This window comes from Rutidosis leptorrhynchoides, chromosome 5 (assembly GCF_046630445.1).
Source record: "Rutidosis leptorrhynchoides isolate AG116_Rl617_1_P2 chromosome 5, CSIRO_AGI_Rlap_v1, whole genome shotgun sequence".
NCBI classification, from domain to species: Eukaryota; Viridiplantae; Streptophyta; class Magnoliopsida; order Asterales; family Asteraceae; genus Rutidosis; species Rutidosis leptorrhynchoides.
Genome location: NC_092337.1, coordinates 458,997,314 through 459,069,402, shown reverse-complemented (window position 1 = coordinate 459,069,402; position 72,089 = coordinate 458,997,314). Strand labels below are relative to the sequence as shown.

Genomic DNA, 72,089 nt, shown 5'->3' with positions numbered 1-72,089 from the left:
CAATATACCTAAATGAAGTGTTACATAAAAAACAAGTATCAAAATAAAATTTAAATATGCATAAAAGTTCAAATGCAAGGGTAATAATTATCGTAATATCTGAAAGTTCAAAATTCACTTTTAGAAATAGCAAAACGACTTTTTCGGAGTCAAAACTATTTTGAATTGAAGCAAGCCTTCAGGAAGTCTTTCACATAACTTCGTTATCTATTCTTCTTGCGAAATTGGGTCCAATTTTCAACTGAAGTTGTTTTAGCATGCTTGTCACATAATTTGGCCCAATTATGTGGCCAACGTAATGTGCTCAAAAATGTGTTTTACGGCCATGAATTATTATCCAAACGAAACTATAGTCAAATATATTTTCATTCAATATGAAATTTTAAAATAGAAATACTTATAGATTTATGAATTCAGAGATATCAAAAAGTGTCACAAAATCATCATACCATTAAACCAAGATGTCACTAAACATGTAAGGATTTGTGGCTAGTGGTGATCTATTAACCCAAAAATATTCTCAATATTCCTAAATAAAGTGTTACATAAAAAACAAGTATCAAAATAATATTTAAATATGCATAAGAGTTCAAAATGTAATAATTATCGTAAAATCTGAAACTTCAAAATTCACCTTTAAAAATAGAAAAAACGACTTTTTCGGAGTTAAAACTATTTCGAATGGAAGCTAGCCTTCGGGAAGCCTTTCTCATAACGTCGTTATCTATTCATCGTGCGAAATTGGGTCCAATTTTCAACTGAAGTTTTTTTAGCTTGCTTGCCACATAATTTGGCCCAGTTATATGGCCAACGTAATGTGCTCAAAATGTGTTTTACGACCATGAATTATTATTGAAACGAAACTATATTCAAATATATTTTCATTCAATACGAAATTTTAAAATAGAAACAATTATACAGTTATGAATTGAGAGATAACAAAAAGTGTCACAAAATAATCGAACCATTAAACCATGATGTCACTAAACGTGTAAGTATTTGTAGCTATGGGGATATATTAACCCCAAAAAGATTCTCAATTTACCTAAATAAAGTGTTATATAAGAAACAAGTATCAAAATAATATTTAAATATGTATAAGAGTTCAAATGCAAAGGTAATAATTATCGTAATATCAGAAAGTTCAAAATTCACCTTTACAAATAGCAAAACTACTTTTTCAGCGTAAAAACTATTTTCAATGGAAGCAAGCCTTCAGGAAGTCTTTCACGTAACTTCGTTATATATTCTTCGTGCGAAATTGGGTCCAATTTTCAACTGAAGTTGTTTTAGCATGCTTGTCACATAATTTGGCTCAATTATGTGTCCAACGTAATGTGCTCAAAATTGTGTTTTACGGCCATGAATTATTATCGAAACGAAACGATATTCAAATATAATTTCATTTAATATGAAAATTTAAAATAAAAATAATTATAGAGTAATGAATTCAGAGATATCAAAAAGTGTCACAAAATAATCGAACTATTAAACGAAGATGTCACTAAACGTGTAAGGATTTGTGGCTAGTGGCGATATATTTACCCCAAAAATATTCACAAAGTACATAAATAAAGTGTTACATTAAAAACAAGTATCAATATAATATTTAAATATCCATAAGAGTTCAAATGCAAAGGTAATAATTATCGTAAAATCCGAAAGTTTAAAATTCACCTTTAGAAATAGCAAAATGACTTTTTCAGCGTCAAGACTATTTCGAATGGAAGCAAGCCTTCAGGAAATATTTCTCATAACGTCGTTATCTATTTATCGTGCGAAGGTGGGTTCAATTTTCAACCAAAGTTTTTTTAGTATGCTTGCCACATAATTTGGCCCAATTATGTGGCCAACGTAATGTGCTCAAAAATGTATTTTGCAGCCATAAATTATTATCGAAACGAAACTATATTCAAATATATTTTCATTCAAAATGAAGTTTTAAAAAGAAACAATTATAGAGTTATGAATTGAGAGATATCAAAAAGTGTCCCAAAATAATCGAACCATTTAACAAAGATGTCACTAGACGTGCAACGATTTGTGGCTAGTGGGGATATATTAACCCGAAAATATTCTCAATATTCCTAAATAAAGTGTTACAAAAAAAAACAAGTATCAAAATAATATTTAAATATGCATAAGAGTTCAAATGCAAGGGTAATAATTATCGTAAAATTTGAAAGTTCAAAATTCACCTTTAGAAATAGCAAAATAACTTTTTTGGCGTCAAAACTATTTCGAATGAAAGCAAGCTTTTAGGAAGCCTTTCTCATAACGTCGTTATCTATTCATCGTGCGAAATTGAGTCCAATTTTCAACTGAAGTTTTTTTAGCATGTTTGTCACATAATTTGGCTCAATTATGTGGCCAAGGTAATGTGCTCAAAAATGTGTTTTGCGGCCATGAATTATTATAGAAACGAAACTATAGTCAAATATATTTTCAATCAATATGAAATTTTAAAATATAAATAATTATAGAGTTATGAATTGAGAGATATCAAAAAGTGTCACAAAATAATCGAGCCATTAAACCAAGATGTCACTAAACGTGTAAAGATTTGTGGCTAGTGGTGAAATATTAACCCCAAAGATATTCTCAATATACCTAAATAAAGTGTTACATAAAATACAAGTATCAAAATAAAATTTAAATATGCATAAAAGTTCAAATTCAAGTGTAATAATTATCGTAAAATCTGAAAGTTCAAAATTCACCTTTAGAAATAGCAAAACGACTTTTTTGGCGTCAAAACTATTTTGAATGAAAGCAAGCCTTAAGGAAGTCTTACACGTAACTTCGTTATCTATTCTTCGTTCGAAATTGGGTCCAATTTTCAACTGAAGTTGTTTTAGCATGTTTGTCACATAATTTGGCCCAATTATGTGGCCAACGTAATGTGCTCAAAAAGGAGTTTTGCGGCCATGAATTATCATCGAAACAAAACTATAGTCAAATATATTTTCATTCAATATGAAATTTTAAAATAGAAATAATTATAGAGTTATGAATTGAGAGATATCAAAAAGTGTCACAAAATAATCAAACCATTAAACCAAGATGTCACTAAACGTGTAAGGATTTGTGGCTAGTGGAGATATATTAACCCAAAAATATTCTCAATATTCCTAAATAAAGTGTTATATAAAAAACAAGTATCAAATTAATATTTAAATATGCATAAGAGTTCAAATGCAAAGGTAATTATTGTAAAATCTGAAAGTTCAAAATTCACCGTTAGAAATAGCAAAACGACTTTTTCGGCGTCAAAACTATTTCGAATGGAAGCAAGCCTTCGGGAGGCCTTTCTCATAACGTCGTTATCTATTCATCATGCGAAATCGGGTCCAATTTTTAACTGAAGTTTTTTTAGTATGCTTGCCACATAATTTGGCCCAATTATGTGGCCAACGTAATGTGCTCAAAAATGTGTTTTGCGGCAATGAATTATTATCAAAACGAAACTATATTCAAATATATTTTCATTCAATATGAAATTTTAAAATAGAAACAATTATAGAGTTATGAATTGAGAGATATCAAAAAGTGTCACAAAATAATCAAACCATTAAACCTAGATGTCACTAAACGTGTAAAGATTTGTGGCTAGTGGGGATATATTAACCCAAAAAGTATTCTCAATGTACCTAAATAAAGTGTTACATAAAAAACAAGTATCAAAAAAATATTTAAATATGCATAAGAGTTCAAATGCAAGGGTAATAATTATCGTAAAATCTGAAAGTTCAAAATTCACCTTTAGAAATTGCAAAATGACTTTTTCGGTGTTAAAACTATTTTGAATGGAAACAAGCCTTCAGGAAGTCTTTCATGTAACTTCATTATCTATTCTTTGTGCGAAATTGGGTCCAATTTTTAACTGAAGTTTTTTTAGCATGCTTGTCACATAATTTGGCTCAATTATGTGTCAGTTGTAATGTGCTCAAAAATGTATTTTGCGGCCATTTATTATCGAAACGAAACGATAGTCAAATATATTTTCATTTAATATGAAATTTTAAATTAAAAATAATTATTGAGTAATGAATTCAGAGATATCAAAAAGTGTCACAAAATAATCGAACCATTAAACCATGATGTCACTAAACGTGTAAGGATTTGTGGCTAGTGGCTATAGATTTACCCCAAAAATATTCGTAAAGTACATAAATAAAGTGTTACATAAAAAACAAGTATCAAAATAATATTTAAATATCCATAAGAGTTCAAATGCAAAGGTAATAATTATCGTAAAATCTGAAATTTTAAAATTCACCTTTAGAAATAGTAAAATGACTTTTTCAGTGTCAAAACTATTTCGAATGGAAGCAAGCCTTCTGGAAGACTTTCTCATAACGTCGTTATCTATTCATCGTGCGAAGGTGGGTTCAATTTTCCACTAATTTTTTTTAGCATGCTTGTCACATAATTTGGCACAATTATGTGTCCAACGTAATGTGCTCAAAAATGTGTTTTGCGGCCATGAATTATTACCGAAACGAAACTATAGTCAAATATATTTTCTTTCAATATGAAATTTTAAAATAGAAATAATTATAGAGTTATGAATTGAGAGATATCAAAAAGTGTCACAAAATAATCGAACCATTAAACTAAGATATCACTAAACGTGTAAGGATATGTGGCTAGTGGCGATATATTTACCCCAAATATATTCGCAATGTACAAAAATAAAGTGTTACATAAAAAAAAGTATTAAAATAATATTTAAATATATATAAGAGTTCAAATGCAAAGGAAATAATTATCGTAAAATTTGAAAGTTTAAAATTCACCTTTAGAAATAGCTAAATGACTTTTTCGGTATCAAAACTATTTCGAATGGAAGCAAGCCTTCGGGAAGCCTTTGTCATTACATCGTCATCTATTCATCGTGCATAACTAAGTCCAATTTTCAACCGAAGTTTATTTAGCATGCTTGCCACATAATTTGGGCCAATTATGTGGCCGCCGTAATGTGCCTAAAAATGTGTTTTTGCGGCCATGAATTATAATCGAAACGAAACTATAGTCAAATATATTTTTATTAAATTTGAAATTTAAAAATTGAAACAATTATATAGTTATGAACTGAGAGATATTAAAAAGTGTCACAAAATAATCGAACCATTAAACCAAGATGTCATTAAACGTGTAAAGATTTGTGGCTAGTGGAGATATAGTAACCCAAAAAATATTCTCAATAAACATAAATAAAGTGTTACATAAAAAACAAGTATCAAAATAATATTTAAATATGTATAAGAGTTCAAATCAAAGGTAATAATTATCGTAAAATATGAAAGTTCAAAATTCACCTTTATAAATAGCAAAACGACTTTTTTGGCATCAAAACGATTTCGAATGATAGCAAGCCTTCAGGAAGTCTTTCTCATAACGTCCTTCACTATTCATCGTGTGAGATTGAGTCCAATTTTCAACCGAAGTTTTTGTAGCATGCTTGCCACATAATTTGTCCCAATTATGGGACCAACGTAATGTTCTCAAAAATGTGTTTTGCGGCCTTGAATAATAATCGAAACGAAACTATAGTCAAATATATTTTCATTCAATATAAAATTTTGAATAGAAACAATTATAGAGTATGAATTGATATATATCAAAAAGTGTCACAAAATAATCGAACAATTATACCAAGATATCACTAAACGTGTAATGATTTGTGGCTAGTAGGGATATATTAACCCCAAAAATATTCTCAATGTACCTAAAAAAGTTTTACATAAAAAACAAGTATGAAAATAATATTTAAATATGCATAAGAGTTAAAATACAAAGGTAATAATTATAGTAAAAATCCGAAAGTTCAAAATTCACCTTTAGAAATAGCAAAACGACTTTTTCGGCGTCAAAACTATTTCGAATGGAAGCAAGCCTTCAGGAAGACTTTCACATAATTTCGTTATCTATTAATCGTGCGAAAGTTGGTGTAATTTTCAACCGGCGTTTTTTTAGCATGCTTGCCACATAATTTGACCAAATTATGTGGCCAACGTAATGTGCTCAAAAATGTGTTTTGCGACAATGAATTATTATCGAAACGAATCTTTAGCCAAATATATTTTCATTCAATATGAAATTTTAAAATAGAAACAATTATAGAGTTATGAATTAAGTGATATCAAAAAGTGTTACAAAATAATCGAACCATTAAACCAAGATGTCACTAAACGTGAAAGATCTGTGGCTAATGGGGATATATTAACTCCAAAAATATTATCAATTAACCTAGATAAAGTGTTACATAAAAACAAGTATTAAAATGGTATTTAAATATGCATAAGAGTTCAAATGCAAAGGTAATAATTATCGTAAAATCTGAAAGTTCAAAATTCACCTTTTGAAATAGCAAAACGACTTTTTCGACGTCAAAACTATTTCAAACGGAAGCAAGCCTTCAGGAAGTCTTTCTCATAACGTCGTTATCTTTTCATCGTGCAAAAGTGGGTCCAATTTTCAACTGAAGTTTTTTTAGTATGCTTGCCACATAATTTGGCCCAATCATGTGGCCAACGTAATATTCTCTAAAATGTGTTTTGCGGCCATGAATTCTTATCGAAACGAAACTATAGTCAAATATATTTTCATTTAATATGAAATTTTAAAATAGAAACAATTATAGAGTTATGAATTGATAGATATCAAAAAGTGTCACAAAATAAGCGAACCATCAATCAAGATGTCACTAAACGTGTAAGTATTTGTGGCTAGTGAAGATATATTAACTCCAAAAATATTCTCAATATACCTAAATAAAGTGTTACATAAAAAACAAATATCAAAATAATATTTAAATATGTATAAGAGTTCAAATGCAAAGGTAATAATTATCGTATAATCCGAAAGTTCAAAATTCACATTTAGAAATAGCAAAACGACGTTTTTGGCGTCAAAATAATTTTGAATGGAAGCAAGCCTTCGAGAAGCCGTTCTCATAACGTCGTTATCTATTCATCGTGCGAAATTGGGTCCAATTTTCAACTGAAGTTTTTTTAGCATGCTTGTCACATCATTTGGCCCAATTAAGTGGCCAACATAATGTGCTCAAAAATGTGTTTTGCGGCCATGAATTATTATCGAAACGAAACTATAGTCAAATATATTTTCATTCAATATGAAATTTTAAAAGAGAAACAAATATAAAGTAATGAATTGAGAGATATCAAAAGGTGTCCCAAAATAATCGAACCATTAAATCAAGATGTCACTAAACCTGTCACGATTTGTGGCTAGTGGTGATATATTAACCCCAAAAATATTCTCAATGTACCTAAATAAAGTTTTACATAAAAAACAAGTATCAAAATAATATTTAAATATGAATAAAATTTCAAATGCAAAGGTAATAATTATCGTAAAATCTGAAAGTTCAAAATTCACCTTTAGAAATTGCAAATCAACGTTTTCGACGTGAAAAGTATTTCGAATGGAAGCCTTCTAGAAGCCTTTCTCATAATGTAGATATCTATTCATCGTGCGAAATTGAGCCCAATTTTCAACCAAAGTTTTTTTAGCATGCTTACCACATGGCCTAATTATGTGGCCAACGTAATGTGCTCAAAAATGTTTTTTACGATAATGAATTATTATCTAAACAAAAGTATATTCAAATATATTTTCATTCAATATTAAATATTAAAATAGAAACAATTATAGAGTCATGAATTGAGAGATATCAAAAAGTGTTACAAAATAATCGAACCATTAAACCAAGATGTCACTAAACGTGTAAGGATTTGTGGCTAGTGGTGAAATATTAACCCCAAAGATATTCTCAATATACCTAAATAAAGTATTACATAAAAAACAAGTATCAAAATAATATTTAAATATGCATAAGAGTTCAAATGCAAAGGTAATAATTATCGTAAAATCTGAAAGTTTAAAATTCATCTTTAGAAATAGCAAAATAAATTTTTTGGCATCAAAACTATTTTGAATGGAAGCAAGCCTTCATAAAGTTTTTCTCATAACGTCGTTATCTATTGATCGTGCGAAGGTGGGTTCAATTTTCAACCAAAGATTTTTTAGTATGCTTGCCACATAATTTGGCCCAATTATGTGGCCAACGTAATGTGCTCAAAAATGTGTTTTGCGACCATGAATTATTATCGAATCGAAACTATATTCAAATATATTTTCATTCAGTATGAAATTTTAAAATAGAAACAATTATAGAGTTATGAATTGGGAGATATCAAAAAGTGTCCCAAAATAATCGAATCATTAAACCAAGATGTCACTAAACGTGTAACGATTTGTGACTAGTGGGGATATATTAACCCAAAAATATTCTCAATATTCCTAAATAAAGTGTTACATAAAAAAAATATCAAAATAATATTTAAATATGCATAACAGTTCAAATGCAAAGGTAATAATTATCGTAAAATCTGAAAGTTCAAAATTCACCTTTAAAAATAGCAAAACGACTTTTTTAGCGTCAAAACTATTTCGAATGGAAGCAAGTCTTCTGGAAACCTTTCTCATTACGTCGTTATCTATTCATCGTGCGAAATTGGGTCCAATTTTCAACTGAAGTATTTTTTAGCATGCTTGTCACATAATTTGGCGAAATTATGTCAACATAATGTGCTCAAAAATGTGTTTTACGGCTATCAATTATTATCGAAACGAAACTATAGTCAAATATATTTTCAATCAATATGAAATTTTAAAATAGAAATAATTATAGAGTTATGAATTTAGAGATATCAAAAAGTGGCACAAAATAATCGAACCATTAAATCAAGATGTCACTAAACGTGTAAGGATTTGTGGCTAGTGGTGATATATTAACCCCAAAGATATTCTCAATATACCTAAATAAAGTGTTACATAAAAAACAAGTATCAAAATAATATTTAAATATGCATAAGAGTTCAAATGCAAGGGTAATAATTATCGTAAAATATGAAAATTCAAAATTCACCTTTAGAAATAGCAAAATCACTTTTTCGGCGTCAAAACTATTTTGAATGGAAGCAAGCCTTCAGGAAGTCTTTCACATAACTTCGTTATCTATTCTTCGTGCGAAATTGAGTCCAATTTTCAACTGAAGTTGTTTTAGCATGCTTGTCACATAATTTGGCCCAATTATGTGGCCAACGTAATGTGTTCAAAAATGTGTTTTGCGACCATGAATTATTATCGAAACGAAACTATAGTCAAATATATTTTCATTTAATATGAAATTTTAAAATAGAAATAATTATGGAGTTATGAATTAAGAGATATCAAAAAGTATCACAAAATAATCAAACCATTAAACCAAGATGACACTAAACGTGTAAGGATTTGTGGCTAGTGGCGATATATTTACCCCAAAAATATTCTAAATATTCCTAAATAAAGTATTACATAAAAAACAAGTATCAAAATAATATTTAAATATGCATAAGAATTCAAATGCAAAGGTAATAATTATCGTAAAATCCGAAAGTTCAAAATTAACATTTAGAAATAGGAAAATGACGTTTTTGGCATCAAAACAATTTCGAATGGAAGCAAGCCTTCGGGAAGCCTTTCTCATAACGTCGTTATCTATTCATCGTGCGAAATTAAGTCCAATTTTCAACTGAAGTTTTTTTAGCATGCTTGTCACATAATTTGGCGCAATTATGTCGCCAACGTAATGTGCTCAAAAATGTGTTTTGCGGCCATCAATTATTATCGAAACGAAACTATAGTCAAATATATTTTCAATCAATATGAAATTTTAAAATAAAAATAATTATAGAGTTATGAATTGAGAGATATCAAAAAGTGTCACAAAATAATCGAACCATTAAACCAATATGTCATTAAACGTGTAAGAATTTGTGGCTAGTGGTGATATATTAACCCCAAAGATATTCTCAATATACCTAAATAAAGTGTTACATAAAAAACAAGTATCAAAATAAAACTTAAATATGCATAAGAGTTCAAATGCAAGGATAATAATTATCGTAAAATCTGAAAGTTCAAAATTCACCTTTAGAATAGCAAAACGACTTTTTCAGCATCAAAACTATTTTGAATGGAAGCAAGCCTTCAGGAAGTCTTTCACATAACTTCGTTATCTATTATTCGTGCGAAATTGGTTCCAATTTTCAACTGAAGTTGTTTTAGCATTCTTGTCACATAATTTGACCAAATTATGTGTCCAACGTAATGTGCTCAAAAATGTGTTTTGCGGCCATGAATTATTATCAAAACGAAACTATAGTCAAACATATTTTCATTCAATATGAAATTTTAAAATAGAAATAATTATAGAGTTATGAATTGAGAGATATCAAAAAGTGTCACAAAATAATCGAACCATTAAACCAAGCTGTCACTAAACGTGTGAGGATTTGTGGCTAGTGGCGATATATTTAACCCAAAAATATTCGCAATGTACATAAATAAAGTGTTATATAAAAAAAAAAGTATCAAAATAATATTTAAATATCCATATGAGTTCAAATGGAAAGGTAATAATTATCGTAAAATCTGAAAGTTTAAAATTCACCTGTAGAAATAGGAAAATGACTTTTTCGGCGTCAAAACTATTTAGAATGGAAGCAAGCCTTCAGGAAGTCTTTCTCATAACGTCGTTATCTATTCATTGTGCGAAGGTGGGTTCAATTTTCAACCAAAATTTTTTTAGTATGCTTGCCACATAATTTGGCCCAATTATGTGGCGAACGTAATGTGCTCAAAAATGTATTTTGCGGCCATGAATTATTATCGAAACAAAACAATATTCAAATATATTTTCATTCAATATAAAATTTTAAAATAGAAACAATTATAGAGTTATGAATTAAGAGATATCAAAAAGTGTCACAAAATAATCGAACCATTAAACCAAGATGTCACTAAACGTGTAAGGATTTATGACTAGTGGGGATATATTAACCCCAAAAATATTCTCAATGTACCTAAATAAAGTGTTACATAAAAAACAAGTATCAAAATAATATTTAAATATGCATAAGAGTTTAAATGCAAGGGTAATAATTATAGTAAAATCTGAAAGTTCAAAATTCATCTTTAGAAATAGCAAAACGACTTTTTCGGCGTCAGAACTATTTCAAATAGAAGCAAGCCTTTGGGAAGCCTTTCTCATAACTTCGTTATCTATTCATCGTGCGAAATTGGGTCCAATTTTCAACTGAAGTTTTTTAGCATGCTTGTCACATAATTTGGCGCAATTATGTGGCCACCTTAATGTGCTCAAAAATGTGTTTTGCGGCCATCAATTATTATCAAGACGAAACTATAGTCAAATATTATTTCAATCAATATGAAATTTTAAAATAGAAATAATTATAGAGTTATGAATTGAGAGATATCAAAAAGTCTCACAAAATAATCGAACCATTAAACCAAGATGTCACTAAACATGTAAGGATTTGTGACTAGTGGTGATATTTTAACTCCAAAGATATTCTCAATATACCTAAATGAAGTGTTACATAAAAAACAAGTATCAAAATAAAATTTAAATATGCATAAAAGTTCAAATGCACGGGTAATAATTATCGTAATATCTGAAAGTTCAAAATTCACTTTTAGAAATAGCAAAACGACTTTTTCGGCGTCAAAACTATTTTAAATTGAAGCAAGCCTTCGGGAAGTCTTTCACATAACTTCATTATCTATTCTTCGTGCGAAATTGGGTCCAATTTTCAACTGAAGTTGTTTTAGCATGCTTGTCACATAATTTGGCCCAATTATGTGGCCAACGTAATGTGCTCAAAAATGTGTTTTACGACCATGAATTATTATCCAAACGAACCTATAGTTAAATATATTTTCATTCAATATGAAATTTTAAAATAGAAATACTTATAGATTAATGAATTGAGAAATATCAAAAAGTGTCACAAAATCATCATACCATTAAACCAAGATGTCACTAAACATGTAAGGATTTGTGGCTAGTGGCGATCTATCAACCCAAAAATATTCTCAATATTCCTAAATAAAGTGTTAAATAAAAAACAAGTATCGAAATAATATTTAAATATGCATAAGAGTTCAAAAGGTAATAATTATCGTAAAATCTGAAACTTCAAAATTCACCTTTAGAAATAGCAAAACAACTTTTTCGGCGTTAAAACTATTTCGAATGGAAGCTAGCCTTCGGGAAGCCTTTCTCATAACGTCGTTATCTATTCATCGTGCGAAATCGGGTCCAATTTTCAACTGAAGTTTTTTTAGCTTGCTTGTCACATAATTTGGCCCAGTTATATGGCCAACGTAATGTGCTCAAAAATGTGTTTTACGACCATGAATTATTATTGAAACGAAACTATATTCAAATATATTTTCATTCAATACGAAATTTTAAAATAGAAACAATTATATAGTTATGAATTGAGAGATAACAAAAAGTGTCACAAAATAATCGAACCATTAAACTATGATGTCACTAAACGTGTAAGTATTTGTAGCTATGGGGATATATTAACCCCAAAAAGAATCTCAATGTACCTAAATTAAAGTGTTATATAAGAAACAATTATCAAAATAATATTTAAATATGTATAAGAGTTCAAATGCAAAGGTATTAATTATCGTAATATCAGAAAGTTCAAAATTCACATTTACAAATAGAAAAACGACTTTTTTGGCGTAAAAACTATTTTGAATGGAAGCAAGCCTTCAGGAAGTCTTTCACGTAACTTCGTTATATATTCTTCGTGCGAAATTGGGTCCAATTTTCAACTGAAGTTGTTTTAGCATGCTTGTCACATAATTTGGCTCAATTATGTGTCCAACGTAATGTGCTCAAAAATGTGTTTTACGGCCATGAATTATTATCGAAACGAAACGATAGTCAAATATAATTTCATTTAATATGAAAATTTAAAATAAAAATAATTATAGAGTAATGAATTCAGAGATATCAAAAAGTGTCACAAAATAATCGAACTATTAAACGAAGATGTCACTAAACGTGTAAGGATTTGTAGCTAGTGGCGATATATTTACCCCAAAAATATTCACAAAGTACATAAATAAAGTGTTACATAAAAAACAAGTATCAATATAATATTTAAATATCCATAAGAGTTCAAATGCAAAGGTAATAATTATCGTAAAATCCGAAAGTTTAAAATTCACCTTTAGAAATAGCAAAATGACTTTTTCTGCGTCAAAACTATTTCGAATGGAAGCAAGCCTTCAGGAAATCTTTCTCATAACGTCGTTATCTATTCATCGTGCGAAGGGGGGTTCAATTTTCAACCAAAGTTTTTTTAGTATGCTTGCCACATAATTTGGCCCAATTATGTGGCCAACATAATGTGCTCAAAAATGTATTTTGCAGCCATGAATTATTATCGAAAAGAAACTATATTCAAATATATTTTCATTCAAAATGAAATTTTAAAAAGAAACAATTATAAAGTTATGAATTGAGAGATATCAAAAAGTGTCCCAAAATAATCGAACCATTTAACAAAGATGTCACTAGACGTGCAACGATTTGTGGCTAGTGAGGATATATTAACCCGAAAATATTCTCAATATTCCTAAATAAAGTGTTACAAAAAAAACAAGTATCAAAATAATATTTAAATATGCATAAGAGTTCAAATGCAAGTGTAATAATTATCGTAAAATCTGAAAGTTCAAAATTCACCTTTAGAAATAGCAAAATAACTTTTTTGGCGTCAAAACTATTTCGAATGGAAGCATGCCTTCAGGAAGCCTATCTCATAACGTCGTTATCTATTCATCGTGCGAAATTGAGTCCAATTTTCAACTGAAGTTTTTTTAACATGTTTGTCACATAATTTGGCTCAATTATGTGGCCAAGGTAATGTGCTCAAAAATGTGTTTTGAGGCCATGAATTATTATCGAAACGAAACTATAGTCAAATATATTTTCAATCAATATGAAATTTTAAAATATAAATAATTATAGAGTTATGAATTGAGAGATATCAAAAAGTGTCACAAAATAATCGAACCATTAAACCAAGATGTCACTAAACGTGTAAGGATTTGTGGCTAGTGGTGAAATATTAACCCCAAAGATATTCTCAATATACCTAAATAAAGTGTTACATAAAATACAAGTATCAAAATAAAATTTAAATATGCATAAGAGTTCAAATTCAAGTGTAATAATTATCGTAAAATCTGAAAGTTCAAAATTCACCTTTAGAAATAGCAAAACGACTTTTTCGGCGTCAAAACTATTTTGAATGGAAGCAAGCCTTCAGGAAGTCTTACACGTAACTTCGTTAACTATTCTTCGTGCTAAATTGGGTCCAATTTTCAACTGAAGTTGTTTTAGCATGTTTGTCACATAAATTGGCCCAATTATGTGGCCAACGTAATGTGCTCAAAAAGGAGTTTTGCGGCCATGAATTATCATCGAAACGAAACTATAGTCAAATATATTTTCATTCAATATGAAATTTTAAAATAGAAATAATTATAGAGTTATGAATTGAGAGATATCAAAAAGTATCACAAAATAATCAAACCATTAAACCAAGATGTCACTAAACGTGTAAGGATTTGTGACTAGTGGAGATATATTAACCCAAAAATATTCTCAATATTCCTAAATAAAGTGTTATATAAAAAACAAGTATCAAATTAATATTTGAATATGCATAAGATTTCAAATGCAAAGGTAATTATTGTAAAATCTGAAAGTTCAAAATTCACCGTTAGAAATAGCAAAACGACTTTTTCGGCGTCAAAACTATTTCGAATGGAAGCAAGCCTTCGGGAAGCCTTTCTCATAACATCGTTATCTATTCATCGTGCGAAATCGGGTCCAATTTTTAACTGAAGTTTTTTTAGTATGCTTGCCACATAATTTGGCCCAATTATGTGGCCAACGTAATGTGCTCAAAAATATGTTTTGCGGCAATGAATTATTATCAAAATGAAACTATATTCAAATATATTTTCATTCAATATGAAATTTTAATATAGAAACAATTATAAAGTTATGAATTGAGAGATATCAAAAAGTGTCACAAAATAATCAAACCATTAAACCTAGATGTCACTAAACGTGTAAAGATTTGTGGCTAGTGGGGATATATTAACCCAAAATGTGATGACCCGAAAATTTCCGACCAAATTTAAACTTCAATCTTCATATGAATTCGACACGATAAGCAAAGTCTGTAATATTTAGTCTCGAACATTTTGAAACTACTTTTATATATTCAATTGACCTTCGACTGTTCCCAATGATTCACGAACAACTAATTGTAAATAAATTCATATATATTTAAGTATGTATATATATATATGTATATGAATATTAATTGTAAATATATAAGATTAAATATTAAATTTATTTATTTGAAAACATATACTTAATGTATTTAACAAAACCTGAATCTATATATATAAAGTATATTAAAAATAATTATTAAATAATTGTTATACTCGTCTGATGTTCCGATTAATATCAAGCAAGTTAAACTCAAACTTATGTAATTTTAAAATAAACGGTAACCCGAAAGTGAGTTCTATAAATTTTAGGCTTACCAAAAATGTATTTAGGACCTAGTTATTAAATTTTAGCACTTTTTATATTTTACCCATAAATGAGAGGGACAGTTGATGTATTTTCTTTTTATTAAATTAATGACTAAATTTTATACCATAATGACCAAAATAAATAAATTTAGTTAATCTAAAAATTTGGAATTTATCTGAATACTTTTATCTGTCCCTAATTAACAATGGAGTACGATTTAGCACTTCATAGAAAAGGTGTCGGTAGGATATTTCTAATAAGTGTGACTGTATACTGTTCCTAATTGCAATTACACGTCTCTATTAGCATATATATTCATTATTATGACTTTTAAACACTGTATATGATTGTCAATTTAAGATGTAATGTGTTGGTTTTATTCATTAAATTCTTCCATATATATATATATATATATATATATATATATATATATATATATATATATATATATATATATATATATATATATATATATATATAGATAGGCAGATACAGAAAAGCAAACCAACACCCTTGTTGAACCATTACCAACTTATAAAAATTTGAGTTCCCAGCCAAAAACAATATGAAAAACTTAGTTTATTTGGGAAGCTAATGAACGAGAGCGAGAACGGAGATATTAAACTCGGTCAGTTATTTTGAAGGTAAACTATTAACCAAAAATCGAATATTGTTACGTTCATAGTCTTATCAACTTTCACGACACCACTACCATCCATCACCATCTTTTCGGCAACCACACTGCACTATTTCTGTTTACGGGTTCAACTCAACACAACCAAACCAACTCACCATCATCGACACTTTCATCACCATCTACCATCTTCCGTGTTACTTGTTCAAATCATCCTAACCCGATCACTACACCACCACTACTTTGTTGCTACTACATCATAAACCACCACCTTGAAACTGTCGTGAGTCACTCTTCACCATTTTTTTTTCTTCAATCTGTTTATATATATAGTGAATATAGGTGATATCAGGCTGTATATGTAGGAGAATTGATAAAACAATTAAGATAAAACCAACCACCGTGAATCCTAGCTTGTCCTACGATCTGTTGTGGGTTATTACTATTTTGATCACACCCAACAAAACCGCCGACCTCCTCCTTCTTCTTTCACTGCCACACCACCGGTCACCAATCATCACCATTTAAACACCACCGCCACCTTACAAAACAACTATCTTGAACACACCTTGCTCGATTTAATTTTTCTGTTGTAATCACCAAATACCACCACGTTGCCTCTATTGCTGTCGGTAAACGAGTTTTCTTTCCAGCTGTTTTCACGGCTATACACCATCACAACAGCAGCCTTTGCTGCACTTTCTATCTCTATTTTATGTTACAGTACAGCGATTAAATTGATAATGATGAGGGTATGATGTTAACGGGACGATGGTGATGATAATGATGGATGATGATATTGTTTGATAAAAGGGATGATGATGATGAATTAAAGAAGATGATGATCATAATAATCTTGAATGTGACATGATAATGATGTTATAAATCAAAACCCTTTTTATTTTATTTTTTTGTGTTTTGTCGACTCCTACACCTGGACATCGAATTTGTTTATCATGGGTATTAATTTTTGTGGTGGGCTGTTTTTCTAATTTATTTGGGCCGTGGGTTAGCAAATGGAGTATTGGGTTGGGCTTCATGATCCAAGATTGTATGTGTGTTTTGATGGAAGGAAATGAAAACCGAATATACCTAGTAAATATATTTAAAATACAAATAATAACAGAAAAATGGAATGGTTCAGTAGGTGAGTGGGTGTTTGAATTAGCAGGAGGTCACGAGTTCGAGACCTGTCAAGGGCAATTCTTTTTACAGAAGGGTATATACTTTATTTTGATTATTATTATTATTATTATTATTATTATTATTATTATTATTATTATTATTATTATTATTATTATTATTATTATTATTATTATTATTATTATTATATTATTATTATTATTATTATTATTATTATTATTATTATTATTATTATTATTAATACACTAATATAAATATTATTCTCACTATTAGTATTATCATTAAAATGAACATTAGGATTATTATTACTATTATTATTATTATTATTATTGAAATGATTTTTATATAAAAACATTATAATTTTTAATATTATTATTATTAATTTACATTATTATTAAAAACTATCATTATCATAACTATTTTAATTATCATTATTATTTTAATTATCATTTTTATTATTATTTATATAACAAATAAATATTATACTTATATTACATATAATTATATACTAAATATATTAACATTATTTTTTATAAATATTACAAATAACAAATAATTAATAAAATACTAATATACATATTAAGATACCTACATGTATAAATATTAATCATTTTAAATATATATAAATTAAATACATATAACATATAAACTAAGATATAATATACATATATGTGTTCAATTACAAATATGAATATTAATAAATATACAATTGATATAGGTTCGTGAATCCGATGCCAACCCTGCATTGTTCAATGTCGTCATATGTATTTTTACTACAAAATACATTATGTGAGTTTCATTTAATCCCTTTTACTCTTTATATTTTTGGGCTGAGAATACATGCAAATGCTTTATTAACTGTTTTACAATATTTATATGCGTGAGTTTCATTTAATCCCTTTTACTCTTTACATTTTTGGGCTGAGAATACATGCAAATGCTTTATTAACTGTTTTACAATATTTATATGCGTGAGTTTCATTTAATCCCTTTTACTCTTTACATTTTTGGGCTGAGAATACATGCAAATGCTTTATTAACTGTTTTACAATATTTATATGCGTGAGTTTCATTTGCTCCCTTTTACTCTTTACATTTTTGGGCTGAGAATACATGCAAATGCTTTATTAACTGTTTTACAATATTTATATGCGTGAGTTTCATTAATCCCTTTTTAAATGTTTTCGCAATATATATTTTTGGGACTGAGAATACATGCGCTGCTTTTATAACTGTTTTACGAAATAGACACAAGTACTTAAAACTACATTCTATGGCTGGATTATTAAACCGAATATGCCCCTTTTTTATTAAGTCTGGTAATCTAAGAATTAGGGAACAGACACCCTAATTGACGCGAATCCTAAAGATAGATCTATCGGGCCCAACAAGCCCCATTCAAAGTACCGGATGCTTTAGTACTTCGAAATAAATATCATGTCCGAAGGAGGATCCCGGAATGATGGGGATATTCTTATATACATTTTGTGAATGTCGGTTACCAGGTGTTCAATCCATATGAATGATTTTTGTCTCTATGTATGGGACGTATGTTTATGAGAAATGGAAATATGAAATCTTGTGGTCTATTAAAAATTAGGAAATGATTATTTATGTTAAACTAATGAACTCACCAACCTTTTGGTTGACACTTTAAAGCATGTTTATTCTCAGGCACGACAGAAATCTTCCGCTGTGCAATTGCTCATTTTAAAGATATTATTTGGAGTTATTCATGACATATTTCAAAAGACATTGCATTCGAGTCGTTGAATTCATCAAGATTATTGTTAAGTCAATTATAGTTAGATATATTATGAAATGGTATGCTTGCCATCAACTTTTGATATAATGAAAGATTGTCTTTTCAAAAACGAATGCGATGTTTGTAAAATGTATCATATAGAGGTCAAGTACCTCGCGATGTAATCAACTGTTGTGGATCGTTTATGATCGATGTGGACTTTGTCCGGATGGATTAGGACGGGTCCTTTCACAAAAAGTATTCTCAATGTACCTAAATAAAGTGTTACATAAAAAACAAGTATCAAAATAATATTTAAATATACATAAGAGTTCAAATGCAAGGGTAATAATTATCGTAAAATCTGAAAGTTCAAAATTCACCTTTAGAAATAGCAAAACGACTTTTTCAGTGTTAAAACTATTTTGAATGGAAACAAGCCTTCAGGAAGTCTTTCACGTAACTTCGTTATCTATTCTTCATGCGAAATTGGGTCCAATTTTTAACTAAAGTTTTTTTAGCATGCATGTCACATAATTTGGCTCAATTATGTGTCAGTTGTAATGTGCTCAAAAATGTGTTTTGCGGCCATTTATTATCGAAACGAAACGATAGTCACATATATTTTCATTTAATATGAAATTTTAATATAAAAATAATTATTGAGTAATGAATTCAGAGATATCAAAAAGTGTCACAAAATAATCGAACCATTAAACCATGATGTCACTAAACGTGTAAGGATTTGTGGCTAGTGGCGATAGATTTACCCCAAAAATATTCGTAAAGTGCATAAATAAAGTGTTACATAAAAAACAAGTATCAAAATAATATTTAAATATCCATAAGAGTTCAAATGCAAAGGTAATAATTATCGTAAAATCTGAAAGTTTAAAATTCACCTTTAGAAATAGCAAAATGACTTTTTCAGTATCAAAACTATTTCGAATGGAAGCAAGCCTTCAGGAAGACTTTCTCATAATGTCGTTATCTATTCATCGTGCGAAGGTGGGTTCAATTTTCCACTAAATTTTTTTAGCATCCTTGTCACATAATTTGGCTCAACTATGTGTCCAACGTAATGTGCTCAAAAATGTGTTTTGCGGCCATGAATTATTATCGAAACGAAACTATAGTCAAATATATTTTCGTTCAATATGAAATTTTAAAATAGAAATAATTATTGAGTTATGAATTGAGAGATATCAAAAAGTGTCACAAAAAAATCGAACCATTAAACCAAGATATCACTAAAAGTGTAAGGATATGTGGCTAGTGGCGATATATTTACCCAAAAAATATTCGCAATGTACAAAAATAAAGTGTTACATAAAAAAAAGTATTAAAATAATATTTAAATATATATAAGAGTTCAAATGCAAAGGAAATAATTATCGTAAAATTTGAAAGTTTAAAATTCACCTTTAGAAATAGCAAAATGACTTTTTCGGTATCAAAACTATTTCGAATGGAAGCAAGCCTTCGGGAAGCCTTTGTCATTACATCGTCATCTATTCATCGTGCGTAACTAAGTCCAATTTTCAACCGAAGTTTATTTAGCATGTTTGCCACATAATTTGGGCCAATTATGTGGCCGCCGTAATGTGCCTAAAAATATGTTTTTGCGGCCAAGAATTATAATCGAAACGAAACTATAGTCAAATATATTTTTATTAAATATGAAATTTAAAAATTGAAACAATTATATAGTTATGAACTGAGAGATATTAAAAAGTGTCACAAAATAATCGAACCATTAAACCAAGATGTCATTAAACGTGTAAAGATTTGTGGCTAGTGGAGATATAGTAACCCCAAAAATATTCTCAATAAACATAAATAAAGTGTTACATAAAAAACAAGTATCAAAATAATATTTAAATATGTATAAGAGTTCAAATCAAAGGTAATAATTATCGTAAAATATGAAAGTTCAAAATTCACCCTTATAAATAGCAAAACGACTTTTTTGGCGTCAAAACGATTTCGAATGGAAGCAAGCCTTCAGGAAGTCTTTCTCATAACGTCCTTCACTATTCATCGTGTGAGATTGAGTCCAATTTTCAACCGAAGTTTTTGTAGCATGCTTGCCACATAATTTGTCCCAATTATGTGACCAACGTAATGTTCTCAAAAATGTGTTTTGCGGTCATGAATAATTATCGAAACGAAACTATAGTCAAATATATTTTCATTCAATATAAAATTTTGAATAGAAACAATTATAGAGTATGAATTGATATATAACAAAAAGTGTCACAAAATAATCGAACAATTATACCAAGATATCACTAAACGTGTAATGATTTGTGGCTAGTAGGGATATATTAATCCCAAAAATATTCTCAATGTACCTAAAAAAGTTTTACATAAAAAAAAAGTTTCAAAATAATATTTAAATATGCATAAGAGTTCAAATGTAGAGGTAATATTTATCGTAAAATCCGAAAGTTCAAAATTCGCATTTAGAAATAGCAAAACGACGTTTTTGGCATCAAAATAATTTCGAATGGAAGCAAGCCTTCGGGAAGCCTTTCTCATAACGTCCTTATCTATTCATCGTGTGAAATTGGATCCGATTTTCAACTGAAGTTGTTTTAGAATGCTTGTCACATAATTTGGCCCAATTATGTGGCCAACGTAATGTGCTCAAAAAATGTGTTTTGCGGCCATGAATTATTATCGAAACGAAACTATAGTCAAATATATTTTCATTCAATATGAAATTTTAAAATAGAAACAATTATAGAGTTATGAATTGAGAGATATCAAAAAGTGTCACAAAATAATCGAACCGTTATACCAAGATGTCACTAAACGTGTAAGGATTTGTGGCTTGTGGCGATATATTTACCCTAAAAATATTCGCAATGTACATAAATAAAGTGTTACATAAAAACAAGTATCAAAATAATATTTAAATATCCCTAAGAGTTCAAATGCAAAGCTAATAATTATCGTAAAATCTGAAAGTTTAAAATTCACATTTAGAAATAGCAAAACGATGTTTTTGGCTTCAAAATAATTTCGAATGGAAGCATGCCTTCAGAAAGTCTATCTCATAACGTCCTTATCTATTTATCGTGCGAAATTGGGTCCAATTTTCAACTAAAATTTTTGTAGCATGCTTGCCACATAATTTTGCCCAATTATGTGGCCAACGTAATGTGCTCAAAAATGTGTTTTGCGGCCATGAATTATTATCGAAATAAAACTATAGTCAAATATATTTTCATTCAATATGAAATTTTAAGATAGAAACAATTATAGATTTATGAATTGAGAGATATCAAAAAGTGTCACAAAATAATCGAATTATTAAACTAAGATGTCACTAAACGTGTAATGATTTGTGGCAAGTGGGGATATATTAACTCCAAAAATATTCTCAATGTACCTTAATAAATTTTTACATAAAAAACAAGTATTAAAATAATATTTAAACATGCATAAGAGTTTAAATACAAGGGTAATAATTATCGTAATATTTAAAAGTTCAAAATTCACCGTTAGAAATAGCAAAACGACTTTTTCGGCAGCAAAACTATTTTGAATGGAAGCAAGCCTTCAGAAAGTCTTTCTCATAACGTCCTTATCTATACATCGTGCGAAATTGGGTCTAATTTTCAACCGAAGTTTTTGTAGCATGATTGCCACATAATTTGGCCCAATTATGTGGCCAACGAAATGTGTTAAAAAATGTGTTTGCGGTCATGAATTATTATCGAAACGAAACTATAGTCAAATATATTTTCATTCAATAAGAAATTTTAAAATAGAAACAATTATAGAGTTATGAATTGAGAGATATCAAAAAGTGTCACAAAATAATCGAACCATTAAACCAAGATGTCACTAAACGTGTAAGGATTTGTGGCTAGTGGGGATATATTAACCCCAAAAATATTCTCAATGTACCTAAATAAAGTGTTACATAAAAAAAAGTATCAAAATAATATTTAAAAATGCATAAGAGTTCAAATGCAAATGTAATAATTATCGTAAAATCCGAAAGTTCAAAATTCACATTTAGAATTAGCAAAACGACGTTTTTGGCCTCAAAACAATTTTGAATGGAAGCAACCCTTCGTTAAGCCTTTCTCATAACGTCGTTATCTATTCATCGTGCAAAATTGGGTCCAATTTTCAACTGAAGTTTTAATAGCATGTTTGTCACATAATTTGGCCCAATTATGTGACCAATGTAGTGTGCTCAAAAATGTATTTTGCGACCGTGAATTAATATCGAAACGAAACATTAGTCATATATATTTTTATTCAATATGAAATTTTAAATAGAAACAATTATACATTTATGAATTGAGAGATATCAAAAACTATCACAAAATAATCGAACCATTAAACCAAGATGTCACTAAATGTGTAAGAATTTGTGACTAGTGGGGATATATTAACTCCAAAAATATTCGCAATGTACCTAAATAAAGTGTTATATACAAAACAAGTATCAAAATAATATTTAAATATACATAAGAGTTAAAATGCAAAGGTAATAATTATCGTAAAATCTGAAAGTTAAAAATTCACCTTTAGGAATAGCAAAATGACTTTTTCGGCGTCAACACTATTTCGAATGGAAGCAAGCCTTCTGGAAGTCTTTCTCATAACATCGTTATCTATTCATAATGCGAAGGTGGGTCCAATTTTCAACCAAAGTATTTTTTAGCATGCTTGCCACATAATTTGGCCCAATTATGTGATCAACGTAATGTGCTCAAAAATGTGTTTTGCGGCCATGAATTATTATCGAAACGAAACTATATTCAAATATATTTTCATTCAATATGAAATTTTAAAATAGAAACAATTATAGAGTTATGAATTGAGAGATATCAAAAAGTGTTCCAAAATAATCGAACCATTAAACCAAGATGTCACTAAACGTGTAAGGATTTGTGGCTAGTGGGGATATATTAACCTGCGAAATTGGGTCCAATTTTCAACTAAAGTTTTTTTAGCATGCTTGTCACATAATTTGGCCCAATTATTTGGCCAACATAATATGCTCAAAAATGAGTTTTGCGACCATGATTTATTATCGAAAGGAATCTATAGTCAAATATAGTTTCTTTCAATAAAAAAATTTTAAAATAGAAATAATTATAAAGTTACGAATTGAGAGATATCAAAAAGTGTTAAAAAATATTCGAACCATTAAACCAAGATGTCACTAAATGTGTAAGGATTTATGGCTAGTGGCGATATATATACCCCAAAAATATTCGCAATGTACATAAATAAAGTGTCACTTAAATAACAAGTATTAAAATAATATTTAAATATCCTTAAGAGTTCAAATGCAAAGGTAATAATTATCGTAAAATATGAAATTTCAAAATTCACCTTTAGAAATAGCAAAATGACTTTCTCGGCGTCAAAACTATTTCGAATGGAAACAAGCCTTCAGGAAGTCTTTCTCATAACGTCGTTATCTATTCATCATGTGAAGGTGGGTTCAATTTTCAACGAATGTTTTTTTAGTGTGTTTGCCACATAATTTGGCCCAATTATGTGGCCAATGTAATGTGCTCAAGAATGTGTTTTGCGGCCATGAATTATTATCGAAACGGAACTATATTTAAGTATATTTTTATTCAATATGAAATTTTAAAATAGAAACAATTATAGAATTATGAATTGAGAGATATCAAAAAGTGTCCCAAAATAATCGAACCATTAAACGAAGATGTCACTAAACGTGTAAGGATTTGTGACTAGTGTGGATATATTAACCCCAAAAATATTCTCAATGTAACTATATAAAGTGTTACATAAAAAACAAGTATCAAAATAATATTTAAATATGCATAAGAGTTTAAATGCAAAGGTAACAATTATCGTAAAATCTGAAAGTTCAAAATTCATCTTTAAAAATAGCAAAACGACGTTTTAGACGTGAAAACAATTTCGAATGGAAGCAAGCCTTCTGGAAGCCTTTCTCATAACGTCGTTATCTATTTATCGTTCGAAATTGGGCCCAAATTTCGACCAAAGTTTTTTTAGCATGCTTGCCACATAATTTGGCCCAATTATGAGGCCAACGTAATGTGCTCAAAAATGTGTTTTGCGACCATGAATTATTATCTAAACGAAATTATATTCAAATATATTTTCATTCAATATGTAATTTTAAAATAGAAACAATTATAGAGTTCTGAATTGAGAGATATCAAAAATTGTCACAAAATAATCGAACCATTAAATCAATATGTCACTAAACGTGTAAGGATTTGTGGCTAGTGGCGATATATTTATCCCCAAAAATATTCGCAATGTACATAAATAAAGTGTTACATAAAAAACAAGTATCAAAATAATATTTAAATATCCATAAGAGTTCAATTGCCAAGGTAATAATTATCGTAAAATCTGAAAGTTAAAAATTCACATTTAGAAATAGCAAAACGACGTGTCTGGCTTCAAAATACTTTTGAATGGAAGAAAGCCTTCGGAAAGCCTTTCTCATAACGCCGTTATCTATTCATCGTGCGAAGGTGGGTCCAATTTTCAACCGAAGATTTTATAGCATGCTTGTCTCATAATTTGGCCCAATTATGTGGCCAACGTAATGTGGTCAAAAATGTGTTTTGCGGCCATGAATTATTATCGAAACGAAACTATATTCAAATATATTTTCATTCAATATGAAATTTTAAAATAGAAATAATTATAGAGTTATGAATTGAGAGATATCAAAAAGTTTCACAAAATAATCGAACCATTAAACCAAGATGTCAATAAACGTGTAAGGATTTGTGGCTAGTAGGGATATATTTATCTCAAAAATATTCTCAATATACCTAAATAAAGTGTTACATAAAAAACAAGTATCAAAATAATATTTAAATATGCATAAGAGATCAAATGTAAAGGTAATAATTATCGTAAAATCTGAGAGTTCAAAATTCACCTTTAGAAATAGCAAAATGACTTTTTCGGTATGAAAACTATTTCGAATGGAAGCAAGCCTTAAGGAAGTCTTTCTCATAACGTCGTTATCTATTCATCATACAAAGGTGGGTCCAATTTTCAACCGAAGTTTTTTTTTAGCATTCTTGCAACATAATTTGGCCCAATAATATAGCCAACGTAATGTGCCCAAAAATGTGTTTTGCGGCCATGAATTATTATCGAAACGAAACTATATTCAAATATATTTTTATTCAATATGAAATTTTAAAATAAAAACAATTATAGAGTTATGAATTGAGAGATATCAAACAGTGTCACAAAATAATCGAACCATTAAACCAAGATGTCACTAAACGTGTAAGGATTTGTGGTTAGTGGTGATATATTAACCCCAAAAATGTTTTCAATGTACCTAAATAAAGTGTTACATAAAAAATAAGAATGAAAATAATATTTAAATATGCATAAGAGTTAAAATGAAAAGGTAATAATTATCCTAAAATCTGAAAGTTCAAAATTCACCCTTAGAAAAAGCAAAACGGTTTTTTTGGCGTTAAAACTATTTCGAATGGAAGCAAATCTTCCGGAAGTCTTTCTCATAACGTCATTATCTATTCATCGTGCGAAGGTGGGTCCAATTTTCAACCAATGTTTTTTTAGCATGCTTGCCACATAATTTGGCTCAATTATGTGGCCAACGTAATGTGGTCAAAAATGTATTTTGCGGCCATGAATTATACATTTAATAATAATAACAATATATAAATATAAATAAAATAGTAATAAGTTTAAAATAAAATAATTGAAGGTGGAAAGAAATGAGAACATACCAAATCCCCCCTTGTTCTTCAAATACCCGACCCTCTTTACCCATGACCCTGCCCATCGTGCAGGTGTATATATATATTATATATATATATATATATATATATATATATATATATATATATATTACCCTGCCCATTGTTGCCACCGTTTTCTCCTAACTTAAGTTTGTTTTTCTCGAATCCGAGATTAAATTGTATCAATTGGGCATTTGGGTATTTGAAATTCAGTTGCTTTTCTCGGTTACAGGAAACAAGAGAGAGTTAATTTAGCTGATAAATTTCCATTGTGAATAAATTTGGGGGTGATTTTTATTGCTAATTATTTGTGATAATAGATAGATAGATAGATGGTTATTGAAAGGAATAAAATCATTTGCAGTGGGAGAATCCGAAGCAAGGAAGCTTTAGTTTTCAACAATTTAATAGAATTTTGGTTGAGGGTTAATTCTTCATTTTCATTTCATTTAATAATTTAATAGATTAATAGATAGATAGATTTTAAAAATAAATAAATTAAAAAAAAAAATAGTGTTTATTTGATGCTCATTGTTTTTGTGCATACATGTGATATTGTTTCTGCGTAAATATGATACTGCTTTTCTATGTACGCCCAGTTATTAGTGGCTTTACAACATTCTGTAAATAAATGGGAACAAACTTACTTTCTCTCTCGGGTTTATGGTCATAACAGCTATTGAGACAAGAAGAACGAGAATAAAATATCAAATCAAATATATGGTTAATTTCTTAAAGTTAGAGATCGTCAGTTGATTTTTATTTGCACCTATTACAATTTTACAGTCACAACTTCATTAATTAAGCAGCTTATATAATCTGTCAAAGTTGATTGATTACTACTGTAAACTTACATCTCGATCCATATAATTATCAGTTTAAATTTAATAAATGATCATCCAAACTCCAAAGCATCCTTTGTTCTATGTTTTCGCAGCAAGTCTTTGTGCCTTTTCAGCTTCTTCGAACCAGTGTATCCTCGAAATAAATATTAACAACAAAATTAAACAACCGAATATACCGACTATGAACCCTATCAACAGTCCATTGAGTCCCATATGAACCTTAAATGCTAACATTACACCTAAAGGCAATGCTAATACGTAGAATCCGGTGATGTTTGCATACGTCCCCAACCAAGGTCTAGCGGTTCCCCTCACAATGCCACCACAAACAGCCAACGGGAAATTTACGACCTCCAACAAACCCATCCATAACATTGCGTTACTCGCACCTTTCAAAATGCCCTTATCATGGCTAAACAAACCACCCCAGTTGCATCTAGCCAACACCGTGACCGAACCACCAACTAAACCCATAACCGAACCTAATCCTAGTGAAATGTAAGCCGACTTGTAAGCTGTTCCTACCTCGTTAGCACCTAGCTCATTCGAAACACGAATGGACGCACACGTGGCTAACGAAAGCATTACAGCAAAAAGTAGATAGTCGAAGTTGAGTGCAATTGCGATTATGCTAACCGCTTGTTTAGCATTTGGAAGCCTCCCGGTTAGTAACACCAAGATTTCGTAGCACCACCATTCGAGGCACATCGTAAGACAACACGGCCCACAAAGTTTCAATAACCGAACCCAATCTTCAAACCCCTGTTCACTCCAACCGCCTTCTTTCCACGTACCGCCCTTTTTGAACTCCACTACCGCCACATAGACCGCTAGTAGAATGACCATCACCAGATCGGTGATCCAAATGGCCATCGACACACCTTCAAAACCGCGAGTTTTTGAAAGAAAAATGTTAGCCGGAACATGTAGCACGACCGCAAGAACAGACGTGAACATGATCGGGAGCGTTACACCTTGTGAACTTAAATAAGATTTAAGAGGACACAAAAATGAAGTGAAGATCAAATCAGGAAGAAGATAAAACAAATACTTTTTTGCTTCAATAGAAATATCTTCTTGTTGTCCAAAATGAATCAAGATTTTATCAACATTTAGCCACAAAAAGCAAGAAACAAATGATGTTAACAGAAGCAAAGAAACCATCATAGCAAGAGTCTTGTGAAGTAATTTGAAGTTATTGGCTCCATAAGCTTGACCACAAATGGGCTCCATTGCACCACATAAACCATTCATTACCGAGAAACCGGTCACGTTTGCAAACATGAACCCAAGAGTCCCACTGGCTAACTCCAACTCACCCAGCCGACCAAGAAACGCACTTGTGATGGCTATCTTTGCAAACCAACTCAAGTTCATCACGACAAATGGTAACACAATCGGTAGCTGCATTTTCACCTCCGAGGTTGCCATTTCGACGAATCCTTTGGGTTGCCTCAAGGGGGTTTTTTCTTCCATTTTTTTATTAGTAACAGAGTATTTGCAGCACTGAGCCACTGACTAAAGTGTTTAAGCCTTCTTTATTTGTTGACGATAGCTAGCAAATTAATAAATATATAGTGACAACTAGCTTCCATTCGGGTGCAGGCGGGGGCATCTTGTTCTAATTTAATTACCACAGTTTATTGATAATACTTTTTTTTCTAATTTACATGTTACTTTAGTGAAACGGGAAAAGGCCGAAAAAGTGTAATAAAAATAAAGTGAAGAAATACCATAACCAAAATCGTTGAATTTGTTATGATTTTGTTGCTATAGCATGCAAATATATTGTGATATAATGAGTAAGTCGTTATTTCCATTCTTGTTTACGTCACGTGAGAAATGTACTTGAAAATATTTTAAATAAAAATTGCGTTTGGCAACATTCGTAGGTTATCAACATTTGCTAACCCATGTTGTGGCACTGAAACAGATTACCTAAAATTATTACACACTATATACTGATGTGGGTGGAATATATGTGCAACAGCCTACGTATATATTGATTGGCCGATTTTGGTGGCATTTACCCTTCACAGTACAAGACCAATATTGTAATTTCTGCTTACAAATAATTTCTATTTCTATTTCTTTTCTACATATACTAAAAGCACAACCAAATTTGGTTGTTTGATCACCATGAAACGACAACAAAAAAATTATAAAAAAATCCCTTGAACTATGTTCAATGTACAAACTTTCTAAGGGTAAAAGTGTAAAAAAAAACTATTTTATTAAAAACACTTAATTTTTACTTAAAAAAAGTTTGAGCAATGTTGTAATTATATCTTTTTTCTTATCAGAAACAATTTTTTAAAAACATTTTTGGGGTATAACTGTCATCATGATGTCATAATGATCCTATTTTTAAACGTTTTTTTATCATTTCTTTTCCGCAAAAGATTCCCCACTATAACGCAGTATCATCCCGCTCCCATTGATTCCATTGACTTCAGCATGACGTCCAGAGTGTTATTGTTTATAGTTTTTGTGTTTTAAATAAAAGGTTAATACACACAATGTAACGAACTTAATTTGAATGAAATGCGTTAAATGTTTCAACAAGATCAACCGATAAAAGTAAGAAAATGGAAATTATTTGTAGTGGTGGGTGGCTTTAGTCATGATGAGTTTACAAAAAGCTAAAGGGTATATACTTACTATCTTCAAGATTCAAATCATTCCCAAATCATCATTCTGTCGGACATACAATGTTCACAAAGATCTTGCTAGTTTTAGTTTGAACCTAAAATATCGTGTTATACATGATTTTGTTTGCAGTGGATCGACCTCAGACTTTGATATCGTGTGGTCAACTTTTTGGCGTTAATCAGAATATTCGATCCGTTTTACGAGTCGACTAATTCCACAACGACCACTCACTTTGAGGGTAGTCGGGAGTAGTTGTGGGTAGTTGTGACAACCCGGAAATTTCTGACCAAATTTAAACTTTATCTTTATATTATTCCGACATAATAAGCAAAGTTTGTTAAGTTGAATCTCAAGAAGTGTAAACTGTATTCATACATTCATTTAACCTTGACCAAACCCTGACGATTCACGAACCATTATAATTGGATTGGAAAATATACGTGTATATATATATATATTTTTTATTACAAAAATATAATATTAACTTAGTCAAAAAACGTCCTGATTTAAAATAATATATTTTGATAAACAACGAGTCACTGATTTATAGAAGCAAATGACCACAACGCTCAATTTTATAAGTTACATTTTTATAAGGTAATTTATTAATGAGTAAGTCAAATTATTAATAAGGGTACACGTCGCGTAACGTAAAAGGCTAGTTTTCTAAACGTACGAAAGTGCGTTCGAAAAACCGAAAGTGGTACACGAGTCGAGTATCAACGTACGAGTCAACGGACCTAAAATTACAAGTCAACTATGTACATGAATATAATATAATATAAATTATATATTATATATAATATATATATAATAATATGTCGACAAACAAGAAAACAAAAAAATTGTGAGTTGAATTTTGGGCCATGCGACCGCATGAGAAATAGACATAAAACCCATGCGATCGCATGGCAGTCAGAATTCAGAAACATTCTATAAATTGGCCAGTTTGCTCAACACACACACACACACATATTAATATCTATATTACTCCGTATTATATTTTATATTTATTATTTATATTATATATTATTATTATTATTAAGATTAATATTATTATTAATCTTATAGTTAGAAGTATTATTATTAGTATTATTATACATAAAATACTACGACGAGGTCATGAGCGAATTATTTTCAAACAAGCCTTCCGAGCGGGATAGAGCTAGGGAAACTATGGGTTATAACTATGGAGGTTATGGGTAATATTCGTGAGTATTGTTCGCAAGTCAAACTAGTATTTATCATCTCCGTTGCGTCTACGTACTTTTCTGCAATATTGAATCACAATATTGATACGTAAGCATTTATATCTTATCTTTTATATATTAATTGTGTATTCATGTCTAGTGCTCGAGTATATATATTTATGCATGCTTGTATGCTAAATTTCCTCGTTAAACAGTTTATGATGAATCACGAATTAAATACATATATTACTGATAAAATGTATATGATATGCATGTTTTTGGAAAACTGGCGAAAATTCAATAACTTTTCATTTAGAAATCGCGTAATTTCGATGAACGAATTAAAAGATATGGTCAACTGAATTATGATTGACGTTAATTGGAATTGCTTTTGAATCCGCAATTGATACTTAAACAACTTATTTATAAGATTGATAAATTGGATTTTTGAATATTATTAGCCGAGTAAATGAATCCTTATATAAGGCACGTCTTGTTTTGTTGAACAATTGTCAAAATTGATTATTTTATCATATTTTAAAGCCTTATAAAAACTATAGTATTGAATCAGATTGACTTTTTGAAACGACTTTGGATAACTTTTGTATGTCGATCTCGAGCATTAGGATTGTGATACACTATGACCTGACCTAGCTTGATAGACATTTATTAACCAACATATGTTCTCTAGGTTGAGATCTACGGTTATTTGGTAATTCGAGTTTCGGTCACATTTTGGTGAACGACTTTATATGCTGCTAAGGTGAGTTTCATTTGCTCCCTTTTTAATTGCTTTTGCAATATATATTTTTGGGCTGAGAATACATGCACTTTATTTTAAACACAATGGATACAAGTACATACTAAATTCTAAATCGAGTTTGAATCGAAAATCCCTTAGCTTTGGTAACTAGTAACTGCCAGTTATAAGAACTGGTGGGCGCGAGTAGTAGTATATGGATCCATAGAGCTTGATATCCCCGTCCGAGTTAGAGCACTAGCCTTTTAACGGACGTATGCTATTTGAGAAGCTTACACGTTGGTTTGCGTGTATTATTAAGATGATTATACAAAGGGTATAAATTATATATACGTGAAGTTTAGTTACCAGGGTGCTCAATTTCGTAGAATATTTTGATAAACGTTTCTGGATGAAACAACTGAAATCTTGTGATCCACCTTTATGTACAAATTATGCAAAATATTAAAACTATGAACTCACCAACCTTTGTGTTGACACTTGTTAGCATGTTTATTCTCAGGTTCCCTAGAAGTCTTTCGCTGTTTGCTTATATGTTAGACAAGCTATGTGCATGGAGTCTTACATGGCATATTTTTCAAGGAAACGTTGCATTCACCAAATCATCACCATGTATCTTATTTTGACTGCATTGTCAACGGAAGTACTATTGTAAACTATTATATTACGGTGATTGTCTATATGTAGAAATCATCAGATGTCGAAAACCTTGATTTAAATATTCATTTATGGTGTGCCTTTTCAAAAGAATGCAATATTTACAAAACGTATCATATAGAGGTCAAATACCTCGAAATGAAATCGATGAATGACGTGTTCGTCCATATGGATTTGGAGCGATCTTCACAGTAGTCTGGAGTAGTCGCATGTGAACCTTCGTGACCTCTAAATAGTAAAATTTTTATCTTAGAATTTGAACTTGAAACTTTATATATTTTCACACTCAATGACAAATTCTTTACCATTAGGTACTGTAAGATCATTAACAAAAATGTCATCTAAGTACTACAATATCCGGTTTAGAACTAACCGTTACTTCCTTGTCGTAAAGCGAGTCTTCATCAAAGGTAACATCGCGACTGTGAATCACCTTTCTCCCCTCGTTATCCAAACACCGGTAACCCATATCATCAGTCCCATAACTGATAAACGTGCATTTCTTGACTTGGCCTCGAGCTTATATCTCTTCGCCTCTCCGTATCCTTGGTTTTCACATAAATATTGCAACTGAAGACCTGAAGGTTCATGTAACTCACCTTCTTACCCAACCAACATTATCTCACAAACAATTTCAGCACACCATGCAAATACTGATTTCCTATCATCATGAATCATCCGATCTACACTTCGCTGTTAAAGCATGTCTCAGTTTCCATTATACACTTGCAATCACTCTGGAACACAATTGTATTTCTTCTAGCAGATGGAGACACACCACAGGGAGCTGAACTTGAAACCATTAGAGGAAAATGAACTCTCGCGTATGATTAGAATCAGTTTTAGACACAGTTGGGACTTTCCAGATGCATTACTTCCATGTTAGAAGATGTGATGCTAGAGGATATTCAGAATTTGGGATATGAAAATGTAAATTGAGCGCCCAATATGTTTTCACTAATTACTTCTCATCAACATATTTTCATGATATGAAAATTAGAGAAAGTAATATATGTATATATATACTCAAGGAAAAACACAATCAAGTGAGGTCCACAAACCATTTTAGATTCAGTAAATGAGTTATCAGGTTTAATGTATACCATGAATTCTTGAAATTGAAACCACAAAACAAATCGTAAACATCTAATTGTCTGCAATATCGTTCCCATGATACATCAACAGTCAACACATAATGATGCAACTAGATGCCTTTGGAAACAATGTGGCGGTATAACCATCCGACTCTATGATCATCGGCTTACTCAGATAAATATGACCGAAACTAATATTATAGATAGTCTGCAAGTACATTAAAATTAAAACATAAAACTTAGTGATATAAATAAATAATGTTGAAATGGAATTCTTTATTCAAATTTCATATTGACATATACCATAACCATGGTTAGACGGGCTCGAGAACTATAACATGTGCATATTTTTTAGAGAAGAAAAAAAGGTTACATTAAAAAGGAAAATAAAAAGTCAAGTCATATATAACAGTTTGGAGTTTGCTTATTTCAAGTGTTGATGAAGTAATAGGTGACATGATCGTGTAGCCCAACAACATGTCGCAATATATAAGCCCAAAAGTCCTTTTCTTTCAAATCAATTGTTAGTAGAGGGATTTCCCCTAAAGGTTATATGCATAAATTTGATTTTTCTCATTACCGATGCGAGACTTTGATTTGCATCCTTACAAACCCTTAGTCAAACCTATGTCCCTCCCTAAGCCTCCCCTCCAACGATAACTGGGTTCACTCATCGTTGCGCGAGACCGAGGGGTGCAGCACGTCGCACCGTGCGTTCAGGGGTGCGCCCACCGCGCCGTCCACCACATCCGGGCTATAGCCTGCCTCTGATACCACTGATAGGATTGTATAGCTCAACAACATGTCCTATAATATAGCTTAAGAGTCCCTTTTTTTTCTAAAATCAATTAGTAGTAGAGAGAGTTCACTTTAGACTTATATGCTTACATTTGTTTTGTTCCATGACAGATGGAATTTTGGTTTACACTCTTACAATAGCCATTTCAAGTAATAGTTTTATAGTGCCTCATTCTTAAAGCAATATATCCACCTACACTCAAAAATGGATTTTGGGCGACTTTCAACCCATTTGACCCACTTTCCTTTTAGCGAAACTTTTTGAACTAACCCGTTGATTAAAAAGGTACCCAAATAAACCCAAGTTAATGGGTCGAATTTGTAAGTACTTTTAGGCATATAAGGACAATCAAAAATTTGACCAGCCGTTAATTACTTACCACAAAACATTTCGAACACAAGATCTTCGATTTAACTTTTTTTTTTTTTAGAACAGCGAATTTGGGATCACCCGAGGGGGACTTAACCACCCGTTGCGATCATCTCCTGTTTCGACTATGCCGATGCAGTGATATTAACCCGCCCCCTATCGCTGCCCGGGAGGAAACCTTGAACCGATCCAAGGGCACGGCCAAGTAAACCCCCCTTTACCCCCAACACAATGTGGGAAAGGTGTCATGGGTGGATCCTTACATGATGTTTGAATCCGGACTAGGTGACGAGTATATATACAAAATAAAAATCAAAACATCTCATAGCTATCAAACATTGTAATTCGTTTGGACAATATATTATACGAAAGAGAGAAAAACTCAGAAGGGTTAGGATAGAGTTAGTTTCCAGCCCAGTCCAACCCAATTGACCCGTATCAAACGATTATCTTTTGTGCATAAGTGCAAGATATATAATGCAAGTCACATTAAAACACAAAAGGAAAGCAAAGATCAATAGAACTATGTACGGTCAAGTGAGTTTTTATCCAGATTTGATTAAATGTCTCAGATAGGTAGAATCATTTTACTTCGTAGAAATTTTTTTATAACATCTCTAATCACATACATGTTCTAACATTGGAATTACTTATACCTTAATACCTTCCTTGACTTTAGCTTCAAACAGTGCATCAAGACAAGAAGAACCGAAATGTACGTTTTAAGTATATATAGTTCTGGGCTGAAGTACCATCCCGTAACATTGATTGATCTACATATATAAAGTATTAAGTATTTAATAATTAAAACACTTCATTAATTTCGGATTAGAATATAGGAGAGTTTAATTCGTTAACTTTCTTAAATAATGGTATTTAGTCAAAAAGTATATTTGAAAACGATCATATACTCCGTATTTCCGTAGACGTTCCACCGCCTGCAGGAATGAAAGACAGTTATTAACTGTTTAGTTGAATTCAATTCATACCTTTCCTTATCTAAATCCAAATCTAACCCTAACAGATAAATCCTCTAATCTTTATCAAAAACGTTTACAAATTCTATTTGTGAAAACGTTTTTGATGTGTCCTGTGTGAAAACAGTGTGAATTCAGTAAGGCATCTATTTTTTCAGTGCTCTTACAGCATAAAGGTATGGTATGGTATGAAGTCCAAACTGCTATTCAAAGGTATTCCTGATAATCTTCCAGAGATTGTTCAAAGATTGTCTAATTACCCGTTTTCATGTAATATATGGAATATCATCAATAGAATGGTATTAGCTGCAAGTGTATACTTTTTGTGGCATGAAAGGAATTGCAGGCTGTTTAGATCTGAGAAGAGGAGTGAAGAAGAAGTATGCAGGTTGATCCAAGATTTTATCAAGTGTAAGATGTTGACTTTGAAAGTCAAAAAGTCAAAGGCAGTCAACAGAGCTGCTAGCATATGGGGCATTGATTGGAAAGATTAGTGTATTTTACAGTTTTTCTGTATGTTGTATGCATTTGATGGTTTGTATGCCTTTGGGCTTGTTTTGAGGGCATGGATATTCCCAGCCTTGTGTTTGTGTTGGTATTTAATAAAATCTTGTTTGCCCGAAAAAAAAAAAAAAAAAAAAAACGTTTACAAATTCACGCACAGTAACCACAGAGAGGAAAACTTCACAAAATCCTAAAACACAAACTTCACATCATTATATCTTTCCTAAATCTCAACTATATCATCATCCGTTATCTATATCATCACATCTCTTTCATGACCTAAGATTCTATTTCGACTAATTGAACACTTTTCAAGAATCTATCCATCAATCTCAAGATCAAGATTTTTTTTTTATCTTGGGTGAAAATCTATAACCCCCAATTTAAAAAGCAACAAACTTTGAATACCCTTTACAATCTTCATCGTAACCCTAGTTTTCTTTTTTGATTTCTTGATTCCTGTTTGATCAATTTGTTGAAAGGGTTTGAAGATGGGAAGAAAAAGATCAAGATTTTAACAAATAATCAAGATTAATGGATCAGATGACATCTGCGCACTCTATTCCACCTCCTCTTCATACAAGAAACTTCAATCTGCATCAGTTTCAACAACAAAATTCTGAAGATGAACAAAATGGGACAAGTGGTCTCAACATGGGTGCTGTTGGTGCATAAATCCCGAGTTCTATTACGTTTATTGTTCTATTTGTTATGTACTTGATATTTCAGTCATATATGTACGTGGACACTTATACTTTGTGTTTATGATGCTTAGTATAATGTCGTGAATAGGTCAAGCAGTCGGTTGGCTGCTCAAGACCATCGACCGATGGTAGGGACCATCGGTCGAGGGACTGTCACCATCGGTCGAAGGTCCCCGACCACCGGCCGATGGTCGCTGTATTTAGTATAAATACGGGTTTCGTGGTTGATGTTTCGCGAGGTGTATATAAAATAGCTTATATTTTACGCAGAAAATACTATTAAATACGATACAATTTTACACAAGATATTTATTTATTTATAGAATGGATATACTTAAACCTTGCTACAACACTTATAGGCAGTGTACCTAATCGTACAGTAGTGTAGTTTTTAGTAAGTCCGGTTCGTTCCACAGGGAGATCTTTAAGCAAAGCTCAACGCTATTTTAGTTTACTTTTATAAAAATACAAATATATATATAAGTAATATTATTATTATAAAGAGGGGTTTTTACCGTTTAATGACCGGTTTGTCGATTTTAAAACTTTAGTCGCAGTTAAAACCTAATGTAAAATATAAAATAAATACAAGACTGTAAATTAAAGCGTAAAGTAAATAATGATAATGAAATTGCGAATAATAAAAATGCGAAAAAAATTAAATTGCGATAATTAAAAAGTACGATAATTAAAAGTGCGATAAAATGAAATAACAATAAATAAAAGTGCGATAATTAGAAGTGCAATTAAATATAAAATAAAGGAAATTAAATATGATATAAAAGAATTATGCTTATTTAAACTTCCGTAATCATGATGTTTGACGTGTTGATTTTAGTTTTATGCCCTTGGGTTAATTGTCCTTTGTCCTGGATTATTCAATATGTCCGTCTGGTTTTTGTCCATAACAGTCCATCAGTCATAAATATAAATTGCAAGTGTCCTTGTCAAATTATTATTATACCCGAAGATAAATATTCCAACTAATTGGGGATTCGAATTGTAACAAGGTTTTAATACTTTGTTTAATGAATACACCAGGTTATCGACTGCGTGTAAACCAAGGTTTTACTACTTTGTTAACAATTACACCAATTACCCTTGAATGTAATTTCACCCCTGTTTTAATTATTCTAGTGGCTATTAATCCATTCCCGTGTCCGGTTAAATGAACGATTATTCGTACATATAAATACCCCGCCCATCGTGTCCGATCGAGTGTATATGGTAATTTATAGGGACGCCCAATTGTAAATCTTTATATTAACATTAACAAACTTTCATTTAGTTAAACAAATATAAAGCCCATTAATAGCCCATAGTCTAGTTTCCACAAGTGTCGTTCTTTTGTCCAAACCCCAATTATGGTACAAAGCCCAATTACCCAATTTTAGTAATTAGCCCAACATCATGATTACTTCGTTTTAAATAAGCATAATAATAACTTAGCTACGAGACATTAATGTAAAAAGGTTGAACATAACTTACAATGATTAAAAATAGCGTAGCGTTACACGGACAGAATTTCGACTTACACCCTTACAACATTCGCTAACATACCCTTATTATTAGAATTATAATTAAAATTAAAATTTAAATTATAAATATAAATATATTACGTATATATTGAGAGAGAGATGAAAATGGATGTTTATTTTGATCAGAATTCGGGTTGATTTATAGCCAGGATTGATTTTTGGGGCTCCGCGACTCGCGGCAAAATAGCCTTCAAACTCCGCGAGTCGCGGAGAGGTATTTTCAGTTTACTCCCTTGGAGTTTCCTGCTGCCGACGGTTTTAAATATATATATATAATATATATATAATTAATATAATTAATTATATATTATATTATATTTATGTATATAGTTAACTTGTAATTTTTAGTCCGTTGCGTCGAGCGTTAAGAGTTGACTCTAGTCCCGGTTCCGGATTTTCGAACGTCCTCGCGTACAATTTAATATCTTGTACTTTGCGTTTTGAATCTTGTACTCTTGTGATTTTGAGACGTTTCTTATCAATAATTGGAACCTTTTTGATTGTCTTTTGTTCTTTTGAGCTTTCTGGTCGTTTGCGTCTTCAAATCGTCGAATCTGTCTTTTGTCTTCACCTTTTATTATTTAAACGAATATCACTTGTAAATAGAACAATTGCAACTAAAAGCTTGTCTTTCTTGAGGAATAATGCTATGAAATATATGTTCGTTTTTAGCATTATCAAATATTCCCACACTTGAGCGTTGCTTGTCCTCAAGCAATATCGTCTTGAAATACTAGAATCACTTTTTTATTCTTCACACTTTGTACATCAGTGATTTCTATACGGCGGTATAAACAATGGTAGTAACGATATGGTTTACAGTCCCACATGACTATAAAAATTTAGATCCATTAAGGAAATTGGATCTTTATGAAAACATTTGATCTTTTGAAAATTAAATCTAGTTTTTACCCTAGATAAATTTTCCGGAATAACCCTTTACCGGTGTTTGCAAAATATTTTTGTGGGTTTGATGGGTTTCAGATTTGAAAATTTTAGCTCAAAACTTGCGGTTTTGTGTCACCCACTTGCTAACCTTGTATTTGGAAAGCAACACGTCCAGTTTACTTGTTCCGTATATTGCCTTTCGGCAAACTACCGTCCGGTTGTAAAGGAAAGCGTTGAACAAGCAACTGTTAAGGCAATGTCCCGTGACATGCTTTTGATTATGGTCTATAACTTGTCGGACGCAATTACTATCCTTGGTAGGAGCAATAGTAAAGCTCACCCTTATAATTTGTCGGTCTGGCACAAGGTCCTGTCTTTGACCATGCTATGCAACCACCGTTCTTACGGTTGACACCCGATTTAGTTCAGGTGACCTAATGAATTCCAGGTGAATTCCTAGGATTTTACGTTCAATGGTAATGAACGCATTGAAAATAGGGTTTTCAGAAAACAAATCGGTTTGTAATTTTGATCAAAATATTTTCTCGTTTAAGCTCGAGTTTAGATATCATTGAATTCCATGAGTTTGTAATTCTCAATCTTTAAGGTCAATCTCAAGGATTGAGTAATATCAGTCTTAAAAGCTGATTTTTAATCTTTAAGGAGATTATCCTTTCTGGGGATCTGATTCATTAGTCTTATCCAGCTAATTTGCACGGTGCCTCCCCATTGTACGAGATAAATCCTTCTCATGGTTAGGATAAATCTGACCACATGGCGACCCTGTTTAATGCTGAGGTCCGTGGATTTCCTGCTGATTTTAGTGATGACTTTTCTAGATTTTTCGTCAACCTACAGCTGGTCTGAACGACAACTTCATGACCTAAATCAAGAAGCGCGTGTCTTTTTCGGAAGACTTTACTTCCTTTTAATGATGGAATTGATTCATCGTGTAGATCCATCTCTTCTTTTCTTTCATTGGGTAAAACAGTTTAGTTTAGTTCAAAGCAAAAGTATTTTCAGTTATTTGTTACAAATATATGTGGCATATGTTTAAAATAACTTGGTAAATTTTCCCACACTTGGCTTTTTATTTCTTTTTATCGTCCTCTATTCCATTTTAAATGAATTTTAACATTTTAGTTTGTTTCTCAATTTATCTCCTTTCCGAGGTAACAATAATTTCGGTGTTAAAACCTAGTTTTATCGTTCATAAATATGTATAAACATGATTTTAATTCATTTAATTGAAAATTTTACTAGAATTGGGTAGTCAGTATATAAGACTAGGGCTGTTCTTTTTTATCAGAGAGCACTAGATTCTAATACAACTACTGCTTTACTAGTATTTTTAATGGTAACCAAGTGTTTAATACAAAAATTTTTAAAATCCGAAAGAATTTAACCCCTTCCCACACTTAAGATCTTGCAATGCCCTCATTTGCAAGAAATCAGTAACAATTTAAATTATTGAGGGTGATTTGTGTGAAAATGATTAAATTTTTACCAAAGTTTCCAAATATATTGGCGTTTGTTTGCTGAATGATAAATGGTGCACGTCATTTGTTCATTCCGTCTTGTTGTTATTTCACATATATTTTGCATCATTGTCGTCAAAATTACTTGCTTTTGCTGAACTTAATGCCAGTCTTTGAAAATGCGTTGTTTTACCCTGTTGTGTACATAAGATAAACTGCAAACATATATACATATTTTTGAAGTTTGGTATATTACCCCACATTCAAAAATTATTAAAATCTAAGAATAAAAGTTAGATAAATATAAAAATGATTACAATATTAACAAAAAATATTAAACATATCAATAATTACAAATTACAAAATAAAAATAAAAATAAGTAAACTAAGGATGATATTGGTACCAATAGGGGTTCCACGCATAACCATAAGTGCTATAGAATGCCTCGGCAGGGTCATACGTAGGATATGGTGGCTGCATCTCTATCGACCAAGGAGGGAAGACGGGTTTCGGTGTAGGAATATAGTTTCTACCTATATGTTGGCAATGCGCTATGATCTGGTTCTGATGAACTTGCCAATCTTCAAATGCTCTCTGTCTAGCATTTTCGTATTCCTGAGAAGCTATAAACCTTTGCATTTCTTGCATCTGGTTCCCCCCTCCTACATTACCTTGTTCCTGGTTTCTCTCTACCTGTGGATGTCTACCATTGTATCGTACTGCGGCGTTATTTCGCCGCTTCAACACTTTCGCACCATGGTATACATTTAAACCTATAGTGTCGCGGGGTTCCGGCTCTTCTACTAATAATCCCCCCCGACTTATATCCACACCGAGATATTCACCAATCAAAGTAATAAAAATACCACCCCCTATTATGCTATGTGGACGCATCCCTCGAACCATAGCTGATAAATAATAACCCACACAATATGGTATACTTACAGCGCTGTGTGGGTCTCGAATACACATATGGTAAAACAAATCTTGTTCATTTACCTTTTCTTTGTTTTTACCCCTTTGTGTAATCGAGTTAGCTAAAAATCTATGTATTACTCTTAATTCGGCTCTATCTATATCCAAATAAGAGTAGTTTCCCCCTTTAAAACGGTGATGGCTTGTCATTTGACTCCACACACCGTGTGTATCAAAATTTTCATCTATTTTCCTACCGTTTAGTATCAATCCTCTACAATCGGCAGACGCTAATTCCTCAGGCGTATATATACGTAAAGCCTGAGCCATGTCTAGTAAAGACATGTGGCGCATCGATCCGCCTAACAAAAATCTAATAAAAGAACGATCGGTTAAACTAGCTACCCGATCATTCAACTCTATACTACATAACAACTCTTCACACCATACTTTATATACAGGTCTGCGTATGGTGAATAAACATATCCAGTCATTAAAATAAGAATTACCATACCTCTGTACCAGTAATTCCCTAATTGGCCCGGCCAATTCTACAGCTTCCAAGGGTCCCCATTCTATGACCCTTGGTACCTCAACAACCTTGGAATGAAGAGTATGCAAACCCCGTTGATATTTTGGATAATCTATCCAAAGTCTGTCAAATCGCAGGTTCGGGTGCAACTGTTCCAAGTGCATATCTGAAAAGGTCATGACTGGATGAGGTACATCCTGCTTGTAGTAGTTATCTACCTCCTGTTGTTCCAAGTTCTCAGCAGGAGCATGGCGGGCTTGGGATGAAGATTCACCCCTTTCAGTCTGCAAAACACATCAAACACAAATTTTGTGCATCCAAATATGCATTAGTGTCAGCAAAATCATCAATCAAAATAATTACAATGACATTATCAATTTATATCAAACTTAAGCTTATTTTCACATTTTTATCAAATCTACACTTTTTCAAATAAGCATATACGAAAATTTTCGCCAAGTTCATAAGCATTCAACTCAAATAACATGTCAAAATAATCATTACTAGCAAATAAACAAGTCTCAAATGGCATTATCTTTCAAAAATCAAGTTCATGAATTTTGGACTTGAAAAAGTCCACTTTAATTCTCAAAATCATGTTTAGGCTCAAAGTTTGGATCATTTAACTACCTAGACATGTTACACTACTCAATTTAGCAACAATTCATGACAAAAATCGGCCATAACCTGTTTATATCAAAAAGCCCCAAATTGCTCAAGAACACAAACCCTAGATTTTAAAGATTTTGAAGTTTTTGGCTTCAAATCATGTTAACAAGCATCAATCTAGGTTATACATGCATAATATACTAACAATTTAACACTAATTACACTAAAAATTAACAAAATTCAAATTATGAAAATATGCTCAAGAACACACTAAAATTCGGATTTAAAGGTGATTTGGGGTGTAATTGTACCTGTTTTCTTGAGTAGTTCCTAGATATCATCCTTCTCAACATGATTGTAGTGAAAAATTTGAAGATTAACGGTGAAAAATCGAGTTTTTGGGATGATTTTCGTGGGTTTTCTCGGGTTTTTTCGCAGCTATTTCGGGTGTTTATGTGTGTGTGTGAGTGATCAGTTCGAGCAGCTAGTTTTATTTTTTTTCTGTAATTTGGTCCCTCCGCGAGTCGCGGAGGTTTTCACTGAAAACTCCGCGAGTCGCGGAGTTACTTTTTTTTTTTTTTTTTTTTTTTTTTTTTTTTTTTTATTTTTTTTGTTTTTTTTTTTTTTTTTTAATAATAATCTTTAACTTATAAAACAATTAAGAAATTAATTTTAAAATTTTGTTTCCCTTGTTATTTAGGACGAGGTCGTTTCGGATCGATGTCCTAGTTCGTCCCTCGACAAAATTTTAAAATTTGTCTTTTTGTAGCGATTGTTTTAAAAGCTAAGATTTTTGGGTTTTTTCAATGTTTTTGGTATACTTTAAATCAATAAGATTAAAAATAATGATAATAAAAGTTCTCGTCCCTCCCTCGGGTAAAGCAATTTCGGTTCAAAGACCTAGTCTTCAACTTACGACGAATTTTAAAAATCATATTCTTAACTTAATGAGATAAAGTAAATTTTTGTTTTTAAATTCACACAACTTAAATATAAAATTCAAAATTAAAATTAAAAATTCACACCAAACTCAAAATTTAAAATGCATAAAATTAAAATTTCATATTTTAAAAAATAAAAATTCACACCAAACTTAATTTAAAAATTCATAAATTCATACCAAACTTATATTAATTTTTCAAATATTTACAATTTTAAAAATATTGTTTTTACAAAGTTTACAATATTAATTTAAGGTTTAAATATTAAGATTAAAAACATAATAAAATTAAAAATCTTTTTGTCTTTTTATCCCACTTTAATCAATCAAATATTATCAAAAATATGCGCCCCTCTTTTCGGTAAAGTAATTTCGGTTCCAAGACCTAATTTAACTCATGACGAATTTTTGAAATATTTTGGTTTGATTGTTTAAAGATATTTATACCTTAAGAATAAACGTTAAATTTCGCAGTGATGTAATAAATTTTTGAAGGATATCAATAATTTCGGTCGCCAAACCTAATTTTATTTAATACCAATTTAATACTTTTTAGCGAACAAATTAGCGTTTATTATCAAAAGGTTAAAAATAAAAATAAAAATAAAAACTATACAGACATACCTGTGAAATAGATTTCTTAGTTGTATGATCTATTATATTCATAAGATAGTCGGTTTAATTGGTCTTCCATGGCTGCATAGGCGTAACCTCGAGCATTCATTGTCTTTTCTTCTAAACATATGAACGGTCCGTCTCTGCATAAAGTAACAAATTCGGTATTTGAATAAGTTTGATTATTTGAACATTTACCTCCATGTGACCATTTTCCGCATTTGTGACATTTTTCTAGGTGTCGTGCTCTTCTTTTTGCTGCGGATTTTGATTTTCCTTTACCAAATTGTAACTTATTATCTTCGCATCTGGATCCTTTTCTAACTCCGTCCATTCTTTCTCTGATTACTGATACTAATTCACTCGGGAGTATGTCATTATTACGTTTAGTGATCAAAGCGTGTAGCATTAGACCATGGTTTAATTCACAGGCAGTCTTCATTTTGTAAAAACCTAAAAAAATAAAAATTCAGAATGGGGGGAGAAGACTAGTTCTTTAGGGTCTGCTAGGGAAAGACCATATGTGTTCCATTTTCGAGAACTACACGAAAACAGACAATCTAACTCTAACAGAAATACATATTATCCTTTAAAGATTTGATTCTCCCCACACTTAGTTAGCTGTGGTATCGAAATTGTGAGTAACTTCGTTGTCGACTTCCATCGGACCCTGTATGTAATGTTTAACTCTGTGACCATTAACTTTAAATTCAATCCCATTTGAATTTATTAATTCTATCGTTCCGTATGGGAAAACTCTTTTGACTATGAATGGTCCAGACCATCTTGATTTCAATTTTCCAGGAAATAGCTTGAATCGTGAATTGAAAAGAAGAACTCTGTCTCCTTCTTTGAATTCTTTTGAACTTCTGATTCTTTTATCATGCCATTTCTTCGTTCTTTCTTTATAGATTAACGAATTTTCGTATGCTTCATGTCTTAATTCTTCTAATTTGTTTAGTTGACTTAATCGTAGACGTCCGGCTTCATGTAAATCAAGATTACATGTCTTCAAAGCCCAAAATGCTTTGTGTTCAATTTCTACTGGAAGATGACATGCTTTTCCATAAACAAGTCTAAAAGGTGTGGTTCCAATTGGAGTTTTGTAGGCTGTTCTAAAAGCCCAGAGTGCATCCTCCAATTTAATGGACCATTCCTTCGGATTTGATCCTACGGTTTTCTCTAGAATACGTTTTAAAGCTCGGTTAGTATTTTCAACTTGTCCACTTGTTTGTGGATGATATGCGGTGGAGATTTTATGAGTTACTCCATATCTTTTAAGAACTTTCTCAAGTTGATTATTACAGAAATGAGTACCCCGATCACTTATTAAAGCTTTCGGTGTTCCAAACCTTGCAAAAAGACGTTTTAAAAAGTTTACTACAACTCGTGCATCGTTAGTTGGGAGAGCTTGTGCTTCCGCCCATTTAGATACATAATCAATGGCTACGAGTATATATAGATTATTATGAGATTTTGGAAATGGACCCATAAAGTCAATATCCCAAATGTCAAATACTTCACATACTTGGATGACATTTTGTGGCATTTCATCGCGTTGACTTATTCTTCCGGCCCTTTGACATGCATCACAGGATTTGCAAAGAAGGTGTGCGTCTTTGTAAATTGTAGGCCAATAGAATCCAGCTTCATAAACTTTTCTTGCTGTTAGTTGAGGCCCATAATGCCCTCCTGTTGGTCCTGTGTGACAATGGTTTAAAATTTTACTAGCTTCATTTCCAAATACACATCGGCGTATTATTCCATCGGGACAACTTTTAAACAGATGTGGATCTTCCCAGAAATAGTGTTTTATATCACTGAAGAATTTCTTTCGTCTTTGGTACGATAATCCTTTTTCAAGGAATCCACAAACTAAGTAGTTTGCATAGTCTGCAAACCATGGGATTTCTTTATAATCTATCTTCAATAGATATTCATCAGGAAAGTTGTCTTGTATGGCCGATTCATTCAGAACTTCTAATTCGGGATTTTCAAGACGAGAAAGATGATCAGCGGCGAGATTTTCTGCTCCTTTTTTATCTCGGATTTCAATATCAAACTCTTGTAAGAGTAAGATCCAACGGATTAATCTTGGTTTAGCATCTTGTTTTGAAAATAGGTATCTAAGAGCAGAATGGTCTGTATAGACCACCGTTTTTGCTAGAACGAGATATGATCGAAATTTGTCAAAAGCAAAGACAATAGCAAGGAGTTCTTTTTCAGTAGTTGTATAGTTCGTTTGTGCTCCTTGTAATGTCTTACTAGCATAATATATAGGTTGAAATCGTTTTTCAATCCTTTGTCCTAAAACGGCTCCCATTGCAAAATCACTTGCATCGCTCATTAGTTCAAATGGTAGATTCCAATTTGGTGTTATCATGATCGGTGCATTGGTGAGTTTCTCTTTAAGAATATTAAAAGATTTGATACATTCATCTGAAAAGATGAATGGCGCATCCTTTTCTAGGAGTTTATTCATAGGAGTGGCAATTTTAGAAAAATCTTTTATGAAACGTCGGTAAAAACCGGCATGCCCTAGAAAACTCCTAACTCCTCTAACATTGGTGGGATGTGGAAGTTTAGCAATTACATCTACTTTAGCTCTATCCACTTCAATTCCTTCTTTTGAAATTTTATGTCCAAGAACGATGCCTTCTTTAACCATGAAATGGCATTTCTCCCAATTAAGTACTAGATTTGATTTTTCGCATCTAATTAGCATTCGTTCCAGATTAACTAGACATGATTTAAATGTATCACCGAAGACTGAAAAGTCATCCATGAATACTTCCATGCATTCTTCTATCATGTCATGAAAAATCGCCATCATACACCTTTGAAAGGTTGCAGGGGCGTTACAAAGTCCAAATGGCATGCGTTTGTAAGCAAAAGTACCATAAGGGCACGTGAATGTGGTTTTCTCTTGATCTTCGGGTGCTATTGGAATTTGAAAATATCCGGAAAATCCATCTAGAAAACAATAGTAACTATTTCCGGCTAATCTTTCCAACATTTGATCTATGAAAGGTAAGGGAAAGTGATCTTTTCTGGTGGCGTCATTTAATTTTCTATAATCAATACATACACGCCATCCTGTTACAGTCCTAGTAGGAATAAGCTCATTTTTCTCATTTGTGATAACAGTCATGCCACCCTTCTTAGGCACGCATTGAACTGGGCTTACCCATGGACTATCAGAAATTGGATATATCAAACCTGCATCTAGCAGTTTAATAATTTCCTTTTTAACTACATCTTGCATATTAGGATTTAGTCTTCGTTGGCGTTGCACATACGTTTTATGACCTTCTTCCATAAGGATTTTATGTGTGCAATACGAAGGACTTATTCCTTTAATATCATGAATCTTCCATGCAATGGCTGGTTTATGAGCTTTCAACACAGAAATGAGTTGTGATTTCTCATTTTCAGTAAGAGAAGACGATATTATTACAGGTAATTCAGATTCACCATGTAAATAAGCGTATTCCAAATGGTTTGGAAGTGGCTTTAACTCTAATTTCGGAGGTTCTTCTATTGATGATTTATATCGATATCTGTCTTCTTCTTTTAGCATTTGAATTTCTTCTGTTGTTGGTTCATATCCATTAGCTATAAGTGTAGCTAACATTTCAGATTCATCAATTGGTTCATTACCTTCTCCTAAAGAACATTCTCCTGTTCCTTGTAATTCTGGAAATTCTTTTAATAATTCTGCATGTGCATCTATAGTTTTAATATAATAACATGTATCATCTGCAGATTGTGGTTGTTGCATTGCTCTATCAACTGAAAAGGTAACACTCTCATCCTCTATACTTAGGGTCAGTTTCTTACCGAACACGTCTATCATTGCTTTAGCCGTGTTTAAGAATGGTCTTCCTAATATGAGAGGAACTTGAGAATCTTCTTCCATGTCCAGAACAACAAAATCTACTGGAAATACTAAAGTACCAACTTTAACTAGCATGTTCTCCATTATCCCTCTAGGATATTTTATTGATCTATCGGCTAGTTGTATGCTTATTCTGGTTGGTTTCAATTCTCCAAGGTCTAGTTTAGCGTAAAGTGAATACGGCATTAGATTTATACTAGCACCTAAATCTGCTAATGCTTCTATTGAACTAAGACTACCCAGAAAACATGGAATTGTGAAACTTCCTGGATCAGATAGTTTTTCTGGTATCTTATTCAACAGCACTGCTGAACAATTAGCATTCATAGTAACAGCCGAGAGTTCTTCCATTTTCTTTCTATTCGTGATTAGATCTTTCAAGAATTTAGCATATCTTGGCATTCCTGAAATTACATCAATGAAAGGAAGATTTACATTTATCTGTTTAAACATATCCAAGAATTTGGATTGCTCGGCTTCAAGTTTCTCTTTCTTCATTTTACTTGGATAAGGAAGAGGTGGTTGGTATGGTTTAACATAAGGTTTATCCTTAACTGTGTTATCTTCATTAACCTTTTCAACTACCGGTTCTTTTTCCTTATCCTGATCAGGTTGTGGTTCTTGTGGAGTAGGAATAGTTTCATCAGAAGTTACAGGTATTTCAGGTGGTTTAAGTGTTGTACCACTTCTTGTGGTAATAGCTTTAGCTGTTTCATTCCGGGGGTTAGCATTTGTATCACTAGGTAAACTTCCCGGTTTTCTTTCACCTATTAACCTTGCTAGGTTACTTACTTCTTGTTCCAGATTTTGAATAGAAGCTTGTTGATTTCTAAATGCTTGAGCATTTTGTTCATTGGTTTGTTTTTGAGATGTGAAAAACTGCGTTTGAGTTTCAACTAGCTTCGTCATCATATCTTCTAAATTTGGCTTTTTATCATCGGTTTGTTGTGGTGGTTTGTTTTGAAAATTAGGTCTTTGCTGATTATAAGTGTTGTTGGATACTTGTTGATTGCTAGGACCTTGTTGGTTGTTGTATGGAATATTTCGGTTATAGTTCTGATTTTGGTTGTAAATAGGTCTTGGCGGTTGATAATTATTCTGATAATTATTTCCAGGCCTTTGGTTTATGTATGAAATATTCTCTCTTTGTTCCATTGTTAATTCAATACTGAGACAATCTTTTGTCAAATGTGGTCCTCCACACTGCTCACAACTAATTCGTATAGCATGAATATCTTTAGTCATCTTTTCCATTCGTCTCTCGAAAGCATCTATCTTTGCGGAAATGGAATCTAAGTCATGGCTAGAATCGGCTCTAGCTGCTTTAGATGATCTAATGATGTCTTTTTCTTGGTGCCACTCATGTGAGTGGGAAGCAGTATTATCAATAATTTTGTAAGCATCAGTTTCGGTTTTCTTCATAATAGAACCACCAGCTGCTATATCTATGTCTTTTCTTGTAGTGATGTCGCATCCTTGGTAGAATATTTGTACTATTTGACAGGTGTCTAAACCATGTTGCGGACATCCTCTTAATAACTTCCCATATCTTGTCCACGCCTCATATAGAGTTTCATTTGGTTTCTGTGTGAACGTAACAATTTCTGCTTGAAGTCTTACGGCTTTAGATGCAGGAAAGAATTGTTTAAGAAATTTATCAATTAAAACGTCCCATGTATCGATCGCCCCTTCAGGTAACGATTCCAACCAATCTTTGGCTTCTCCCTTTAAAGTCCAGGGAAATAACATGAGATATATCTGTTCATCCTCCACTTCTCGTATTTTAAATAGTGTGCAGATCCTATTAAAGGTACGTAGATGTTCATTTGGATCTTCCTTCGGCGCACCACTAAATTGGCATTGATTAGTCACCATGTGTAGAATTTGTCCTTTGATTTCATAATCTGGCGCATTAATGTCTGGATGAGTAATTGCGTGACCTTGGCCAGTGCGTTTAGCTCTCATTCGGTCTTCCATACTTAAAGGTTCCAGATTTTCCATAATTGAATTTGTTGACTCGGTATCACTGAATGATTCTGATTTAATAGTTCGTTCCTCAACAATCTCTGTTTGAATGATTGGTGGTTCCGGAGGAAAGTTTAATGGTTCAGGATCTATGAACCGTTCCTGAATATTTTCTGGATTCTCAATTGTGAGGTTTGTTTCAAAAAATGGATTATCGGAAATTTGAACTGAAGTACTTGGTCGACTGGATGATGATTCTAAAGAAAAATCAACGGCGGTTATATTTGTTAAACGATGTCTTGATCTAGTTACAGGTGGTGAACGTACAAAAGGTGATGAACGTCTTGCTCGGTGCATTCACTGAATATCCTATTAGTTTTTAAAAGGAAAGAAAAATTATAATAAGTTATCCAATCAATAGACTTTTCTGATTTTGCCCACGTTTCGAATAGCCAAAAGATGCAGCAGAGGGGCAGGATTCGTTTGGTCTCAATATAATTGAGGACTGTTTGGCTCCAATAACCCGGTCCACGTACAAATCCAACTATTACTACGAACCAGAAAATTTTGATGTCTATCAATTTAACCACTTAAAATAAATTTTCGTAATTTTAAGAAATTTAGATAAGAAGTATAGAAAATTCTAAGTCCTAAAAACTAGAATGGCGAGAAATAAGAGAGAAAAAGATTGCGCGTCGAAAAATGTCGAAAAAGAAAAATGGTTGAAAAATAAAAGGTGACGGAAAAATAAAAGAAACTTATCAAAACTTAAAAATACTTAACTAATTTAACCTTATTACTACAACTAACTTAAAATTATAATCGCAAATTGAAATTACTAATTGGAATGATAATTGATACATAGTAAAAGGTCTAAAAATATTAAAGCTTACAGGAAAAACTAAATCCCAAATGGAAATAACTTAAAAAGAAACTAAAACTTAAAAAGGCGTCGCAAAATTCTAAAGCACCTAATTCTTAGTCTAAAGAAAAAGCACTTAAGGAATTCTACGGCAAAGCCTAAAAATCTAGGAGTAAAAATAAATATAGCAAAAACTAAGTTTAAAATTAATTATGAGCTAAAAAATACAAATATTACGCTACAACGATTAAAAAGGTACAAAATATAAAAATATACAAAAAGTTGTAAAAAGTACAATTTTTATAAAAATATTATTTTTATATTATTTATTTAATAAAACTACAAATTTTACAATTTTAATTAAACTAATTAAACAAAATACATAAATATAAAGTAAAAAGTAAAAATAAAACTAAAATTAATAATAATAATAATAATTAAGTAATTAATAATAATAATAATAAATTAAAACCCGTGATTAGGGTTTTGTCCGTGTGTCAGAGGGCCTCCGCGAGTCGCGGCAAATAAAGAGAAAAACCCCGCGAGTCGCGGGGATCCAGAAATCAGTTGACAGGTTTTGTTTTTACGCGTTTTTCTTTATTTTTTTTTTTTTTTTATTTTCTGTTTTCTGTTTTTAATTTAAATAAACGATTTTTAATAAAATTTATATTTTTATAAATTAAAATAAAGATAAAGAAACTTATAAAACTTAAATATTTAACAAAATCCTAAAAATACTTATATTTTTGTTTTTCTTTTTATATTTTTGAATAATTAAAACGTAATTTTTACAAAAACGACTTTTAATAAAAGTAAATAAAATCTTTTTTTTTTTTTTTTTAGCGTTGCGCTTCCGGCTTTTAAGATAGTTCCCCGGCAGCGGCGCCAAAAATACTTGATGTTTCGCGAGGTGTATATAAAATAGCTTATATTTTACGCAGAAAATACTATTAAATACGATACAATTTTACACAAGATATTTATTTATTTATAGAATGGATATACTTAAACCTTGCTACAACACTTATAGGCAGTGTACCTAATCGTACAGTAGTGTAGTTTTTAGTAAGTCCGGTTCGTTCCACAGGGAGATCTTTAAGCAAAGCTCAACGCTATTTTAGTTTACTTTTATAAAAATACAAATATATATATAAGTAATATTATTATTATAAAGAGGGGTTTTTACCGTTTAATGACCGGTTTGTCGATTTTAAAACTTTAGTCGCAGTTAAAACCTAATGTAAAATATAAAATAAATACAAGACTGTAAATTAAAGCGTAAAGTAAATAATGATAATGAAATTGCGAATAATAAAAATGCGAAAAAAATTAAATTGCGATAATTAAAAAGTACGATAATTAAAAGTGCGATAAAATGAAATAACAATAAATAAAAGTGCGATAATTAGAAGTGCAATTAAATATAAAATAAAGGAAATTAAATATGATATAAAAGAATTATGCTTATTTAAACTTCCGTAATCATGATGTTTGACGTGTTGATTTTAGTTTTATGCCCTTGGGTTAATTGTCCTTTGTCCTGGATTATTCAATATGTCCGTCTGGTTTTTGTCCATAACAGTCCATCAGTCATAAATATAAATTGCAAGTGTCCTTGTCAAATTATTATTATACCCGAAGATAAATATTCCAACTAATTGGGGATTCGAATTGTAACAAGGTTTTAATACTTTGTTTAATGAATACACCAGGTTATCGACTGCGTGTAAACCAAGGTTTTACTACTTTGTTAACAATTACACCAATTACCCTTGAATGTAATTTCACCCCTGTTTTAATTATTCTAGTGGCTATTAATCCATTCCCGTGTCCGGTTAAATGAACGATTATTCGTACATATAAATACCCCGCCCATCGTGTCCGATCGAGTGTATATGGTAATTTATAGGGACGCCCAATTGTAAATCTTTATATTAACATTAACAAACTTTCATTTAGTTAAACAAATATAAAGCCCATTAATAGCCCATAGTCTAGTTTCCACAAGTGTCGTTCTTTTGTCCAAACCCCAATTATGGTACAAAGCCCAATTACCCAATTTTAGTAATTAGCCCAACATCATGATTACTTCGTTTTAAATAAGCATAATAATAACTTAGCTACGAGACATTAATGTAAAAAGGTTGAACATAACTTACAATGATTAAAAATAGCGTAGCGTTACACGGACAGAATTTCGACTTACACCCTTACAACATTCGCTAACATACCCTTATTATTAGAATTATAATTAAAATTAAAATTTAAATTATAAATATAAATATATTACGTATATATTGAGAGAGAGATGAAAATGGATGTTTATTTTGATCAGAATTCGGGTTGATTTATAGCCAGGATTGATTTTTGGGGCTCCGCGACTCGCGGCAAAATAGCCTTCAAACTCCGCGAGTCGCGGAGAGGTATTTTCAGTTTACTCCCTTGGAGTTTCCTGCTGCCGACGGTTTTAAATATATATATATAATATATATATAATTAATATAATTAATTATATATTATATTATATTTATGTATATAGTTAACTTGTAATTTTTAGTCCGTTGCGTCGAGCGTTAAGAGTTGACTCTAGTCCCGGTTCCGGATTTTCGAACGTCCTCGCGTACAATTTAATATCTTGTACTTTGCGTTTTGAATCTTGTACTCTTGTGATTTTGAGACGTTTCTTATCAATAATTGGAACCTTTTTGATTGTCTTTTGTTCTTTTGAGCTTTCTGGTCGTTTGCGTCTTCAAATCGTCGAATCTGTCTTTTGTCTTCACCTTTTATTATTTAAACGAATATCACTTGTAAATAGAACAATTGCAACTAAAAGCTTGTCTTTCTTGAGGAATAATGCTATGAAATATATGTTCGTTTTTAGCATTATCAGTGGTTTTGTGTTAGGTTACACACCATAAACCCTTAGGCCGTCGTATTACTTGCTGCTAATCGTCCCAAAACCCTTACCAACCGAATACACAGTCTTAGGCATCAATTCTATCAATTATTCATTGGTTAATTCGATCCCGTTAGTCTAATACGTATTCGACTCATTCTAATTAGTGTTTCCGCCATTAATCTAGATACAACGTATGATCTAAGGTCCAAACTACATCTACAAAGTGGTATCAGAGCGTTGTGTTGCTGATCCATACGTTTTTGAGTCGAATTTTTGATTTTTGTGATTAGGGTTTGTGTCAAAACGGGTTTCAATTAAAAGGTTGGAACTTTTACGTTTAAATCCAGTGTTTTCGAGTGTTTTTGTGTTCAAAGGTGTTTTTGTGAAGTTTTCATCGGTTTTGTTTGAGTCCAGAACGTTAGAATCAATCAAAATTTGAGTTTTGGCCAAAAACCCTAGTTTTTTCTGCCCAGATACGTAAGAACTACCCTCGGCCGATCGTCATTGACCATCGACCGAGTGTCTTGACCTTCGACCGATAGTCACTCACACTCGACCGATCGTATTAAGTTGAACCGGAGGACAGTTTGTGATAACCTTGAACCGATCGTCATTGACCATCGACCGAGTGTCTTGACCTTCGACCGATAGTCACTCACACTCGACCGATCGTCTTAAGTTGAACCGGAGGACAGTTTGTGATAACCTTGAACCGTTTGTCTAGACCATCAACCGTTCGTCCTTAGACCATCGACCGATTGTCTCAGTCCTCCGACCGATCGTCTCAGTCCATCGGCCGATCCTCTTTTAATCCAGAATAATTTAATTAATCCATAATTAATCACTTAATCAGTTAATAATGTCTGATACAAACGAGAAATTAACAAACGAATACAGTGCACTTGTTATTGCACCCGGAATTCAAAGACTATTATTAAGCGAAAGTGAATCAGGATCTAACAATAAAGTTCCGAGGCTTGAAAACTTAAAAGACTTTTTAGAATGGAAAGTTAGGTTTGTGATTTACCTTAATGGACAAGATTCTCGACTTTGGGAGTGTATTGAGACTCCTTTTGTTTGGCCATCAGGGGCTGACGGTGAACCTAAAGAAACTCATGATTTTGATCCCGCAGAACGCGAAGGGTATAATCTTGAGTGTCGGTGTTATGCTCAGTTAACGCAAGCCTTGTCTAAGGAAATCTTCGGTCAGTTTAAGAACCGTTATAAGACGTGCTATACTCTTTGGCAGGCTATTGTGTCCGCAACTGAGGGTACTGCTACTTATAAAGCAACTAAAGGTAAAGTGTTGAAGGATGAGTGGAAGGTGTTTGCAGCCCTTCCAACAGAAACTTTGAGCCAGACTTTAGAAAGGTACAGGTTATTGGTTGCCGAGATGACGGATTATGGGATTGAGGTAAAAGATGATAAGGCAATAAAAGTGTTGGCACTTGGTCTTCCTGAGAAGTGGGATTATGAAGTAGAGAAGATCCAAAACCTATATGTTGCTTCTGGACGTCCTTTGACATTGACTGCATTTACTTCAAAGTTAATGGAGAAGGATATTCAGGTTGAGGCCAAAAGGAAAAGGCTTGGTACTGTAGCAGCCAATGTCACATCTAGTGCTTCTTCTTCTGGTCATGCTCCATTGCAGACAGCGTACATCACAGCAAATGCAAATCAGATATCTGCACCAAAGTCACAATCTGGTTACTTTAATGCCAAAATACAGAACTCTACAATTAAGATGATTGAGGACGTTCCGACTCAGCAGACTCAGATTCCACCTCAGACTCAGACTCAGAGTCCTATGTTTCAAACTGACAATATCAGGAAAAGATCTATTGAGTCCATTCAGGAGGACATGGCTTTAGCTTCTATCGTTGTTAACTCTTACAACGATATGATTAGTGGACAGGTTCTTAACAATCATCTCGAGAATGAAGATTATGATCAGATCGATGAAGATGAGCTAGAGAGGATGGACATTCTGTACTGTATGGGTAGCATTGTTAGGCGTGCAAGGAAGTATTTAAAGAGAACTGGTCAACGATCTTTGAGTTTAAACAGGGATTCTAAGTTTGGTTTTGACATGGCGAAGGTTAGATGTTACAACTGTGATGAACTTGGTCACTTCAAGAAGACTTGTACTAGACCACCAAAGGCTGGTTATCATGATCCTTTTCTTAGTACAACCATCTCAGTGACTCCCCAACACGTCATTGTTGAGAAGGAATCATCTGGTTCTGCTCAACCTAAAGCCTTAACTGGTTCCACAATATATCCTGATGAAGTTTGTGACTGGTCTATTCCAGTTGATGCTCAGAAAGCTAATGTTGTATTTGTGGGAAAGAGTCCGGCTGAAATTGAGGAAGAAAGAGTAGTTCGAAGAAGAGCAGGTTGTAAGGGTAAAGATAATCCAAACTGCACATGCTACGTATGCAAGTGTGATGCAAGGTTAAAGAGAGCTGAGGAGCTTATGAAATGGTGTTTCAGAAAGAGGGTTAAGGAACAGCTGTATGATAAGTTCCGGAAAGCCAAGGATTTGTCAGACATTAAGTTTACTACTGATCCATCCGATGAAGAAGAAGGTAAAAGTTGTCATGAGGGTACTTGGTTCAGAGAAGAGTTGGGTCATTTGCTCAACCGTGATTTTGTGAGTGGTGATAAGAAAGTTGTGACGGTTCAAAGTCAAGTTAGTTCAGATAATAGTGAGGGTAAGGAAGGTTATGAAGCTGATTATTCGGACAGCACAAGTTCGGAGTACGAATCAGAGTTAGATGCAGAATCACAGGATGGAAGGAATAACTATGCTTTTATGGCTAATACTTCCAGTAACGATAAGGTATGTACTGATTCAATTTCTAAATGTGCTTATTGTTTTGGTTATGAACAGGAAATTGAAAGACTTGAATGCGTTATTTCTAAGCTAAGTGAAATACCTGTTACTTGTGAGACCTGCCCTAAACTTAGGACTGACCTTAAGAACCTAAGCTTAGAAAATCAGACCAACAAGAAGAACTATGAAGATGCCCTTTTCTACCTTAACAAACAGAAAGAATATGTTGAGGTGATTAAGTCTCTAGAAAACCAAATAGGTCACATGAAATCAACCATTAGAGATGATGAAAAGGTGATCACAATGTATTTGGGGAAAATAGAGACTCTTAAGGCTGAAAAGGATTCTTTTAAGTTAAAATATGAGTCTGAGAAAGCTAGAATAGATAACTGGCAGAGGATGTCGTATGTGACTCAGACTTTTAATCATCCTAAACGGGAGGGTCTGGGATATTCTGAGGTTGCACCACCTCTTATGGGTGAGTATGTTAATAAGCCCGTAGAGAAGTTTAAGGAACCAGTGGTGGAACCACCATATGGTAAACCTAAGGAGACCCCAGTAGTTAGTGCTAGTAAGGTTGTTGATTCTAAGAACCCTACAGAGGTTGTTTATGAGACTGAGTCTGATACTGACATAGACACTGAGAAAGATAGCAAACCATTTGTGCCAGTGACTAAGCCAGTTACGATTCTTAAGAATCCAAAACACAGTGAGAATAGGAGTGAGAGTCTTAAGACGCCGACAAAGAGTGTAGAAAGGCCCAAACAGAGTAAGAAAAAGACCACTTTGTCTACTCCTATTAAGTTTGTTAAAGAAAATAATTCAGGAAAACAGCAGGTTAGTGTTCCTAAAGTAGAACAACCACCTAAAGGTGGGAGTTCTAATTCTGAGAAAGTGTCCAAGTATGTTCCGCCTAGTCGGCGTCAGACTGTTGAAAAACAGGTTTTGACACCCCCTACGATTAGACAACGTACTGAACAGCCTAGGAGACAGTTTTCACCGATTAGACGCAGGTTGTTTAATGTTAATGATTTTGATAATGTTAACTGTTTCAAATGTGGGAGGCTGGGACACAGGGCTGTGGATTGTGGACCCATTAGACAGACACCCCGCAGGAAGATTGATCTCAGCCCAAATCGTTCTTTTTATAGAAGATCATCTTCTCCTGTGCACAATTCAAATGTGAAAGTAATTGATTCAAAGGTTTTTCAAACTAACGATTATTATAGAAAACCATTGCCTAAAAATACAGTTTGGAGACCAAAATCTGAGGTGAAGGGTGTTCAACGTCCTGCAGGTCCTTCGGGATCCAAGGGACAATGGGTGGAATTGCCAGTTGTTGGCATTGACGGGAAACCCACTGCCATTTGGGCATGGGTTGCCCTTTCTAACTAATCCTCTTACTTTAATGTGCAGGTCGCCTACAATCCACGCTGCAGTACATGGATTGTTGATAGTGGGGCGTCCAGGCACATGACAGGGAACTTGTCCTTGCTTTCTAATGTGAAAACAGTGGATGGTGGACCGGTTTCTTTTGCTGGTAGTGAAGGAGGGTTTATTACTACTCAAGGTGTAATCGCGAATGAAAATGTCAGCTTTGATAAGGTTAATTTTGTGGAGCAGATGTCAAACAATCTGCTTTCAGTCTCACAGGTTGCTGACAAGAAGTATACAGTAGCATTTGATGATAAACAATGCTATATTTTGAAGAAAGAATTTGTTATTCCGGAAGACATGATTCTGATGACTGCTCCCAGATGCAAGGATCTCTATATCCTTGACATGCGTAAGGCTCATGTAAAGGAAGCTACTGGCCATCAGGCTTTCGTTTCTAAAGCTACTGAACAAGAGTCTATCATATGGCACAAGCGTATGGGTCATTTGAGTCTGAGGAAGATGAACAATCTAGTCCATAATGGATTAGTTGAGGGTGTTAATCTTAAAAGTTTTCATATTCCTGATGTGTGTCTTCCATGTAAACAGGGGAAACAAACGAAAAAGTCACATGCTACCAAAAAGCATCATTCTGTTAACATTCCTTTGGAGCTGTTGCATATGGATCTCTTTGGTCCAGTCAACTGTAAAACTCTCACAGGAGAATCCTATTGCTTGGTAGTTACTGATGAATATTCACGTTTTTCTTGGGTGGTGATGTTGAAGAATAAGTCGGATACTTTTGAGCATATTAAGGTGCTTATTCTAAAGCTCGAAAGTTTATATAAATTGAAAGTGAGAAAGATTCGTACTGATAATGGTACGGAGTTTAAGAACAATCAGATGCTGCAGTTTTGTAACGAAAAGGGGATACAACAGCAGTTCAGTCCTGCTTATACACCACAGTCAAATGGTGTTGCTGAGAGAAAGAACAGGACTTTGATTGAGACCGCAAGAACAATGTTAGCTGATTCATGTCTTCCGATTGCCTTCTGGGGTGAAGCAGTGAGTACAGCGTGTTATGTTATGAACAGAGTTCTCGTGGTGAAGCGTCATGGTAAAACTTGTTACGAGCTGCTGCATAAGAGAAAACCTAATATTAAACATTTCGAACCCTTTGGCGCACCTTGTACTATTTTGGTACGTGATGCTGGAGGAAAATTTAATTCAAGGTTGTTTCTGGTATCTTCTTGGGTTACGGGAATCCGAACAAGCGGGTGTACAACAATGAGACAAAACGTCTGGAAGAACAGTTTGAAGTTGATATTCAGCGCAATGCACCGCCTCGTGTCAGTAAAGGTTATGCATGGCAGTTTAAGTATGATAAGCTTTTTGATTCATTCAATCTTCCACCAGGTGCTACAGAGGAAGAACTTCTGACTCAGATATTGTTTGATTCTCGGAATTCTTCAGAAAATGTTATCACTATTCCTACGCAGGTTCAGAATCCGGTTTCTAGCGTGCAACTAAGTCCACAAAGTGTTCAAGGTAATCTTGAGTCTAATGAGGACGGGGTAGTTGATACAGATGAAGATAGTGAGTTAGATGATGATGTGGAACGTACAGTATTGACAGAGAGACATCTGAATCCTCTATATAACCAACCATCTACTGTGACTGATCCAGAACAGATAGCAGATGCAGGAGGTGTACGGAGATCGAATCGTGTTATTCTGCCACCAAAGCGTCTGGCAGACTATTATGTGGATACAAGAGGACTGCCTAGTGTCAATCCTCCTCAAACTACTACATCTGGGGCATCCACGTCAGGAGTTATCTCTACATCCGAGGTTCCCGCGGTTACTGAAAATATGACTGCAGTTGAAGATGTTCAAAGTGAAAGTGCGAATTTGGTGACAGCTTTTTATTCATCATTGAACAAGACAGGGAGAGTGTTTGTTCATGCCCACTCGTGTTATGTGTGTCAAATCGAGCCGGAAGATGTATACGAAGCTTTAAAGTATGATGAGTGGGTAAGTGCTATGCAGGAAGAGCTGTTGCAATTTAAACATCTTAAGGTTTGGAGGTTAGTCAATCCACCGCATGGTTGTGTACCCTATGGTCTTCGTTGGGTTTTGAAGAATAAGAAAGATGAGCAGGGTATAGTGATTCGTAATAAAGCTAGATTGGTGGTTAAGGGATATCAGCAAATCCCGGAAATTGACTATGATGAGGTTTTTGCTCCAGTTGCGAGACTGGAGGCTATCAGGATTTTCTTGTCCTTCGCGTCCTATATGGGTTTCAAAGTTTATCAAATGGATGTGAAGAGTGCGTTTTTGTATGGTGAGATAAACGAGAAAGTGTTTGTTGAACAACCGCCTGGTTTTGAGGATCCGCATTTCCCAGAAAAGGTGTATCGACTAGAAAAGGCGCTATATGGTCTACACCAAGCTCCTAGAGCTTGGTATGCAACGTTGTCCAACTACATGCTTGAAAATGGTTTTCGGAGAGGTGTCATTGATCAGACACTTTTCATCAAGAAGAAAGGACAACATCTTATGTTAGTGCAGGTCTATGTTGATGATATTATTTTCGGGTCTACAGATCAGAGTATGGTTGATGAGTTCGAGAAGGTTATGCAACGGAAGTTTAAGATGAGTTCCATGGGAACTATTAAGTTTTTCTTAGGTTTGCAGGTAGCTCAAACGGATAAAGGCATCTTCTTACATCAGACGAAGTATGTTGCTGATATCCTTAAGCGCTTTCAGGTAGATACAGAGAGACCAGCTAAGACTCCGTTGTCGGTTAATCATGGGATTTCACCAGATAAGGAGGGTGCTCCAGTGGACACTACTTTGTACAGGGCTATCATAGGTTCTCTAATGTACCTAACTGCTTCTAGACCAAATATAATGTTTGCGGTGTGCCTGTGTGCTCGTTATCAGGCAAACCCTAATGTTCATCATATGTTAGTGGTCAAGAAGATTCTGAGGTATCTAAAAGATACTCCCAGCTTAGGGTTATGGTATCCGTGTGAGGATGGTTTTGATCTCACAGCGTACAGTGATTCAGACTATGGAGGTTGCAAGAAAGATTTAAAGTCAACATCAGGAGGGTGTCAATTTCTTGGTAGCAAACTAGTAACCTGGCAGTGTAAGAAGCAGACAGCAGTGGCTCAGTCCACTTGTGAAGCAGAATATATTTCCGCGGCCAGCTGTACATCACAGGTTATCTGGATACAACAGCAACTACGTGACTACGGTTTGAAAATCTCTAACACTCCTATTTATGTTGATAATACTGCTGCCATAGCTGTCACTAAGAATCCCGTAAATCACTCTAAAACGAAACATATAGGGATTAAATACCATTTCATTAGAGATTGCTATGAGAAAAAGTTAATTGATGTAGTGCAAATTGACACTACAGCCCAAAGGGTTGATCTCTTCATAAAAGCTTTTGATAAACCACGTTTTGAATTTCTATTAAATGAGATAGGTGTTAAGTTGCTTCAAGATGTAGTTCCTGAAACTGAAATTCCTGAAACTGAGGTTCCTAACACAGAGGAATCTAAGCCTGAGACTGAGTTGTGAATGGTTAGAAACTGCTTGTAGAGTTTGAATAGTTTTGCATGATAGCTTCTAGATCATTTGCATTTTTCGTTTGCATGATAGATTAGTTTTTACTGAAATTTGCATGTTTGCTTATGTTTTTAGATAGTTTTATGCTTTTGTACAGAGAAAATCAAAAAGCCATAAAAATTGAAAAACCAGAAAAACAAATAAAAATTAGAAAAATAGAAAATCCATAAAAAGTGAAAAATCAGAAAATGAGTTGCTTGTTATGTTTGTGGGGAAGTGATTGCAATACTGAACTGACATGTAAGTTGTGAAAAACAAGTAATACAGGATGATTGATAATATGTTGGTAAACTTTATTGATCTAATTCTATATAGAGATGATCACACTAATAACGCGTAAATATCATGATGAGGAAATCGTGGAAAGGTTTACAGCGGTTGAGGGTAGTCACCTACTTATCACTGAATATGTACCGAGAAATGATTGAACAGAAACTCGACAGACGGTTGAGGTCTCCCCTACTACGATTTATACTCGGTAGCAAAAGGATAATTTTGTGAGTCCCCAAGGTGAGCATATTTTGTCTAGGATGCATACTTGTTTCTATTTACCTTTATTACTTGGACCGAAATCCAACAACATACATATCGGGTACCCAAAGGGAGGTGTTTTCTCTAAAAGGGTTGAGAAGTGCAGTTTTGTATCACAGACACAGAATGATTTTTAAAAGGCAACATCATCGGGTTCTAGATTTCCACATACGAAGATTGGTTTTCCGTGCAGTTATAACAAATGTCAAAGACAGTGGTGCGTCATCATCATGTTTAGTTGTAATCATTTATTTATTTATTTTGTTTATGTATTGTAAGGAGAAAATGCAACATCAGAAAATCCAAAAAAAAAAAAAAAAAAAAAATTGCAAGTTATGGATTGTTTATGTTTATTTATGTATTTATTTCAATTTGTAAATAACATGATGCACTACATAGCTGCAAGAGAATCATGGATCAAGAATTGAACAGAGTTTCAGAGATTCCTCGGTTATCAATGTTTGAGACAACATACATTCCAATCGGAGACTTATTTGAACGATTTCGTTATCTACATCCGAGGGGGAGAATTTATCAGATCATCAGATATAGAGAACTTAAATCATTTAGTTCACATCTCAATTAGTGAACTTTACATCTTTTGTCTGTGATATGGGATTGTGCCTATTGACCTGGATAGAGGGAATATCTTCTGGAAGGTATCTTAGCGTTCCATCACTCAAATATATATATCACTTCCATCCATCCAACACCATACATCATACTATTTCCGTTTAAGTATGGGGTTTATAGCGGCCGGTATGCGTCCTTAACAGAGTATGCAATAAATTTGAGATTAACAATGTTATCTGAAACGAAAGGTATAAGTTTAAGGTAGAAGCCAAAGGCTGACAGGGTTGCTAGAAACATCGTGAGATGGTTCTGTTCAATAGAATCGAAAGTACATTGATGTGATAAGAGGACAGCGTCAACAGGTTTGTGCTCAATTGTTCTACCCGAGAAATCGTGCGATCTCAAACGAGGACTGACTTTGTGATGTAAATCTGACATTGAAAAATGTTAAAGTAATTAATCTAACGTGATCATCGAAGTCTAGGGTGAAAGTTGATGAATGTTTATTGATATATTTGAAGGTTGTTCTGTATATGCTTTAATGAATAAGTTCGTGAATGAACTATGGAATAACATGTCAATATAGTTCAGTTCTGATCCCCGAATCAAAAAGATTCAATCAATTTTATATGCCAACTCACAAAAAGATATGTTATTCTTCTGGAAGTGTGACTGATGATAAGCAGTATTATTTGTTCCTATGCTGATAACATCATGAATTTGTTAATGTTAATGCTTTATGAAACTGATGTTAAAGATTTATTATCCACAGATCTAAAAGGTTAAATGTTACTGATTATATCTGTTATTATATTGCTGATCATGATACACTTGATCTTGTACAGTTATTTGCTTTGTGTATTTGCATGAGCATGCATTTCTGAATTAGTTTGCATTCATGTGTTAGTTGCATGTGCATTTATATTTCATCTTTTAAGTCCACAACGCAGTTCTGGGTAAGGTTTACTGTGAAAGGAACCTTAGGTTTCTTATTGTATTGAATATAAGTTGTTTTGAGCTTAAAGGAACAAAGCGTGATGTTTTTTTATTGTGGAGATCAGTCCCAGGGGGAGTTAGTGTAAATGGGTAAAAGTCTGATATTGAAAAGTGTTAAGTTTTAAAAGTTTTCAAATGTCAGACCACCGGCCGACAGTCTTTACATCCGGCCGATGGACTCAGACCCTCGCCCGAGTGTCAAGACCATCGGACCGACGGACTTGACCATCGGCCGATGGTCACTGACAGGGTATAAAAGGACCCAGCGACGAACGGGTCAGTCACTCTGGCCAAAATTGTGTGATTTTACCCTAATTTTCTGAAGTTAAGGAGAAAGGTTTTGATCCAGTTTTTATTATTCATCTTTTCTTTGTGATCTTAGCGCCGTAAACAAGGTAACATAACTCTTAATCGTTTGTTTGTAATCGATGATTTAGTGTTCGAAGTATAAACTTTAAATCGGATGAGTTTTATTTGAGATCTATTGAAATTGATGTTTGATGTATGATAAACGGCCCCTTTAGCATCTGTTATAACAGGAATTTGAACTAGAAACGTCAAATCGGACGGTTTGATCAATTTCGAGTCACAGATCTGATGAACTACCTCCGGCCGAGGGTCTCTGACCATCGACCGATGGTGTCCATCGATCGGCCGGACATCTTGTCACTCGGCCGAAGGTCGTTATTTGACCAGTGTGTGTATGTGGTTAGACCATCTGCCGTAGGTCTAGACCATCGGACCGATGGTCATTCTGTTGGACCGATGGTAGATTATTTTGATTAATTTTAATTGAATGATTGGTCTCTGATAATTTCTGTGATGCCCATCTAATGCTAGTGCTTGTAGTTTGTATTAGAATGTCAGGTGGCTTATTTGTTGGTCAATGGATGTTCAACATCGACCGTAGGAGAATCCTAGCTAGATATCGACCAATCTTAGTAGAACAAAAGGTCATTGCGACTCGACAGACTTATAGTCCTTGGGAACAGATTGGGTGTCAGGCTTTCATAGATATTGGGGATTATTACTGTCCTGCTCTACTTAGAGAATTTTACGCCAATGTTGCTTTAGAGGATGGTAAGAAGAAGTTTGTACACTCGGGTCTATTTAATCAACAGTATAGGTGGACTTTAGAGGAATTCTCAAACCTGTTAAACGTTCCTCATACTGGGGTTAAGATACTGTACCCTAGCAAAGATATCAGAAAGATTCCCAGTAGATTCAGATTGTCAGATGTTATTGTTAGGATATGCAAGCCAGAGAAGGTAGTGTATACTGGTAGAGTTGAGGTTAGTGATGAAGATATCTTGCCACAACATGAGATACATTTGAGAATCATCAAAAGAAATGTGACTTTTAGGAGAGAAGGAGATCATTTGCTGTCTGGTACTGAAGTCTTGTTTCTATATTGCCTACTAGAGGGTATTCAAGTGAATGTGGGACACTTTCTCATTCATGTGATGAAAGATTTTCTTGAATCAGAAGAACCATTCCCATATGCAGCTTTACTGTATAACTTGTTTGAGAAACTTGGTGTGATTCAACATGAAGAAAAGTTAGTGCCAGAGGATCCCATAATGGGATGATTGATTCTGATGTTATGTTTATGTTTGATTATTTTCAGATTATTGTGTAATTTGATAATGCTAGCCTGTTAGCATTGATACGGTATCTTATGTCTGTAATGATCTAACTTTGAACATGTGATTATGTAACCGTGATCGTATTAATGTGATATGTTCTGTGATGATAAATCAGTGATACTTAATTAATCATGAATTTAACGCTGATTAAGAATTGTGTTTGCAGTTTTTGTTAATCATGTCAGGTGCACAAATGGATCAAGAACAAGCTGTCCACAGTTCTGAGACTGAATCATCAGGAAGACCCACATCTGCTAGTCTTCCAGGGTTGAAGGCGAGCCCTAACTCTAATCTGATGGCGTGTCTAAATGACAAAGGTCCAAATGCTAGCAAGTACAAGACTGTGATTGAATTCTTGAAGCGTTCAAGGATATTTGCTGCGGTGTCAATGCCATGTACTGCTTATTATTCTCATCAGAGAGAATTTTGGGCTAACGCTAGAGTGGAAACTGTTGATAATAAGCCTGTGATAGTAAGTCGAGTATGTGATCAAGAGGTTAAGATATCTGAGTATACTATTCGGAACACGTTTTTGTTTGAGGATGATGAGAAAATGCCCAAGAGACTGTCGAAGACTAAGATTACTGGATGTGTGCTGAGATGTGAGTATGCTGGTGATATTACACGTGCTACGATTAAAAGAAGCGGATTCACTCCACCGTACAGATATCTGTCTTTAGTGATTGTTAAGTGTTTGAGTACGTTACAAGGCGGATTTGATGAGCTGAGTGAGATTTATCAGGGAATGTTTGCTGCCTTGATTCTGAAAGCTGATTTCAATTTTTCGGGTGTTATCTTTGATCTGTTGATGGAGAATGTTACGAGCTAACAATACTTGATTTATCCAAGGTTCCTGCATATAATGATTAATGCTCAAACTATGGATCTACCGAGATCAAAGAAGGACATCATCGAGCTGAAACATATGACTGATCTTACGTTTAATCGATTAAATCAGAAGAAGAGTGCTAGTGATGGAAAGCTGGTGTGTCATCTTGCGAGGGAAGATTATCAATGTCCACCAGGCAAGAAGTGGAGGAATGAGAACAGTCTATCTGGTCATGAGCCTGATTTTGAGCTAGCAAACAGTGATGAAGAGGTTGATCAGCCGATGAATACTCAGGGTACAGGTGGTTCTGGTACTGGAGGTTTGGCTGATGAGCCCGTTGATGTTAATACCGGTATTGGTGAAGAAGCTCCTAGAGGTGAGAGGAGACGTCTGGTAGAAGATGAAGGTTCTCAGGTTTCTACAAAGATGAGACCGAGCAAGAGGTTTAAGTTGGTTTTGAAGAATCCAGGTGGTTCTGATACAGGTGCTACACAAAGAACTGCACCTACTCAAGCACAAAGTCAACAACAGCAACAAAGTCAGCCACAGCAACAAACTCAACCGCAACATCAATCACCGCCAATTGTTCAACAATTGTCTCAAGAGACTGTGTCTACTCCAACTCCGGAGGCACCACATACAGGAGCAGAAGGAGGAGTTAGTTCATCTGCGCTTCAGAATCTGAATGATTTGTATGTTCAAGCTATGGCTGATAATCTGAGAATGAAGAAGGATATGGATGCAAAAGTGGAGGAGTTGAGAGAAGAGAATCGTGTGAAAACTGAGGATGTTACTAGGTTGAGAACTCAGGTTGATTTGTTACAGAAGAAAGTTGGTGATCAATCATTGTTGTTAACTGCTGCAAAGAAAGAAGCTTCTGAAGCTAGAAAGGTGGCAGAGTCGGCTTTGGCTAAGATTACTGCTTGGGAAGAGAAGTTTGATCTGGTTGAATTGCCAGAGGGAGAAACTGATGTTCAAATGGTGGTGGCTCCTGGTACTTTAAAAGAAACAGCACTATCAGTAATTCCTTTACAAATTGATTATAGTTTTAGTGAATTCTTTTCTAAACAGGATGAGCTCAAGCATTCTGTTGTTTATGATGATTTAGAGGAGGGGGAGATCCCTCACAACTTCACCAGAGCTGAGCTGGACGAGCTGGTGCGTCTAGAGCAAGAAGAAGCTAAAGCTGCTGACGCACAGTCCGATGATCCTCCATCAGAGGATGATTCTTTTGGCCCTGAGATTTCTAAGGATATCGATGATGGGGAAGTTGATGGTTTAATGGAAGATGTTACTTTTGAAGAATATCCTACGTATATGAATGATAGGAATGAAGATCTTCCTGGTTTTGAGGAGTTGTTTAGAACAGATGACGAAGTTTTGAATCGAAGGTGTAAAGAGAAAGAGAGAACTGAGGTTTTGCCTGAAGGGTTCTTGCCGGTCAAGTATAATGATGAGGTTGCTTCGAAGTTAGAAGCTGACTGGCGTGATATTTTGAGGATTCGAAAGTATTGTGAAAAACCGAAGCTTGAGCCAAAGTATTTGAAGATGATAAATTTGAGGAAAGGTGCGAAAGGAAGGATCTTGGCCTGGGCATACATTGAAGAATTCAACATGTTTGCAATTAAACGAGAGTTTGGAGTTGACTACATCAAACATGGTCATGAGTTCAAGTCACTGCCGTATTTTGAGCTTATGCAGATTGCCAGGTTAAAGATGTTGTATTGTGGAATGAACGATCGCTCATCATTGTTGGTTAAGAAAGTTCGAATCGCGTACAATTCGAATAACTGGAAGGATTTTAGACCACAGTATCCGAGGATTAAGTACAGGGTTGATCCTATTAATGGAGTATCTCGACAAATTTTGAAGTATAAGCCGGCAAAGACTATGAAGAAGGTTCCGTTAAGAAAATTGCCGCAGAATTGGAGTCAGAGATTTCGTTGGTGGTTTTATGATGATCGTTCTGAGGAAGCTGTGATTGTTTTAGATAAGCTGAAGGAAGATGATATCGATTGTATTCGTGTGTTGGATCCGATCTGGTTAAGGAACTGTACCGAAGCTGATATTTTTACTTTGTACTATAACCGTATGCTTTATCGTCGTGAAAACAGGGTACAGGCTGAACAGTATGTTAAAGTGGCTAAGCTGTGCTACTTGAACAACATGGTGATCGATCCGTATGATGACTGAAGACTTATGGAATAGAACTAGGTCTTAGGGGGAGTTTGTTGGTGCATAAATCCCGAGTTCTATTACGTTTATTGTTCTATTTGTTATGTACTTGATATTTCAGTCATATATGTACGTGGACACTTATACTTTGTGTTTATGATGCTTAGTATAATGTCGTGAATAGGTCAAGCAGTCGGTTGGCTGCTCAAGACCATCGACCGATGGTAGGGACCATCGGTCGAGGGACTGTCACCATCGGCCGAAGGTCCCCGACCACCGGCCGATGGTCGCTGTATTTAGTATAAATATGGGTTTCGTGGTTTTGTGTTAGGTTACACACCATAAACCCTTAGGCCGTCGTATTACTTGCTGCTAATCGTCCCAAAACCCTTACCAACCGAATACACAGTCTTAGGCATCGATTCTATCAATTATTCATTGGTTAATTCGATCCCGTTAGTCTAATACGTATTCGACTCATTCTAATTAGTGTTTCCACCATTAATCTAGATACAACGTATGATCTAAGGTCCAAACTACATCTACAGGTGCTGATCATAAACGAGAAAGTGACGAAAACAGCAAAGACGACATGTTAAACGGCGGTGGCGGTGGCGAAATCTCACGGCGGTCAAGAGGACGACCATCGGGTTCAAAGAACAAACCAAAACCGCCAATCATAGTTACACGAGAGAGCACGAATGCACTTAGAACACATTTAATGGAAGTTGCTGATGGTTGTGATGTAATGGAAAGTATTGCCACCTTTGCACGAAGGCGCCAGCGTGGCGTTTGTATTATGAGTGGTAGTGGGACCGTCACAAATGTTACTCTTCGACAACCACCGGCTTCACATGGTGCGGTTATGAAATTGCAAGGTCGACTTGAAATCTTGTCGTTATCAGGAACTTTTTTACCTCCACCGGCACCACTCAGTGCCACCGGCATGACTGTTTATCTAGCCGGTGGCCAAGGACATGTGGTTGGTGGATGTGTGGTGGGGCCACTTTTAGCCGTCGGACCTGTGGTTATTATGGCGGCGTCTTTTAGTAACGTCGGTTATGAAAGTCTTCCACTTGAAGAAGAAGGAGAAAGTAATTTGCCAGTGCAAGGTGGCTCGTTAGGATCTCCAGTAGCTATTAGTACTCCTCCACCACCATCACAACAACAACAGTTATTAGGGGATCCTAATTCGCTCTTTCGTGGCATGTCTCAAAACCTAGTCAACTCGATTCGATTACCGAATGATAGATATTGGGCAAGTGGCGGCGGTGGCCATACATCGTTCTAGCTATAATCAAACGTGGAATGTACATTGGTTCTTTTGAAAATCACACAAAAGATTTGTTTGATCATAAATCGGTACTGTAAAACGGGATTTTAGGTTTATCCTATAGAGAGGATGTGAATATTGTTTTCATTCTTTTACTATTCTTTTCTTAATATGTGTCAACTCTTATGTTTCTTAATCTGATTTTACTTAATAAGATAGTGATCGGAGTTTCATCATTGTTATAAGTTTGGTTACTATCAATTAAGATGATCATATAGATGCATGTATTTTGATTGAACATTTTTGTGTAAATTGTTGTTTCTTTGATGACAATAATAAGAAGTTGGATCAGTTCTACACTATAGTTTCTTGTTACAAATGTGTCCAGGTTTTCACTTAATTGTTTATAAGGTAAACATAGAATATATATATATATATATATATATATATATATATATATATATATATATATATATATATATATATATATATATATATATATATATATATATATATATAATTAAGATACTTCGGGTTTGAAATTAGATTATATCATTAGATAAAACCAACATTATTTTATTGAATTTGAGACAAAATTTCATTCCTCGTCCCTGAACTTTACATCGATTTTGACTCCCTGTCCTTTTTCTTTTTTTTGTGCATTCCTCGTTCCTAAACTATCAAAAGAGTACATCCCTCGTCCCCCGTCTACCTTCTGTATATTTTTCCGTTAAATGAAGTCATGTGCTAAGCATGTGAGGGTAGTTTCGTCATTTTACATATTTCTTTTGACTTTTCCTCAAATCTACAGAAATTCAAACCCCTATTGCCTCTTTTTATTTTATTTTATTTTATTATTGTAATAATTATATACTACAAAATAAACCCAAATTTCAGATCTGCTTTCATGGATTTTTTTCATGAAGAAAGCAGACCCAGATTCAAAATCAACCCACGAAGATGTTCTAGTGTCCTCTTCACGAAGAATCTGCACCGGCGGCGGTTCTAGTGTCCTCTTCACGGAGATTGCAAGAAGATGTTGAAGGGAAAACATATCTGTGTTGCACGAATTTTACAAACAAAGCTTACCGGAAAACGTTGTGAACCCGGAAAATGGACGAATCTGAATTCCTGCTTCTACTTTTGATACAAATCGACATAGAAAAGGGTTTTTATTTGTTTCAATCTAGTTTCAGATCTTGATTGTGTAATTTGTTCGTGAGTAGATCTGCATATTTTATTTTCAAAAAAATTGAAACTAAAATCGAATTGTTCATCGATTTTGGTTGTGTTTCTGCAAAATCTAAGAATGGAGATGTGTTTAATGATTGATATTGCAGCTATTTGCAACTTTTCATGAAGTTTCATGGAGTTTTGAGGTGTTTTCCATTAACACCACCACCAACCGTCGCTAGCCACCCATCTCCGGCCACCCTCTGTTCTTGGTGCTCGAAAACTCATGAATATATATATATATATATGAAGAAGAAACAGCAACAGTTAAGTTACGAGTGGATGGAGTGTAATATTTGTGAAGTTTGGCAGGTGGGTCCCACAATTTATTCTCCTTGTCCCTCCTTTTCCATACAAGCCAAAATGGGTCAACCTTTAATAACTAAATACATTTAAGACAAAATGACCTTTTTACCCTCACATGATTTGCACATGACTGAACAAACGGCTAAAATTGACAGAAAGTAGACGGGGGACG

At 33.2% G+C, this 72,089-nt stretch overlaps 2 protein-coding genes across 2 annotated transcripts; one reads left to right on the top strand and one right to left on the bottom strand.

Moving 5' to 3' along the window:
* Positions 1 to 27,736: 27,736 nt before the first annotated feature.
* Positions 27,737 to 29,134, bottom strand: LOC139850209 (protein DETOXIFICATION 56-like). Its single transcript, XM_071839794.1, has one exon. The coding sequence runs from the start codon at positions 29,132 to 29,134 to the stop codon at positions 27,737 to 27,739; it is 1,398 nt and encodes a 465-aa protein (XP_071695895.1).
* A 7,898-nt stretch (positions 29,135 to 37,032) lies between these two features.
* Positions 37,033 to 70,573, top strand: LOC139846476 (AT-hook motif nuclear-localized protein 18-like). Its single transcript, XM_071835963.1, has 2 exons — positions 37,033 to 37,318; positions 69,654 to 70,573. Exons 1-2 carry the CDS (start codon positions 37,195 to 37,197, stop codon positions 70,394 to 70,396), a joined length of 867 nt encoding a protein of 288 aa, XP_071692064.1. The 5' UTR covers positions 37,033 to 37,194; the 3' UTR covers positions 70,397 to 70,573.
* The last annotated feature ends 1,516 nt before the right edge of the window (positions 70,574 to 72,089 follow it).

What these genes read in the sequence shown, in the direction of transcription:
- LOC139850209 (XM_071839794.1), bottom strand. Translation starts at nt 29,134, where the DNA reads ATGGAAGAAAAAACCCCCTTGAGGCAACCCAAAGGATTCGTCGAAATG.
- LOC139846476 (XM_071835963.1), top strand. Translation starts at nt 37,195, where the DNA reads ATGGATCAGATGACATCTGCGCACTCTATTCCACCTCCTCTTCATACA. An exon ending in GACAAGTGGTCTCAACATGG is followed by an intron (nt 37,319 to 69,653) that starts GTGCTGTTGGTG and finishes CTACATCTACAG; the next exon opens with GTGCTGATCATAAACGAGAA.